General features: G+C 48.3%; 3 protein-coding genes and 1 long non-coding RNA gene across 20 annotated transcripts in view; 2 read left to right on the forward strand and 2 right to left on the reverse strand.

Moving 5' to 3' along the window:
* Window positions 1-16,528: 16,528 nt before the first annotated feature.
* LOC1281764 (protein hedgehog) lies at window positions 16,529-38,232 on the forward strand. The gene is made up of 3 exons (XM_321721.6): window positions 16,529-17,938; window positions 31,562-31,823; window positions 36,263-38,232. Exons 1-3 carry the CDS (start codon window positions 17,315-17,317, stop codon window positions 36,904-36,906), a joined length of 1,530 nt encoding a protein of 509 aa, XP_321721.6. The 5' UTR covers window positions 16,529-17,314; the 3' UTR covers window positions 36,907-38,232.
* A 1,944-nt stretch (window positions 38,233-40,176) lies between these two features.
* Window positions 40,177-53,673, forward strand: LOC5667504 (uncharacterized). The gene is made up of 2 exons (XR_009764999.1): window positions 40,177-40,985; window positions 52,738-53,673. It is a non-coding gene; the product is annotated as an uncharacterized LOC5667504 (long non-coding RNA).
* A 4,182-nt stretch (window positions 53,674-57,855) lies between these two features.
* Window positions 57,856-59,699, reverse strand: LOC1281763 (WD40 repeat-containing protein SMU1). Its single transcript, XM_321720.6, has 2 exons — window positions 59,546-59,699; window positions 57,856-59,474 (listed from the first exon to the last, which is right to left on the reverse strand). The coding sequence occupies exons 1-2, from the start codon at window positions 59,569-59,571 to the stop codon at window positions 57,971-57,973; spliced, it is 1,530 nt and encodes a 509-aa protein (XP_321720.3). The 5' UTR covers window positions 59,572-59,699; the 3' UTR covers window positions 57,856-57,970.
* A 4,546-nt stretch (window positions 59,700-64,245) lies between these two features.
* LOC1281762 (cubilin) overlaps window positions 64,246-71,321 on the reverse strand; it is an 87,408-nt gene continuing 80,332 nt past the window's right edge. For 11 of the 17 annotated variants that reach the window (XM_061652290.1, XM_061652289.1, XM_061652278.1 and 8 more), the window contains 2 exons: window positions 67,799-67,984; window positions 64,246-67,674 (listed from right to left, as the gene is read on the reverse strand). In XM_061652290.1, coding sequence (XP_061508274.1) covers window positions 67,451-67,674; window positions 67,799-67,984 — 410 coding nt within the window. In that variant the 3' untranslated portion in view covers window positions 64,246-67,450. The other 6 variants (XM_061652287.1, XM_061652291.1, XM_061652292.1 and 3 more) reach the window with 6 other exon arrangements.

The following is a 71,321-nucleotide window of genomic DNA, read 5'->3' on the forward strand; positions in this document are numbered from 1 at the left end:
CAGGCACTGTGGGTTCAGTTTTGGGTCGTCTCACTAACTTGGTGAAACTGTCGATCGGTGCTCCCGACTCCTTCCGCTTTCTTTGGAAGGATGGAGAGTGTGGTAGAGCGTACGATACCTGTGGTTTTATGATCGAACTTGTCGATGGTACGGACGCCCCCGAATAGGTCGATTAGAACGATATTTAGGCAAATGTCGAGCGCTTACGGCATCGTGATCGTGTTACCGCACCAGCACAGCGGGTGAGAGTTGTGCTGCTGCTCAAGGCTTTTGAGTGAAGGTGTTTGCTAATTTATCGAACGTCTTTTTGTAAAAGTAAATCGTATCGAATGGATCTTTTGCATATGATGGTCCAGAATAGTGATTGGAGAGATTTTGCACACAAATAGTATCGTTCGTATTTTATTTAAATTTGAAGCGTATCACATAACTTTTGAGCCAATGCGCAACGTTTTCTGTGTTTACTTGAAAACTTGAACATATTTTGTAAGGAATGCTACTGCCTGCTGCACCCATAGTTCTTCTTCATTTTACACACCTCGTTCCATTTTATGGTGCCACCATAGCTCCAACCTACAAATACAAACAGAATGGTGCACCGTGTTGGGACTTTATCTGGATCCCTGGCCCTCGTTGGACCTCAAGATCTCCATCCACAGATCAAAGTATGTGTGTGACTGTGTGACCATTGAACCCGCTAAACGATTGCCAATAAAGCTCACGGCCTTAATGATTATTTTATTTAAATTATCCAAATATTTAATAACAAAAGCGTCGACCGAGACGTTCTGGTCGCGCGTTGATGATGCGCTCTACAACCGTCTCCAAAAGGCACCGGAGCAAGTAGCAATGCCTCCGGTCCAGTGGCGCGGCTTGGGAAGAAAGTATCTCCGGCGCGATAAACCTCCGCACTGGATGGAGGCGGGAGAATGTGTGAATGCGCTGGCACAACAAATTCCCGGCGCTGTGGATCCCGGCCGGACGTCGCGCTCGAAGGCAGAAAGACAGAAAACCCGACAGAGACAACGACGATGACAAGGCGGCACCGGTGTTTACAAATATTTATGGCACATTGGCTGTCTCGTTGTCTTTTGTACACCCTCCGGGGGATAAAGGTACGATTGGTGATCGGTGTTGAACCAGCTTGCCTGGCAGCAATTGGTTTCCAGGTGTCGCCGTCCTCTGTGAGCTCTACTCGAGCACCTGGACCGAGATTAACCAACGGATCCTTGCGAACGAACCGGGGATCTGTGTATTGCTTTTTTTCTTTGGCCAATTTTCAATGCCCTATTCTCCACCATCGTCGAACGGTGAAGGAAACGTCAATTCGATAGGGTGCCGAGATAACAATACGATCAAAATTAGAGCTACAACAGAGTGCCGAGGGTGACAATTCGCCAGTCGGTACGGTATTCGCCAGTTGGGTTCTTTTATGTCGCTTTATCTAGCTTCGTGTCTCTCTGTGGTCGCCGATTTGTAAGGCAAAACGCACGAAAAAAAGCTCAAAACACACTGAAGGAATCATGGAGCACCGGTAGCAATGCAGCATCGGGAATCAACGGGAAGTCTGCCATCCCGGTGTGAATGAATGAAAATGCCCGGTGTTTCCCGGGAGGACCGCTGAGACTTCGCCAGAGCTTTGTGGTAACTGTTTACCAGGAATTAGGAAGTCATTGAGAAGGGCCAAATTTCCATCGAACTTTCACGCAGAAAACTACTGACGAATCTCGTGATGCTGTCGGAGGATGCTACCAGGCCAGAAGTCAAGCACGCTGTTGTTTGCAGGCAAACCGCAGCATTGAACAACAATAGAGGAAGACGAACACACACACACACACACACACACACACACACACACACACACACAGTCGATTGCGAATTGATTGTTGCCCTCTTCCCGGAATCCATCACAAAGCCATCTCACGGCGCAGATGAGGTCCTGACTTTTACGGCAACTGACGGGGCCCAGGGGAAGCTGTAAGTTGTGGTCACAAACATGAGGGCTGGCTCATAATTTATGGGTTAAAAACGTCTCAATCACAAGGAGCAAATTAATGAACGTTGGTTTTTTTGTTTGGTCTTTTTGCGAAAAAGGGAATATTTTCTGTGATAATGATTAACAATTAATGAGACGATCAGAATGACGATGCTCCATTTATTGCTCGTTGTTGCTTTGCAGTGATTGAAAGCTTACAAATAAGTAATCCTAATCAACAAATTGCATGCTTTTGGTTGGATTGCGATGATGCAAGCAAGACCAGTTTGTGGGTTACTGCACCAAGATGACATAAGAGTTTACCAAAAGCTTAACTTCTAATAACGTCGCACAGCAGACAAACCTCAACGAGCAATATAAATCACCAATCGAAAATCCCCTGTAGCATCCACAGCATTAGAGTGTTGTTGTTCACTGATACCTCGATGACGATGACGAACCGATCTCGGACCTCGGATCCTCGTCCGTCACTTCTCGAGTGCGACTTGATGCGACAAATGCCTCATCGACTTTGGAGTAATGGGAGCAATTAAAAAGAGATCCGGAATCAAACCCACATCATCCAACAACCTGAGCTCCCGCACCCCGCCAGTGAGCCAATTTCCTTTCATAGGGCCCTCTTTACACGCCCTGCCGAGTGATAAACAGGCGCGAGGGAAACAAAAACGACGAAAAAAAAACCTAACGCACCTCTTCAGCAGCACTCTTGGCTGCTCCGAGTGTCAATAAGCTTCGGGGCAATCGGGGCTAAAAAGATAAGATGTTGTCATCGGGTGTCGAGTGGACAACAAAGAAACGCACCTTCGCATCGCCGAGGCCAAGTGACAGTTTTACCGCTCCACAAACACACACACACACACCGTCAGCCACACCCGGGCGTACCGGGCGTCTGAGTTTTGGGGGCTGTGGATAGGTAGCCTATCCGATCATCATTACCGCCATCATCATCATCATCATCGAGCATGGAACGGGGCTCGGAACGATTGGGAAGCTTTTGTTTCAAGCGCCCGTGTTTTATGTTCGAATTTTCTACCCCATAAAACGAAACGATGCGAGGTTGATATGGGCGATCTCGAGAGTGCGCTTGGGAAGCGGCCTATCTTCCGGTACCTAAACGGTGTACAACGGTTGTCCAAAGGGCATCCGAAACATAGCCTCAAGTACACACACACACATCAGTGCTATGGTGCGGGATGGAAGGCAAAAAACGGTCAGAAAAATACCTCACACATAGTTTTATAACGCCGCTCGGCCGTGGCTCAGCACTAGGAGCCATCGAGGAGTCGTGTTTGTTTATCTTGGTTTACTTTTTAATGCCCCTCTCTGGGGTCGAGTATCACTTGGCCTGCGCTTTGGGCCAAACGCTTTCGCCCGGTTTCGGTTCGGAGGCTTCTTCATTCATCCGCCCGAGACGCGCCGGATGCTGCACGGCCAGAGGGACGGTGAAAAGCGCACCGAAACGATTCTCTCGCTACTTGCAACGAGAGAGCCCGCAGGGAGATTTACATCGATTGATTTTTATTGCCATTGGCATTGCCTTCCTCTGCGTATGTGTGTGTGTGTGTGTGGATTTATTGTCCCTTTTTCCCCCGGTGGGCACTGTTCGGAGTGTAGCCGGGTTGAATGTCGTTTTTCGCCTAGGCAGTTGCGGCTTTGTTTGCACGCCTCAAGAACAAGTAATACGGACGGACCGGGTGGCGTACCTGGCTCCGTGAGATCTCGAACACAGCCCAGACCCCTCGGATCCGGATCCTGATTGATGTTTTGCGGCATGACCCCGGGCCAGGCCCGTTTTCACTAAACAGGGATACCAACCGACCAACCCACCAAACGGCCAAGGATGGTTAGCTTTGTTGACTTTGCACCGGCCGAACCACAAAAGGGCAGAGCTGTGGCTTGTTTGATTGGATTATTTAAGGATGGTTGAATGTTGGTGGAATCCTCCTTATGAATGAAAGTCCCAAGTTTCTCCTCGTGTTCGACTGCAATTGAAGTTAATTTTACTATTTACCAGTACGCAACGAAGTTAATTATTTGTGTATGTGGCCGTTTAAACCACAACATTGGAAGGCGCTGCAGCTGAGCATTCCTTTCATTCATCGAGATCCTTTTGTGTGCAGTGCACAGCATGCCACACAGAGAAATGGAAAGTAAAGTGAGCACAAACCGAGCACCAGGAGTATGTTGGCGTTGAACATGAAAGGAAGACATGCCGAGGTATGGATGAACCTACCTCCAGTGGTTTACCCTAGAAGCAGCAGCTGAGACCACCTCATTCTCAACCAAACTACCAAGCGAGACATCATCAACAAGACCTAGAAACAAGATTCCTATCAATTTGTTGTTCCTTTCGTCCTCCCAGACCAACAAAGGGAGTCCCGCAAGCCGCTTTGATATGATCGCACAATAGGATTACCACCGGAGAAGATAGGTCCGCTGGTATGATTCTCCTTTAGGACCAAACTGATCGCCACGATCTAGCCGCAAACTCTACTGGTTGGCTTTTCGAAGCAGTTGAGCGCAGTGTATGTGTACACGGGAAAGAATGCCACTGTTGGTTCACACTTGAAGGATACCACAAACAACTCATTAGGAAGCACGATCAAAGCTGTTGGCGGTTTGTCCTTAGAACTTTGGAGGCTTCTTCGGAGGCTGCGCAAACAAGGTACAGTAGTCGCCGTGCCGAGGGAGAACATCCTTGCTCTAACTAACAAATAAGACCCGCTTAGTGGATGTTGTTTCTCTCCCAAGGTTGGAAGTCTTCCTTTGCTGGCTGGTTGTTTGCAGTCATTTTAAGAATGCTTTTTTTCCTAACAAGACAACAAACTTTCGGATGATGAAAGGTGCTAAATGTTTCTGATTATTCTTTAGAGAACACAGCTTATTATTGGGAATGATTCGATCGTTTCTCATCATTTTATTAGTTTAGCTCGTGTGAAGACAACCATTCTACTAACTTGAAGTAATATCAATAAGAAGGTTAAGAAAACGAAATACACTTTACTTCATTGTCACTAGTTTTATACCATTTCTCAAAACATTCTTCAATCTTCGATGTGGCTTTGGATCGTTCGGCTTACAGGCGTTTGCTTACCGAGCCCGTTCCGCCGCTCTTACGCTGAAGATCGTTCCGCCAGACGATCCGCTGGCGACCATGCGCATCGATTACCGGGCAAATATTGACCGTGCGGCCTTCTGGGCCGGTTAGCGTTTGCCGCGGTATTCCTTTCGGTTACGGCGTTTCGAGTGGAGAGACGCAATCGGTTCGGACATGCGTTATGGCGCGTTTGTCTTCACGCCACCGTTGTTTGGTTTTGTTTGTGGCACGGTATATAGGCATACCGTGACCAACAAAGGCCCCAAGCTGGGGAAAAACAAAACAAACCAAAAAAACAGTATTGAAGTGAGATAGCGAGACGAATTCACGAAACACTTTTAGTATCATGAAGAACTGTTTTAGTTTTTATGTGAACTGTTTTGTATATCCTGAGCTACCCAGATCGCGTTATGCTAGTGGATAATCAAAAAATGAAATTTTTAGATTACTTTTCCTACCATAAAGACCAAACACACCTTCGAACAATGTCCAAAAAGTGCAATATTCCAACAATTGATGATTTATATGAGGAAATGTAGTTAGCCATGACATCGACTTAAAAAACGATGCACCAGCAGCTTCAAGTTATCTGTTCTCTTGTAATTACCACGCATGACATCGAGCTCCACGTTTATCCAAACAGTGCCGATTCTTCAACCCAATCGCAAGCACGTCGAGGGCACTTGTGGTCCGCAGTTCAGTAAACGCCGGCGCAGCTTCGACTTACCACCAATGCCGGAATGTTCCACTGGAAATGCCAGGCAAGCGCATCGATGTCCACGATGTGCACCCTTAAACGTGCAGTCGATCATAAAATTCCACCAAGGCGTCGAAGCTCATCCACTCACCCGTGCGCCAGCCACTGCCACCACTTTCCACCACCATCATCAGACTAGGATAGGAAATTATCACGTCATTTCCGACCGCTCCTAAGCATTCCGTGGCTGGGATGGGTTCGCATTTTGGGACGCGATCCTCGCAGTCGCGAGATCCAACCGGGAGGCAACGATCCCATGCGCCGGGCAATAAATATTTGTCGTAATGTGATGATGACTAATTTGTGTAAAGACCAACCAACCAGCGTCGTAAAAAATAAATCCAAACCTCCTTCACCCCCTGCTGGCAGGGTCGACGCTCAAGCGCTCGGGTCGTGCGCGCGCACGCTCCATTGGAACGCCACGAATGGGCGAATTATATCCGCGGATCCGCGGTGTATATTTTTTGCCTTCGCCTCGTTTTGGCAAACGAGTGGCAGGTCCAAACACGGCATGGTCCGAAGGCATCGTGCTGCACGGCCCACGTCCTCTGACCGTTCTGATGGCAGTCGAAAAGGCACATTTGCGTAGGCACATTACACCCCGAACGGGTGAACGCCAAACGCCACGAACGCGCACATTGGGTATTATGCCCGACCACACGTTCGCACACGTTATTCTTCGTCTGGTTGCGCTTTTGTTCGAATCTGACAGTTGGTTGACTACCGAATATTAACCAACTTCAGTGGGCTTCTGGGTGGATTACCTGCCCAGAGCCGGTACGAGCCGATTACCCCGATTTGGCGGAGAGAGAGAGAGAGAGAAGCTCAAAACAAAATGCTTCAAGATGCTGACCTCGAACGGACGGTTTTTGGTTTTTTGATGCCGGGGAGGACGTACAAGGGGTCAGGGGAAAAACGAAGTGATCGAAACGAAGACGCCTGCAGTGCAGTGGGATGCAGAGAAGATCAAGTCAAACACCGGACTGGGAATTAATAATAAATCACCACGGCCACAGATTCCACTCCAACGCCGCTGCAAGGATCGACGAGTTCGATCGGGACATGATGCGTGGATGAGTGATGGGTGAAAACATAAGTGGGAATCATCCTCTCTAGGAATCCGCCCTCTAAGCCCGCACTCGACAAGATTCCGGATTCCGAGAAGCCACTCACACCGGAGCAGCAGCAAGCAGATGGAAGTCATTTAAGAAAAAGAGGAACGTTCACCTCCGCATCCTAAACAGGGGAAGCGCTTATCGGACGGTATCGTAAATGCGAGATAATTGTATCGCTATTTTGTGCCAAAATGTGCCAGACTCAGTGATCTCACTGGTATGCCGATGAGCGTTCCCCGTTACATCACCCCGAAGCAGTGTGATCGCGAATAATCCTACGGGAGCCGTCTTGAACCATGTCCCCAACGGGCAGGAATGTGACGCGAGTGAAGGCGGCATAAGTGGCAAACCAGAAGAATCTAAATAAATAACCAAAAGGCACATACATGGCACACACACACACACATATGCAACGGATGCTTCTTAAGAAGATGGCAAAACACGGACCGGAGGGACTTGATACTCGAAAGCTCGACCTTTCGAGCAACCCGCCCAGGCCGCTGCATGTAACCTCGCTCGCTGCAGCTCAGCAAACCCCGAACGGACTGGCAAGTGGAAAAAAGGCTATATAGCGAACACATTAAGATAAGATTGATTAACAAATCGTGTTTGTGTGTTTATACGTTTGACTGGTTTTGGGTGTGCTCTCTCTCCCTCTCTCTGATCCGCTCCTTTGGCTTGTAGCTTTGCTGAGGATTGCCTCTGCAACTCGTTTCCCCGAGGCGCGGCCTACGCCAGCCAACCCGGGGGCAGTTTGAAAGATTGTCCGAACCGATCCACAACCGATCTCTCGAGCGGAGCTGCGGTTCCGTTTTGGAGGGTGAAAGATAAAATAGCCCACGACAAATGCCGACGTGTGAAGCGGACGCGTTCGGTGTGCGCACGGTGGTACGTGGGATCTTCCACGAGGCACAAGGAGGAAATAATAAAAATTGGTAGGCACTTGCGATCAGAAACAGTTGATATAATTCCAATTAATTTAATAGAGTAATAAATTAGATACCTCCTTACATATTTCATCTCCCAGTACGAGTGTGTGCGTGTGTGTGACTGTTGGAAAGAAAGGGTAAGGCATCGGGAGAGTGAGATGACTAACAGCGGATAGGCTACGGCGTCCTGTGTGGGATTCCGATGGTCCGTTTCGAGGAGTTCACTGTAAATGTAAAACAACTTGTCCACACGGGGTCCGATGTTAAGCAAATAGAGGCGCCACTACACTGCGGTTCAAGCTACCTTTTCACAGGCCCTGATGCAGATGCGACACACCACGAGGACCACTTGTTGCACCTTTGGTACGGCTCAGTGTGCAGCAGATGCTGTGCAGGTGTGTCGAGGAGTAGCTTCTTCAGCAGCAGGAGAGGACCTCCGTCGAGAGAGGGACCACCAGTTTGGGGGCGAGCATGAACATTGCCGCTGTGAAACAATGTTACCGTGCCGTGGCTTACCCGAAAGAAGCCAACCTCTCGACGCGGTGAAGCCACTCGTAGATGTTTCATTAATAAATAAACCCACCGTCCTCGGGCTAGATCACGCACCTTGGTCTGCACGATGGTGCCATTCCGATTTTGTTCCGATCGTTCCCATCGTACGGTACGGTACGGTGCGAACGCGAGTGCAACCCCATAAAAACAACAATTACCACCGTGTAATGGTGTACTATCAAACCGCAAACTTCTTCTGACACTCGCTAAGTGGCGCTTGTTTGTTTATGGAAATGTTCAATAACACTCCGGCTCGTACGCGCCCCATGGGAAAGAAAAGCAGAGAAAGACAAAAAGCAAAACTCCTCAAACACCGCCCGATGGGTGCCTCGGGCCTGCAGGCGCTGGGGGCCACGTTAGTGACGGCAACGAAAAGGAAATTCAAGACGAAAGCGTTCCGGTATTCCGTTCCGGTTGCGATGTAATGCGATGGTGTGGTGACACTATTCCCCGTCGCAAAACCCCCCCCCCCCCCCCCCGCAAGGGCTTGGGGACATGGTAGCAGCTGTGTATGGGCAAACATGCCAATATGCAAATCGTTGACGATAAATTAATAGGCAATGGATGGACCGGCGACGAAGATTAATGCGGCAATGTGCTTGAACATTTTATGTTTTATCATTTCATCTTGTCATCTTGGCCCTCTTCTGGGAGTCTCACCGGGAGCTCCTGGGGTCTTGGGGGAGCGTGAGTCTAGACCAGCAGATGCAGACGGCATGCTCAGTCTGTATGTCTTGGGAATGCTGAAAACCCGTCTGGGACGTAGGGAGAATTTGTTGGACAGAGTGGACAAATCGATGGAGAAGAGTGGTTAAACTGTTGAATGAGAATTTGAGGTCAATGCTATCCCATACGTCTTGGGCTATTTAGCAATGTTTTGCATCAAACAAAAACAGTTTGTGGAATTCCTGGTTGATGTTTGCGTTGTCTTTCCCTTGGTTAAGGCTACTCCGACAAATCGCCTGTCCGTATCCACAGTGCGTCACACCACAAGCACATCATCATCTCTGTTTAGCCGGATGCACTTGTCATCCGACAGTGCAACGATTAACGCACACCAACCGCACAGAACCGTGTCGAGTTGGATCGAGCCTTGGCATCCACCAACCAACCAACCCGACGTAATGTGAGAAGTTACGAGCAGCCGGGACTGTCGGACAGCCGGTGACCTTTCTTGGCGTTCTCGGGAACCGCAGGCGTAAACAGGCCTGGAAACGATAACAAAAACACGACAGGTTGAAGGCACGACACTCAAAACACCAGCCCACCAAAACATTGCTCACCGGTGCTACCGTGTACCGTGGATGTTAAGCTGCTTTCGGTAGAATTAGCTCTTGACCGGCGTTCTTGGTGCGCGTTACAGCGCTTGCAGAGGCCTACAGACGATACGATACATTCGATGTCCAATCCAATGGATTGCTCTTTGTCTGCTCCACTCTCTCTCTCTCTCTCTCTCTCCCTCTCTCTCTCTCTCTCTCTGTCTCTTCCTTGGGCTCCGGTAGTCGGTAGTCACGCGGTAGTCCAGCAGTTCCGTGAACCGGCCCGGAGTCGGTGGAGATTAGTGCGCGTGAACGAATCGCAGCCAGCAGCGACGCAGAAGGCAGAACAATCGTTGGCTTTTTAACGATGACAATGACCTTGTCGGGCACCTCGGGGCTACTGTCGGGCTCGGGAACCACCATAAACGGAAGGTGGGCTCCTGGTGGGCCGTTTCCCCTTGCGTCCACAGGCATCGGGATGCGGCATCCTTGAGAGGTGCAGCCGTGCCGTAAAGACATTATGCCATCCAGCCTCACAACCGGTAGCCGGCTGTGTTGGCAAACGTTGCTCTGTTGTTGCTCTGTTGTTGCTGCTGCTGCTGCTCGGGCAGTTGTTAGCTGCGTCATTGTTAGCTGCTAATGTTACTGAAGGATAATGGCTTCCCAGAAGAGGTCGTAAGGACATCTCGCCCTTGCACACTGGTCTGCGACCAAAGCCTGAGCACATTATGGGAAAGGTTGAGCAAGATTTACAGGAGGTCATTCGAGGATGGGCTCTGGTGCGAAGGGTTCACCATGAAGATTGCTATACATTTGGTGGAATTAGAGTTGGCGTTGTTAGTGCATGCTGTAAATGTCATGTTTTGCATAATAAAACTCATGTTGTGGCGATTTGTTTTAGTTTGTTTGGAGGTGAGGTCGGCGTAATATTTGAACATTACTCACATTCACAGAGACAGTTTAGTTCAAGAGTTCCGTATCCTGGTCACGTCATCAGCATTCAATGTACGAAATGATTGCATCCCATTAAAACATTTCGCTCAAAAACAACGTAAATGAAAACTTCCCAAATGTACACACACACACTGAACTGTTTCCACCAAACCTGGACTCTCTTCCGCAGGCCCTCCCGTGACATGATTAATGCAGCCCCGCGGTGAGGGCAATCCAGGAGAAGCAAGGATTCGACTCAACGCGCCAAAATTCGCCCAACTCGATTAACGCCGTGACGCTCGCGAGTACTAAATTATCTGCCTTCGCAAATCTGCACCGCCAGAAACGGGAAGCCACACAACAAAAGAGGGGCCCGTAAAACATCTTCCACCACAAGGCAAGGTGAGTTTTTATGGCCCATCGGCAAACCTTCAGCCATCCAACTCCTGGTCGTTGTTCACCGTCTTCCACCGTCAACTGCAGCGGTTGCGATCTTTTGCGATCACACTCAGGACTTGTTGTGCTGCTGGTGTGACGACCCAAGCGCTGCTCTTTGCGGGGTGATTTGTTTTATTTTTATGCCCGTGGCTGTGGCGGTTGGAAGCCGTTTTTTTTATTTTGAATCCAAATTTCGCACACAATCGGAAGAGTCGGAATCGAATCTTTCCTTGGTCGAAGGTTAGGCTTTGCCTGATGGGCTCTTTCTATAATAATGTGCAAATTTGTTGACCATTCTGCATCGCCGGATGCTGCTGCTGCTGCTGCTTTTGCGCGACATCCAACGACACCCAAGCGGGCGTAATGTTCGCTAGTCAGCGGAATAGATTTCCCCCGAAACGGGAGGCCGCCAACGTGCAGGGAGCTGCGTGCAAAAGTGTCATAATGATGGCGACGAACGCGAAGCACGGAACCGCACGGAATGAAGTTTATCTTCCATTCCTTCCAGGGAGCATGCAGCACCGTGTCCTCCCGGACGGTCGGTCGGTCGGACGGACGACGAGGATGATAAAGCCGGCAGATTAACCGTGCATGCCGATTGCATGCCTTCGCGGGGCTGCCTGCGGGCAGCTTTATCTTGATTTGATTAATTTTTATGATTTCGCTAATTTGAATATAATTCGTATCGAGTGACACACACGCCAGCATCGGGGCCTGGGCAGCACCATGGTCATTAGTTTTGTAGCGTGGCCGAGCGGGCTTGAAAAAGGGGTCCCTCGGGGTGTGCTTTTTTGCCAGCAACACCGAAGAAGTAGTCCGAAGGAAGGGACAATAATTTATTAGGATCATTTAACGGCGAGCAAATTAGTCGCTCTGTGAATGGGCAGCGAAATGTGATACCTTCGCAAGCGATCGGCTTTGGGTTTGGGTGGAAGGCGATGATCGTGGGGTGGGCATGCAGCTTGCACCGTGCACCGTACCTCAGTGTTTGCACAGTATTTGTGCCCTCGTTACTCTTATTTCCGCTCGGCATCATCTAATCGGCAAAGTGGTACACCAAAACAAGGCTCTTGTTCAATTTAGCTGGAAATGTTAGGCGTGAAAAGTAGCACATTGGGCCGTGTTTGGGGTGGGGTTCCATGTTACCGGTAAGCCGGTGGTGATTGTCGTAAGCAACCGCTCGCCCCGGAACAAGCAACACCTGCCCCCGGGGGGAGAGGTTTGCTGTTATCGCGACGCGCGTATGACGTCAGCCGATGACGGGTGAGCTCGATGGGAGTGAGCTCGTTCACCTTCCAGCTTCAGGCAGCGTTATTGGAACGTGCAACCATGCCGGGCCTCATACTGCCGGATCCATTGAACTCGGATCGGCAATAGGCCACCATCAAGATTCGCACAGTTTGGTGCGACTCATTCGCCGTCCGCTTATCTGCGCTCCCCGTTCCCGGAAACGAGCTACGCGCGATGAATGTTCGGTGAGATGTTCGCGATGCAACGGTTTTGTGCAATGTGCACTTCAGCTCAGTTCGGTGACATTTCTCGGGTGTGTAAATGGTATGGCATTCTGCTGCACTGACATAATTCCTGCACGTACAGGGGCGGTATGCGGAGTGGGGCTTGACTTACCGTTTCGCGAGATTGTATAATCTGACACACCCCGGACGTGCGACATTGCGGGCAATTGTTGAACTTATCAATCGGTCGTCGGTCACCCGCGGCAAGTCATCTATCACCTTCGCGAAAGCTCTCTTCTCCCTTTTCTCTCTCTCTCTCTCTCTCTCTTTCTCTCTCTCTCTCTCTCTCGCTCTATCTCTCTCTCTTTCTCTCTCATTCTCTCGGCTGTCCCTAAACGGCTAAACGGCAAGATACCGGTTAAGCGATGGATCATCGGACAGTTGAAAACGTGATGGCAAGTTGGTAAGATATGTTTGAGTGTGTGTGTGACACTAATGACACCTTTTACGAACTATTGATACTAGATGGCGTTGCGAACCTTCCGAGAAAAAATGTACTCGATGGTTTATTTGATATTAAATTAAACCTTTTAGTACTTATTAGTATTAAAGATTAGGGAGTATTTATTGCTTGTACTAGTACTTATTATGGCATCGAAGCGATTGCAGTTTATAGTTATTGCTACCATAAGTGTTAAGAGTATTTGAACAGCGATTGTTTGCAATCTTCCAAAGAGCATAAACATTATGTAACATTGTTGCCTTTTGGAACCATTTTTACAATGTTGCTACTTGTGATCGAGATTCAAAAATCTTCAAAACTTTATCTTTGAATTGCCAGATTTATCTCTCTCATTTTCATGCGCCTGTCTCTCAACTTATCGCAAACTTACAGTAGCAGCAAATCCCACGGCTTTCAACCTACATCCAGACGCCGTTCAAAGAACTGGTACGATGAAGAAGGCGTCGCTAGTGTGTTTACCCGCTCGCAATAGATTCTACCGTATCGAAAGGGATCGATCGTCTTACCGGATGAGTGGCCGATGCTCTATTTTGCTTTGCAGGTTTGTTTATTTCTCTCTTTACGCCGTATCTAAACTGCTTGCTGAATCAACTGTGCCGTTGTTTATTGCGCGTCGAGTGCATATGAACCAGACTGCAAAGCCCAGCTGTCCCATCAAATATCGTCGGTGCCCGGTTGGGATCGCAATTTGAAATTAAAATTCAAGAATGCATCATCATCACTGTTTGATTATAATTTGTTTGGACCCTTTGTTGATGTTTAGTAAGTAGTGCGGGACGCAAACAAAACACTCTTCTATGATAATGAGGGGGTTTCAGCTAGATGATTAGCGCATCACTATTACATTTAATGCTCCCAAATAGAATCACTCTACACATGTGCATTTGCTACCTCAAAACCACGCTAATAAATAGGAACGTTGCTTCCTATCTACGCAACTTTCTTAACTTTTGAGCTGCCTCATACTCAATTTATCGCTCACCGTTCCGAGCACCTTCACTTTTTCACCTTTCAAATCGGTCCACTTGCTCGCTTTCCCCGTTTGATATTATTCTCCGTTAGCAAGAAGGGAAGCCATTGATATGTGTGCGCTAAATCTCCAAGCGCCGAACGATGCGCACGTTTTTCCACAAACCCCCCGGATCATCGCAACGATCATCATGGCCGTGTTCGCTGCCCTTCATCTTGCCATCATCATTATCACCACGATGGGCCCATCATAATCTTTGCCCTTTTTTTGTTGCTGTCTTTCTTCCACTGCCACATTCCGCCCAGTGCAGCGCCAATTTCGGGCCAAAATGCCTTCGCAGCGCAATTCTCATGATGCCGGCCGTTTCTCGACAAAACGGCCGGCAGAAAACAGAGACGGAACGGGAAACCAAAATGCGCACACGCACACACTGCCAAACCTTGGGCAAAGCCCGAAATTCGTGCGATCGCGAGCGAGATGACAAGCTGTTGTTGCCGGGCTGCGGAGCTTTTCGTTTTCGGGACGCGCGTATAACTGATCGCTTTCGGAAAGGGCGGGATTTGAGACGTGTTTCGTGTCTTCTTCATCGAGCGCGTCGTTCTTGCGATGGTGACCGTGCTCGGCCGCCGTGTCTTGGGGTTGCCTTGGGGCCGTTTCCTGCGCGCGATCACGCGCTTCGCCGCTAGTGTCTGCTCTTTCAAACACCTTGCGATCTGGTGCTGTGGATCCCCCGTGCTCTAGCTCCCCACTGTGGAGTGTGTGGTTGGAATGGTTTTTTTTTATTGTTCGGAGCGTTTTCTCAACATACGGTGCGTTTCTTCCTTTGCTTGTTTAGCCGGCGTCTAAAAGATTCAGCTCGAGGGGGATGTTTTGTGCGATTTGTTCGTAAACTATTCCGTAGCAGGATTGATAAGAGCTTTGCACACCATTTCGATGTAGTGAAAAGCATGTTAAAATGTGTACATACTCTCATACTCACTGTTTAAATCAAACTTAAAAAAGTAGCGCAATAAATGTTCGTCAAATTGCATATATTCTTAATCAAACTCTTGTTCTTACTTCATCCGAATATTTCGAATGTAACATTTATTGAAAAATGTTATTTTACCATTGCTTTAAGCACGAAATAAATAATGTAATTTGGAACTGTCTGTAATGAATCCCAAAAGCGCATCCAATCCATTCTTCAATTGCTGTGAAAGAAACGATGACGGCAGGCAGCTAATTGGTGAACCGGTTCGGTAAGTAACAACATTGCAAACCAAATCAAACGTAATGCTGATAAATGTATCGTCCGTAATTCAATTGCGCACTGACACACCACTACACCCCCCCCCCCCCCCCCCCCCCGGGCACCTGGAGATTACCGTTCCGTTCGGTGGATGGGTCCGATGGGACTACGAAGAAACCTACCATTTCGCTCTCACCCATTCCCAAGGGTGGACAAGCGCTATCCACCCGCTCACACAGCCCTGCGATGCCCCGGTCGGTGATTATGTGCTGGTGAAGCATAATTCTTTGTACCGTTTCGATCGGTCCATCCGGTCGCTGTTCATTCAACAAGAAACTGCTGATACACACCCGCAATCCGCCGCAAATGCCTGCCGACCGGACCCCGAGGGTCCTGTGCCTGATGCAATGGAGGAATTTGCTGCTCGTTCAATACTTTTAGTCAGGCCGAATCGGGCGCATCGCAGCACAGCATCCACAGCATAATCTCGATTGTCAGTGTATAGGCTGTAATGGGCATATAAGCTTTTCGAAAGCTTCCCTCGATGCTCGTACACACACACACTCATCGCACTGCCATTTGAATGAGATTGCGAGTGTGTGTGCTGGCGGTAAATGAATAAACGGGAAAATTAAAACAAAAAAAGCACCCACACACACACACATTGCATCCCTTTGCTTAGGGTGAGTTTGCAACGGCTAGCCGCCTCGCTTCATCTGCAAGCGGTCGTCCTCGCGCTGACCATCACCTTGCCGGCATCCTTGCAGTGCGGAGAAAGAGCACAGCAGAAAAGCTTTCCCTTCGCCCTGTGCTCGACTCGAGCAGCAGCAGCAGCACATCCGAAATCGCTACTTTCGCTGCACGTACTCGAGCAGTTTCCATTGGTTTAGCGGGCCGCGTGCTGTCCCGCTCGCGCCAGGCAAGCTTTCCAGGTTGGTGCGAACAGCGACCCACAAGCCAAACGCCGCCAGGGAAGGGATGAGACTTTTCTTTTCCTTTTATTCACCCCCGACATACGCACACACACACAGCTACACGTTCACACAGCCGTCCAGTGTTGTCGGTGGGGTGGTGCGTTGCGAGGATCATCTCGCTCTCGCAGCACGCAGCTCTCGCTCGTTCATTCGTTCGCTTATCGCTCGTGCTTGCTCGGTCTCGCTCGCTCCCTCGATTCGGCCCGTTTCTTGCTGCGCGCGCTCTCTCTCTCTCTCGTGATGGCGAAGGCTGTCACCGACGGTGCTCGGGCGTGAGGTAAGGCGAGCTTCGAAAATTTTCAACCGTCAGTCTACTTAGTTCTAATTTAGTGCTAGTCGAATTACCATCGCTTCGGCGGACCGTTTGCGGACCTAAACCTCCATACACCAATCGCTGATATCGTCGCCTGACGGCACTGAAGGCGTCGGTTTGTGCACAGTGGAGTGGAAAAGCCGGAAAGAAAAGTTTTGCATAACTTTAAGAAGGAAGTGAAGCCAAAAAGAAGGGAAATTGATAATTTTGTTTTTTGTTTTCGCCTGGGAAAACTCGCCTTTTTTCGCCCTGTTGGACGTGCCGCGTGATGATTAGAAAGTGTATCGGTGTGTATTAGACCCACGGTGTAGTTTTAAATTCCAACCCCAACCGAGCAAACACGTGCCACAGTAAATTTGAATCTCAGTGAACGAAGCCGCGCCATCGTCCAATGTCACGCCGGAATCGATCAGCAGTGCGGCCGAGAGTTGTTGCCTCCAGTAGTGCATCCTCATTTGCATAACCCCGCGTGTCTGTGTCTATGATCGTGCGTGTGTGCGTGCGTGTGTGAGTGTATGTGTAAAGTTTGCAAGTGAAAAGCAAAGAGCATAAATAATTATTACAACCCAACAAGTGCAGGGTGTGTTGGCCCCGGCGAGACAAGTGCAGTTGAAGGCGAGAAGGTGTGCCGTGGCAAAACCCCAAAGTGTGACCGTAGTGCCTGAGTGTGTGACCGTGCGTTGTTTGTGTGTGTGTGTTTGTGTGTGTGTGGCGAAGGTTAAGTGGCGTCCTCAGCCTCGAGTGCCGACCGTCCGTCGGCCACCGATAGCTGGATGCACCGGAAGAGTGCAGCGAGGTCGCTGCCTTCTGCGTCACGATCGTGCAATCTGTGCAGTGACAGCCGCATGGGCCGCTGGAGACAGACGCCGGTCGCTCGCGTTGTCGTCGTGCCCTGTGCGACACCCGACCCGGCCAGCCCGGCAATGCAATCAACAGCCCGCTTGCCTGCCAGCCCGCCTGGACCGTACGAGATGGTGACGATGGAGGAGGAGATGAGTGTCAGCCCCTTAGAGGAGGGTTCGGTGGGCCACAGTCGCGCCGGACCGACCAGCCGGTGTCGATCTGCGCGCGCTGCCTGTGCGGGAAGGGTGTGTGGACCACAGCGAAGCAGGACGATGGTGTGGCTGTTGGTGGCGCTGTTGGCACTGGTGCAGCTGACGGCCGGCTGTGGGCCGGGCCGCGGCATTGGCGGTCCAAGGCGGACCCGCAAGCTGCTACCGCTCGTGTTCAAGCAGCACGTGCCGAACGTGAGCGAAAACTCGCTGTCCGCGTCCGGCATGCAGGAGGGTCCGATCTCGCGCAACGACAGCAAGTTCCGCAGCCTCGAGACGAACTACAACAAGGACATCATCTTCAAGGACGAGGAGGGTACGGGAGCGGACCGTGTTATGACGCAGGTGAGTGACAGCAGGACGCTGACGGTGGAGAAAGCAGACGACGAACTTCCCAAAAAGTCTCTATCTTCTTTACAACCTTCTCGAAGGACTCTTTCGTTAATGAGCTGGCAGAGCATTGGGTACTGGTTCGGATGGGAAGGTCGCACGCGTCCCGGCAGCTCATTACAGCATCTCAAGGCCACCAGCTCGGTTACGACGGGTCGTCCCGAGTTGTAAAAGCGGAACCGCTTCCATCCAGCCCCATAAACTTCCGTATTTATCGTTTTACAAGGCAAGGTCCTGGAAGGCGAAGGCCAGTACCGACGGGAACCGCACACCGTGTGGCCTTTCACACCAGCAGTTTTTAGCAGTATCAACACCATGTCAGGGCGTCGGCGGGACAAGGGACAAGGGAAAAAAGAAAAGGCAACAAACAAGCGTACAAGCGTACTACTGTTATCGTTCGATCGGGCGTAAAATGCAACGTTTTGTTTGATAAATGCTACATGCTCGACCTCAATTTCTTTTTTCCCTATACACATAATCACACACACGCGCGCGCGCTGTTCGCACAGCCTTGACGTGTGTGTTTGATCCCCGGAAAGCCACCCCTTTCCCACATTCCAGAAGCAGCCACCGAAAAGCTAAATGTCATTACAAGCGTTATTTCAAGCTACGACGGAATGCAATGTTTTGGGGAATTACCTTTATCGGAGAGCCTGAGTTTGTATGTGTGTGTGTGTGAGGGGGGTTTTTGCTCCCTCTCGCGTGCCCGTTAGCTCTAATCTTATCGCCGGACTTGCGTATCAGCGCTGGATTAAGGGCAACTTTACGATCGATCGCAGAAAATGAGCCGATTACGTTCCGCCGATTGTGATATGTGTCACCGGTGTGGTGCGTTCGAAATTTACGACCCACCCGGAAGACTCGTGCATTGAACGCGGTGGTTAGCAGTGATTTGAAGCGGATGTAGTGAGCGAGAGCCGAGGAGGGTCGTTTTGCGCCTTAGAATACCAGCAAGTCTTTGCAGAGACTCCAAGCGTGGCATCTGGCTTTTATCAACAAATAGAGAGCGCTTTCTAAGACGCGTTCCAGGAATGGCGAGGAATTGTTTGAATAGTGGGAATAGACGAGAAATTGCTTCATCATGCAGTTAGTTCCATTTTCTGTCGTCGCAAACGATCCCGGCTGCCCGACGTCCAAGTCATCTGCGATATCCCACGATCGCTATTGAAGGGATGTCACAATCTGGCTCTTCTCAAGACGACGACAACCGATTTGATTGTTTATTCTCGAACGTAGCCCCCCTCCCCCCTACCGCGTGCTGCAGCCGTCCGCTCGATTGGGCCTGCGCCTTAAACGTTTTGCGAATCCCATCTCGCATCCAGCGCGCATAACGTTCGGAGTAATGTAAATAAATGATTAAAATTCAATTAAAGTGCTCTGGGTGCTCCAACAACTCCGTCCCGCGTTTGCCCAAGAGATTTTGTGTTCATTTTACCACCCCCTCGCCAACGTCCCGCCCCTTCAAAGGGAGCCATTTATGATCGAAGCGTGTGCAAACACACTGGAACCGTTTGCTGCTGAAGTGATATCGAAACTCACACCTCACAGAGCCGGGGGACGAGGATCAATGAAAACTCCCCGTCGGTGGAATGTCGGTGGACGTCTGTTTGTGTAAATCTCGAGCTCTTAAGCTGTTGAGCAAACTCGTCCACCTTCCGTAGAAACAACAACCACCCACCTCCTCCTCCCGATTCCAGCTCGATCGATTGCAGATCGGGGAGACCTCACCGCGCGGAGGGGGATTGTTTTTGGGGTCGCTTTTGTTTTCACACCCGCCCGCAAAAGGGCATCTTCAGAGGGGTCGTTGGTAAACGAACCACTCGCACACACACACACACACTCATTGCTCTAGCTGCGATGTGCTGCACAGCAAAATGTGGCAGAGAAAGCACACGTGAGAGTTGAAACTGTTTGATCACATTAAAAATTAAATAATCGCTTCTTGGCGTTTTGTTTTTCAGTTTTTCAACCTACCTGCTGTTTACCATTCCTTTCAGGGAGCTTTTCCCGTTCGGTCCGGGGGTACAGGTGGACGAGAAGAGCAAGCAGGACGGAAGAAGAAAAGCTTTTAAGCCCGAGGGCCGGCTTGGTTGTGTGCCGAGGGAAAACAAATCCATAAACCAACGCGAAGGGGTTGCATTGAACTGCAAATGGAAGTGGTTTGAGTGATGGGGAGAGGGGAGGAGGGGGTGAGGTTCTCTGACAGAACGAAACACTGAAATTACCATAAACACCACCTTCGAGTCGCGTTCCACCAAACGGCCACAAGCTTAGAATGTTCCCCTGCTCTGTTGCTTGTTTTATGCTTTTAAAGAGGGCGCATACAAGGGGGGCTTTGGAGAAAGACGAGAGAGAGAGAGAGAGAGAAAGAGTGAGGAGCATGCTGGACACAGTCCGGATGACGTTACATTTTCCCGTGCACAGGCGGACAGCGGGAAGGCGAGTGTGTGAGTGGCACAGCGCGAAGGGCGCAAAACACTTGTAGCGAATGTTGTTAACAACCGATTGTCAAACAAGGGCAGAAGTGTGTTTGGATCTCGTTACCAATTTGTTGATCCACCCCAGAGCGGACACCGTATTTGACATGAGTAATTAAAACGAACAGGAAAGCTGAAAGAGCACACACATACACACGCACACACACATACACAGAGAACGGGGTAATCGTAAGCAAACGATCAACGGCACGGTACGATTGTGTGGCACTTGAGAAGATAAACCACCCCATTGGTTGGGGGTGGTGGAGGAAGGAGGGGGTGCAATATAAATCTGGTTCAGAACGTAAATATTTAACTGTCGCTTTTGACAGCCGCACGATGATGTCAAATATTTGTGCATTGTGTACTAATAAACTGTCTCGCTGGGATCTTCGCCCTTTCCGCCTTTGCTACATCGCATCCCCTTCTTGGTGAAAGAGTGTAATTGAATTAAGAGAGCATGAGCGAGAGGCAAAAAGCGTGCAACAGTGAAAAAACGGGCATCGAGACAGGGAATTTAGCACCGATCGCGTGCACCTCCACCACCAAGTGATGGGTTACGGCTCTTGGTGTTACTTTGTTTCATATATGTGCCGGGGCCCGGTTCATACGGCTCTCTGTGGTTCTGTTGTCGGCCTTTGACGGATTTTATTCATTTCACAGCTTCATGTTTGGTTGATACTTTCCGGCACCGGTCTTTGTGGAGCGCGCGCGCACGCGGTCGCGATAGTTTTGACACTTGCTCGCGAGCCGCGACCGATTCGTTACGCCGGCAAAGACGCAAGCGATTCATCCCTCCGTGGAAGGTACAGAGGAAAAGCCCCCCCCCCCTCCCCCCACACTTTTACAGACCAGGTGACCCGGTTTGCGGTACTTTTTGCGACTTATTAGCGCTATTAGATCGGCCGGCAGAGGCGCAGAACAGAAGAAAACCAAGCCGACGACACTGTTTGCTTCCAAGATGTGCGTGCGATCGCGGGGGGTGGTCTTTTTTAGCTCGTGCACCGTCAGCAGGTGTGTGACAGTTCTGCGCCGTGGCAATGGGCTGATTTATTGCAATGGGCAAGGATTTATGCGCGCGCGTCTGCTCTGCCGCCGTCCCGGGACGCTGGGGATGCTGGATCGTAAATCATACCAATATATGCTGATCGGGCTTAGACATCAATCGACCTGGTTCCGCCATGGGTTTTCGCTGTGCTATGGGGCCACCCATGAGGCCGCTGTTTTTTTTTTTTTTGGCAATTGTTGACCTGATTTTAATGTGCCCATCATCATTAAGCCAGTTCGATCAGGGCCGGTTGGGCGATGGAGGGGAGAAATTACACCACCCCAAACCCCAATGGTGGAAAAATAGTTTTACGAGCCCGATTTACGATCTACGGAGTTTCGAGTTTTGGTTTATAAAGAGTCCGAGAAGCCTCGGATGGGGACCGGCAGGCGCGGCTTTCCCGGCATAGAACCGCGTCCAATCGACCAATTTCAATCAATTATGGAATTTATATGGCACACACGCTCTCTCTCTCTCGCTCCCCCCCCCCCTCCCCCCCCCTCTCTGGTACGATTTCGCGCCACCCAAACCCACCCACCGACCCACCGGGCTTCGAAAAGGTGTCCGGTTAAGCTACTAAGACGACGGTTGGAAGCGATTTTTCGTTACCCTGCTTAATGGGTTGAATGTTTATGGCTACGAATTGCGCACCACAGTTGCCGGTGTTTGTACGTGTGTATGGGTGTGTGTGTGTGTGTGCTGGTATTTGTATTTGGCGAGAGCTGTAAAGCTATAAGCGGAGGGAATTAGTTAATACGGTTGTAAACGGAGCTTTTTGTGAAGCTCGAAGCGTCGCTTTCTGTGGCTGCCTTTGGGGAATATATGGAAGCAGACGATCGAATACCGGCCCGGTCTGGCCGAAACAGTCGCATCTGATTGCCGCTGTGGCAAGACACACACTCACTCACATACACACGCATTTACAAGGCGCTAATTAGCGACCGAGTGCGATCCGACAAACAGAAAATAAATGCTGTGCGATCGGGCGCGGGAAGCGTTTGGAAACAAAGCAACTTTGTTGAACTTGATTTTGGGCACTTCGAGCTACTCTTTCCCTCTTAACTACCTTCCTCGCAAGGAATTGCATCTCATCTCACAGCCCACGGCATGGCTAAAGACGTACAAAAACACAAACACACACGCACACACGCCCCCCTTAAACGATAATGATGGCACAATAAAAGTGACTGAGAAATACCAAAAACAAAACAAAAAACCGCACAGCCGTTATAAAGAGAAAACAAACGTCTCATAAAACGATAAACGCACCGTGGGCCTTATATTGCGAGCGGTTTTATTTTTGTTTTGTTTCGAGGCAACGCGTTTGAATATTATTTAGTGCCCGGTCGCTCAAGAAATGCGATTAAAAGTCAATCAATTGATAATAATTGTCGACTAGCCCGTGTTTTTGTATTTGTATTTGCTTTCCTACCTTGCGAGGAAGCTTTCGAAATGCAATTCCGATTGTTTACGAGTGTAGCTTGCGATTGCAATTGCCCTTTACGGCGCTTCCAGTTTAGCTGCGGCAGCCACAAAATGAGCTTGAGATGGTGGGTGGGCGATAAAACCTGCGGGCTCAAGGAGAAGGAAGGTTGGCGTACCGAACCGCCCGCCTTTCAGTGCTGTAAACCTATCGAAATGGCATCTAGAGCCCAATGTATATCGAGGGAATGCGAACGGTGGGTTTGTGTTTATTTTTAGCCACGAAAAAACAATAGCCCCCGTGGATGGTTTGCGTTACGAGAGCAAATTGTTGCATGCTTGGCGTTGCCCGGCCCAAGCGACTCGACTCGTAACTGCCAACTCATCGTTGGGTCGCTCTTTGCTTGGGGGGGGGGGGGTGAAGTTACATCTCGAAGCACGAAAGAGGCACAGGATGAAAATGGCGCGCAATGTGTTGTTCTGCGGAGAAAACGACCCCAACCGCCGTATCAGTGGCAAGCAATCACTGTGGCAGTGGAGCGAAAATGTCGAACCGTGTGCAAGACGGTGGGAAAATCCTTCCCCAAAGGCCGAGTGCGTGCCGTCCGTCCGTGTGTGTATGTGTGTGTGTGAGTGTGGGAAGTCATGGACGCAGATCGTGCCCTTGTGAGGAAGATGAACGATCGTTGCGCGGTACGATTAAGGCGCTCGAACATGTAGTTACGTGTTGTTCGTGTGTGTGTGTTGGGAGCATTGGAACAATCTTAAAGAGGATCTAGCAAAACCGACGGCTAGAAAGGGTGACGGCTGTGAGCTTGAACTCTCCAACGAGAGTGTGGAACACAGCGAATCGATGGAGCGTGCGCGAGACGGTCCAGACAACCACCAAGCAGAGCTGCTCGATCGCAGGCATAAGTTATGATCTGTTTTGAACCACCGCGAGATCACCCTGCATCGGTTGGAGGGTGAGAAAGTCCGACCGACCCCGGGTGAAACCCCCTCCCATCAAGAGCTGCCAGCATTTCGTCACGGGCTGTAATACGCCCGACCCGAAAAGCATAAAAGTATCCAATATTTTTCGCCAATCGTTCCGTTCCGGTGCCTCGGGCGTAGCTCCGAAACAAGGAAAGCAAGAGCTTCGTGGCCACTATCCGCTGCCGTGATTAAATCACCACCCAATTAGCATAAGCAGCATAGCGAATGTGGGGGCGATCGGGATGCCTTTTTGCTTTTGGGATCGTTCGTTCGGTCCACAGCCACGCAGCTTTTCACTCTGTGCAGCGCTTAAACACATTTATTGACAGTGACATTAAGCTCACGTTCTCGCGTCATGCACACACACTCACACACGCGTCCTCAGCGAGCTCAGCAAACGGCTTCTGCAGTGGTAAACTTTATGGCCCCCCGTTTTGTGGCTCGCTGCAAAGCAACGGGAAACTTACAAGCCCCAGCCGTACGGTTCACGTGCGCAAGCGGGCAAGTAGTTCACGCTAACAACCTGCCAACGGTCAGCAACTGGGCAGCATTAGGTTGCAGCATAATCGCGCGCGGTTGTAAAACCCGATTATCCCGAACGATCGGGCCCGATGTGCGCAACGCCGCTCGTTGTCTCATAAATAAGGCTTAAATTGAACCTGGTGCTGGATGGTACGGCGGGTCAGCTTGTCTGGCTGTAGAGTTGTGCAGAGTGAAGTAGCGCGCAAAACGGGCCTTCTTGGCCAGAGCTCGGATGCTCATGAGCTTTAATGTAGTGTTTTGTGTCTTCGAGAGATTGCCACCGAGTGCGTTCAGCGATGTTGCTGGTTTGTTGTGCTGATAAAAATGAGGTAAAACATTGTAGGTAATTGCTTAAAAGCTACAAAAATACCCCAAGAATTCACCATACCAGTGAGCTCCGATTGTTGTGACAGTGATTTTGACACATTGCTACAGCGGTTGGGCCCAAAACCCAAAGTTTCCAAGCATTGACCAGACAGCACCTTCAACCAGGCACGATCGCATGTCGTTCGTTAACCTTTCCCTGCGGCCGGTCCGAGATTTTCGGTTGGCTAGAGTGTTTTCGGGTTTCGGTTATCTCACGCCAATGGAAGGATTCATTACAATCAACATCTCAGTTCACCGGAAGGTTTGGTTTCGGTTCCGAAAAAAAAGCAACGCCCGAAACCATGTGGCCAACGCCAAAAACCGCAGGAATTTGTCGCATTCCTCGCCGACCTGTCGAACCGGGCTCAAACTTTTCCGCTGGTTTGACTTTCTTGTGTCTTTTTTTCTCTCTCTCTCTCGTGCTCTGCACGGTTGTGGGTCCTTTCTGATAGCCGCAAAAAGCGTTCCTCTCCCCCTCTAGCTCACTCACTCTTGGACGCACATATCGAGCCAGCCGGGAAGCGGAAAATCGGCATCGATCCGGTATCGATATCGATCCTCGCCTCGGTGAGGTCAAATATCCTATTACATCCTCCGGATACTGATCCACTCGAGGACGGCGTCCCCTGTCTCCCGGAATGGGCAGACCACACCGCAAACGCACTCTCTCTCTCGCTCATCTCATCCAGCGCTACTTCTAAGGATTCTGAAATGGGAAGCTACTACTAACCTGCCTCAAGCACAAGGCGCACAACAAAAGGCACTCTCCGGGGGCGCCCGGACAACACGGGAGGTCCTCGGGTACGAGGCCCCAGATCAGTCCACCGATCATCGTTTAGCCTCATCGGTCTCATCATCAGCGTCATCATCCGGTTGCCGTTCCTTTCGATTGTAATTCGATCCATGCCTTGGATGCTTCCCTATTCCCGCTAGAGTCCTCCCACAGGGCTCTTCCTGCTCGATTGTAATCTTTCGTTTACCCCGTTAGCGAAACGGCATCCGCAGATGATTAACTCCCCCAACACCGGCACCCAAGTAGCTCAGCCCGATGGTGTATTATATAAGATTACATTTTAATCATAATTTTTCAATCTTGCCACTTGTCTCGCTGGTGGTTTGGGGGCGAATGTCACCGCAGAAAGCCGGGGAAAGCGAAAACACCATCTGCACCATTAATCAACCGTGTGCGGGCACAGCAAAACGCACCACTAAATGGTACCGAATGTGTGTTTGTTGGGTAGAGGATTTGTTCGTTTTGCATTCTCCCGTTCCTTCCTGTTTTCGATCGCTATCGCTCCCCCTGCCTCTATGGGCCGTAATATATGCACATCGAAACAAAAAGGGTACACGGGCGCACACACGACGCAGGTTGCCAGGCTCGTGTCGGGTGTATAATGTCCTAAAGAGCGATGCACCGCACCGGCAAGGCAAGACCCACCGAATCCCGTGTGTGCAGTTAATGTGCGACCCCAAAATGTACCGATGACACCGTACATTACACGATGCTGAGCGGTACAGCCAGCAACCAGCAGCAAACCGACAGTCCCTTTTACCCTTTTCGTCGTCCTCGTCGTGACGGGTCTCGGTGCCGGCTGAACTTGAAATGACAAAATAAGTGAGCAATATTAATGCGATGTAATTTAATACTTATCTCTTTTTAATTCTTCGCCTTTTCACCTTTTTGTTGCCCCACCCCGCCTCACCGCGCGCGCGCGCAACGTCGACGAGCGTCTTTTATGGCGCGCGGTAAAGGATATTTTGAAAATAAAGAATGAACAAACAGGCACAGAAGAGTACCCCCGCGATCAAGCCACTGCTTGTACCGATTCGTGGGATGAGACGACATTTGTGCGTTTCTCTACAATCTCTCTCTCTCCCTCTCTCTCTTTCTTTCTCTTCCCTTGCCCGTGGGCTGACAAATGGGCCGCTCTTTAGAAGGTAACCGGGCCGACCATTTATCATCCCGCAGTCGCACACGGTGTGACTCGTGCTTGTGCTCGCGTTTGTGCGCGGTCCGAGCGAGACACAGGGATGAAGGGGGGGGGGGGCGTTTTATTGCCTGTCCTGCCCGCTTTCAAGTCAAAGGAATTTGTCGCACACGCGTTTGCCTGACGCTTAAACGTTTTCGATTGCTGCCGGATCGTGTCGGAACGCTACCTCAGCAGGCGGATAAACTGGCGGGGCTGTCGTGGCTGGGGTTGATCGGGAGATCGTGCCCGAACGATTAAACGCGCACGCAGCCCGCCTGCGTTTTGGAGCTGACGAAATATTTTGACATGAAGTGTGACACACACATACACACACACACACACAAATGGTGTGAAGCCCTCGAGAGTTGAGTTTATTGTGACGGGGTTGGGAATAAATCTGAGCATTAAAGCGCTGGTGCTGGTCCTTATCGTAGCCGCCGCGTACCAAATAAGCCGACGATTAGCGGAGCTTTTCGTTCGAGTGTGGGATAAAAAGGCGAGTGCGTGTGTGTAGGGATGAAGCAGAGCTGGAAACGGAGGTGCAGGTTCGGAGAGTTTGTTTTCCCATGCCCATTGGCGGAGCCATTGTGCTGCGGGAATGCTGGCTTTAGAATGGTAAATCGGTCGCTCACGTTACACAGAGGTGGGAAGCTACCGTGCTGTTGAGGCCTGTTGACACAACCAATGTCTAACAAAAGCTTCAGTCACACACACACACACACACGCACGACATCGTTAAGCGCCACCACTTCATGCGGAAGCGCTGTGTCTTTTAAGGACACACAATGGAAGCGACGCGTAGAGTGGGAGCTCCTGTTGGTCGCTCCTACGGGGCTAGCGCTAATTGACACCACAAATGGCTCTTTTGCCATGGCGGAAGAACAGACAGAAGGCTCCACAAACATAATTAGGAAAGTGAGGAACATTATCGCCACACCGGGAGCTTGTTTAGCCGCACCCACGGGTGCGCGTTTTCCAGGACGGCCGGTTGTGGTCAAACAAACGCTGTCAAGGAAAAATTGACAGGCAAGTGTAAATTTCCTTTCCCCATTAGCGCAAGTCAGTCCTGAGCACATGGGAAGAACACAGGGAATTGAATGCACTTTAAAAGCGCATGTTTACTTTCGTCTCCTGGGAACAATCTTTTCCCCAACTAGAAACCGCACCCTGGAGTGCACACCTTCCGGACACTGAAAACCCTTCCACTGCTTGGACGATGGTGCTCCCAAGGGGAAAGGAATGAATCCTTCTGCCGTTCGTTTCATTCGCGCGTTGGGATCATTTTTCATCGAACCGAGTGTTTGCTAATTTCCCTTTTGCCCGTTGCCAAATCACATGTCCCTAGATCCCTTTGTGAGTGCTTAAATCCACCGATTCAAATGGACGAAAGCAAAAACAAATAAACATAAATGGCAACCACAAACTTCAAAAGCAAAAAAAAAAAGAGGAAAACGAATGAGAATGCCAACCTCCCGGGAACTCCCGCTGCTTGCCGTTGGTCAAGGTTAGGGGGTAAACCATTTCGCAACAATTGCAGCAAGGCAAAAGCTGTCAAAGTCAGTCAACTGCAGTTAATCGATTGTCGGCCGAAATTCGTTTTCCGTACACAAACACACAGCCGTAAGGCATTATTTTGTGAAAAACTATCCGTCACGGATTCCCGGCGAGAAGCTCAAGGCCCTCCGGGAGCAGCAGCAGCAGCAGCAACAGAAAAAAGCCGAACGGCCATCTAATGGTTCCGTTCGATGTCCTTCGATGGGTTTGACAGCGAGCGGTTGGTTTGGGAAAGAAAATATCCAAATATTTAGACGCCGTGGCAAATTGTCTCAGGGACACAGGGCACACGGAATCGATTCGTCCCCGGTAGCCCTTAAAACAAACACCTTTGAGCAGCACCAGGAATCGCCGGGGCCCGGCAATTGGGAAAAAGTGAATCCCAAAGAAACCCATTCTCCTTGGAACCCGTGGCCAATGCGGTTCGGAAGATTCCGAGAAATGGTAAAGACGAGATCGAGACGGAGCAACAGAGAGAGGGAGAGAGAGAGAATGGCGATCAAGCGAAACGAAACGCGGCCGGTTGTGGGCAACGGAAGGACAAACATTTTTGGGTTTCTTTTTCTGGGGTTTCTGGTCGGCCCGTTTCGGACCCGCAGCGTATCGACCAGCAACTTTCGGGGCGTCCAATTACTGCGTGAGCAAGGCAAATGCGCAAGATGGTACGGCCCCTAGGTGGGAATGTATCGGTTTGTTTTTTGGGGGAGGGAGGCTCTAGTCCCTGTGACAAGCGTGACACCATTTAGCCAGCCTAATATGACATCTGTGACGAAAAGTTTAGACACGATTAAGAAAAGGCAAAGGAAAACAACCCCATAACGAAGGAAACCGACAACCCATAGAGGAGAAGGAGATGGAAGAACTAAAATCCATTCAACGATTCCTGCTGATCGGCTGAAATGCACACAAACACATAAATTTTAATTTAGCGTTCAGAGGCTTCTTCTTTGCTTCCACCTTCTTGACGCACCACAAGCTGGACCGTCGACAAGCTTTTGCGATTGGATCGCGCATCACGCGATCGAGCGAACCGTTCTAGGTTCGTGATTGCTGCTCCGCGGGTTCGGTATTGCTAATCTCAAGGAAGCATCAGCTCTTTGGGCGGTGAAAGCAAGCTCGTCTGCTTACTCTGAACACCAAAATGGCGTCGCTAGAAATGCATCGAAACGATGCGAATAATTAACGACCGTGAAGTTCTTGCGATCATTTGAGCAGAAAGAGTCTGCCGTAGTACATGATTCATCTATCAGTTCTCGTCGAGCGGAAATGCCTACACGGCAAGATTACAATTCCAAGCGACAGAAACGATTCAAGCGACGAACCTTGAACATTCTAGAGCCTTTGATCAGTCATTGGGAATTTGGGGTACGTTTTATGGTTCGAACTCGAACCATCTAGCATCTGTTGCCAAGACGCTCTCAAACGATGACTAACGGTGGATTCACCTGTCCTTGTCGCAACCGGCGGACCCCGCGGGCAGAGGCAAACCTTTCTACGCTCGGAAGCACACACACCCCAAAACCTTTCCAGCACAAGAGACCACAGCGCGGGTTCGTCTTGCTGTTTGGTTTGAGGCATTTTTTTTTTCGATTTGCTTGTTCGCTCCCCGAAACGGTCCAAGCTTTAGGCCACGCCTTTCCTGCCCGCGTTGGGAGCGCGCTGGGGGAGCCATCTTGAATTCGGAAACACACAACAAAAAAGTGATACGTTGTGGAATCGTTTCGAGATGAACACAGGTTGCTCGTAAAAGGAAGTGGCTCCTCGGGGGGGGATTTGGGTGTTATGTGCTTCTTTTTTGGTTGGTTCTCTTTTTTCTGTGTAAGCAGTTACCTAAACCTATAAAAGCTTAGCTGGAACAAATTGGAATTGGAAATGGTTTAAGCCAAAGCCAATTTGGACGTCAAAGCCATGGTCTGAAGTTCCCTCTCAAACGTGACGCTCGTTTCAGCTTATATTCGGAGCTCGGAGCTAAACAAACAGTCCGCAGAGGCTGTATAACGACAACTAAGCTTATTTTACATGATTCTTAGCTGTATAATAATCTAATGTGATTAAGTTTCCGTCTCTCATAACTGCAACTCCTCTGCAAACGCTAATCGATCCCATCCGAACAGCCATTTTTTTCTTCGGCGCTTTTCTCAAGCAAGGCCGTGCATTTTATCTTCCCAAGTTTGCGTTTGCGCTGACCGTTTTAAACGATTTCATTTACCATTATGCTTGGCTGCGGAGTTGGAACAGTTTCCCCTTCGCCAAGCGAGCAGCGTCTTCTACTATGTAACGAAAAAAAACACACACACACACACTCTCCACAGCCACCGCCACCGAGACTGCAACTGGTTTTCTTGCGGAGGTGAAATCGATCTTCGACCGGTGATGGAAGTCTAAAGTAATCATCATCATCCACATCACCTTCAGCCGTGCTGTAGCGGTGTGTGCCGCAAGCCTACCACGATCTGCACGATGCGTGATAAAGGTGAAGAAAATTACACACCATCGCGCGTCCAAACGATGCTGCCGGTGTCTCTCTCGCTCTCGCTCTGTGTTTTAAGAAGTTGGAAGATTAATTTTTATTTTTATCACTACACGCACCTCATTAATCAGCTTCGGGGTGGGTTGTCCGGGCCGGGGTAAGGGCAGCGTGCAGCGAGGTGCGATGCAAATGAGACGCATTTGTTTTTCGATGGCCACTGCACATTCACGCCTTTCTCATCTCAGAAAAAGCGCTTCGGAACGGGTTTTCCTGCCCCGCGGTACCGATGGCTGGGTGATAAAAGCAGCCAGATAACAAGCTTTCTGCGTGCGTATGTGCGTGTGTGTGTGTGCGGTGTTTCTTCATCATTCCAATCACCCTCCTCCCCCCAACCACCACCGCCACTTGATTCGATCCGAGAGACCGGCGAGGGGTGTCTTGCCGAGTCGATATCAATTTGTGTCGAAGCTAGTCATTAGTCTCCTGCTTCTAGTCTGCTCCGTTATCGGGGTTGGCGCGGTTCTCTTGCTTTTCCCTCCTCCTTTTCCCATCTCTATTCCCACCCGTTTTGATGGGGAGCAACTTTCGCCACGGTCGGCGTTTCGCTTCAGCTATTAAGCAGGAAGTTGCAAGCGCTGGCGGCCAAACGAACAGTTGTTTATGGGTATTGGCTTGTTGACAAATAATTAGCATCATTACGGGATAATTTAATTAACGTATCACCATACTAACGTGTTACTTTGCTCTCTCTCTCTCTATCTCCCTCTCCCTCAGCGCTGCAAAGAAAAGCTCAACATACTGGCCGTCTCGGTGATGAACCAGTGGCCCGGTCTGCGGCTCATGGTGACCGAGGGCTGGGACGAGGACCACATGCATGCGCCCGAGTCGCTGCACTACGAAGGGCGCGCCGTCGACATCATGACGTCGGACAAGGATCGGTCGAAGATCGGCATGCTGGCACGGCTGGCCGTCGAGGCCGGCTTCGACTGGGTGTTCTACGAGAGTCGTAGCCACATCCACTGCTCCGTCAAATCAGGTGAGTTGAGCGTTCGGTGTGACGGTGTGGGTTGCCGTTGATTTCAAGGAAACTCACCCTGACTTCCCCGCAAAAGGGCTGAGAGGATCACCTTCAAGCGCGGTCGGTAGGATCAGTTTCCTATCCATCCCGGGGAACGGAAATTGAGCAGCCTGATTCTGTTTGTAATCCGATCGCGAACCTACCTGTCTCGCACTCTTTCCTTCGCACTGCGAGACGCGGGACAGCGCTCATTTAAGAAGTCGTATCACCTTACGGCTCCCATTATGTGCAGCGGCCCGGCGTGTCCTTCATTCACCGCCGTAGGACTACCTTCGGCGCAGATACATCCCGTGCGCAAGCTGTCGGAGTCGAAACTTTTCGGGATGGTGCACGCAACGCGGGCCAAAGGAAGAGGCAAGATCGTTGTCGGGCCTCACGGGCACGAAATCACCATTTGCGAGAAGCAAAGAAAAGAGAAATGCAGAATCCGTAATTGAGTTTACGCCGAAAGCGTCAGCTTTCGCAGCAACTTCGACAGCTCCTGCCGCCATCTGTAACCTGTAGTTTGTGTACCGTTTCCGCACGCACCCTCCCCCCGCCCCTCAGGGGTTCTGGGCTCTACATCATGCTCGACAACTTTTGATGAATGCAAATCGTTGTCCGGTTTACGCGTTGTTTGGTTGCGCCATGTTCTCTCAGCCCGCTGGCCCGGGGTGAAGCAAGCCGTCGAGGGTTGGTTTTTTACGATCCAGAGCTCCAGAGTTCCAAACTTTAACGAGTGAATGGGGAATGTGAACGGAATTGGGTGGAGGAAAATACGCCTTGGCGTCAGCGGAAGAACAAGACGACGGACTCGGCGCGATGAAGATGGCTAACGAGCAGCTTGTTAATTCTGGTCCATCTTTTCTCGCTGCCATCGCGGCCATTTTCCGATCGCCCGAGGGCTGTTTTACGTCCTGCTCGCTCGGTGATCATATCAGCGTCTTGTTAAAGCACCGGGGCGGCGCTGCACCGCTGCACACTGTTAAAGCGTTCTAAGTGAGAGCGTGTTCCGCTTTCCCGCTCCCTTTGGGCGGTGAATGTGATTCTGCAGGGATGGCTATTATTTTCGCGACCTTCCAGCGTGCGTTTCGGAGGAGCGAACCTTAATTTATCTGCACCAGGGTTTTAATTAAAAACCGACCTGCACCGAGACCGCCTCAAAATCGATCCCGCCAAGTGAAAGCGACCACGATGGGTCCTTTGGCTGTTGGTTGGTTGGTCCCTTCTTGTCCATCTTTTCTGTGCCTAAGCTCGTGTAAATGTTTGTTTCCCTTGCTTGATTTTCGAGGGAACATTGCTGTTGCTGCAATCCGGAGATGCTGCCCGCTCTCCGCACTACCTGTCAAAGGCAACTGGCTCGAGTGGCTCAAAGTCAGTGCCTCCAGTGGATAAGCACCGGTTAACCCTTCGCCAGGGATAATCCTGCGGCCAAGCGGCGGCGGCTGCAAATCAATCCCAACCCCGGTCGACGGGCTCTGAGTTGGAAAATTAATTTTCTAATGATATTATCCCGCTTTGCGCACGAAAAGCCGACCGGTAAACCTCGCCGCGGCAAGTAGCTGGACTGGAGCTGTCCTTTGCCCTTAGCCGGATTATTTGCTTAGCACTCTCGCACGAGTTTTGTGAGCGGTTTGAGAGGGTCCTTTTTTGCTCGTTTGGTTGTTTCTTTTGACCGTTGTTGTTCCGGGCCGTTGTTGGAATGGATTTGTTCAGGTGTTTGAGCGCGATCCTTCCCGGGATCCGTACTGCGGGCGGGATACGGGAACAAATGGCAAATATTATTATTGCACTTTGCACCGGGGGCACATGTTTGCGGTTGTGTGTTTGGAAAATGCTTCTCTGGCAATCCGTTACACACCATTTGAAAGCTGCCCACTTACAGTTGAGGCTCGCCAGAGCGATCGCCATTTTTAGAATCAACCGAACAAATGTTTACATTGTTTTGTTGATCTTCAAGGCCGGAGTCGCTTTTTGTTTCTTTTTTTGCATTTTAAAACTCTCGAAAAAGACCCCAGCTAATGAAAAAGTGGCATCAAAATGTGCAACAAAATTTCAACTTTTTTTTACGACGCAGCAGAAAACGCGCTAAACTCGTATGCAAATTAGTTTCAGGTGGCTTGAGAATAACGATTCGCTTACCACGAGCGATGCGATTTCTGCAATGGACGCCTTCAAGAACCTGCACACACGCACTGGGTCCGCCTGCGCCCATTCAAAAGCACAGCGCCGCTTGCGCAAGGCACGAAACGAAAGACTTCAATGCGTCGGAATGAAGCGCACCAGCGCAGCAGACGGGAAACCTCTTAAATACCTGTGGCTACCGCTAGAGTTTCCCTCCGTGTATCACGTTCATATCGAACGGCTACGGGGCCGTTTCACATTCCAGCCAACGCGCAGGGGCCGGGTGAGGGGGCCGGGGATCGAGACGGACGGATACGGATACGGTGAGGCTTTCGGCGGCTGGCGTATCGTGTGACAGCCGTCGAGTGGTTGGAACTCGGCTTGTTTATGGTTAAGCGCGCCGTTCGGGAAGTTTACAATTTCCGATGCGTCCGGGGCGCTCTGTCACTTTGGTTCTTTATGCCATCATTTATCTGTTTTTAATAACGAGATAATGGTTGCGACACACCGCAGGGAGGGAAAGAACAGGGGGCATTAGAGCTGTCGGTCATCAGCGGGACAGAGGAAAATCATAAAAAAGTACCTCGCTCGGCCACTTCAGAGCGATGGGAACCTTTCGATCAAATGTCGTTCGCTTCCATATCCTCCCCTCCAGAACCCTTTCGATAAGAAAAAAACGGAAATTAACAAGACCGTTCGGTGCTCCAACCGCTGGACACAAATCAGGACTGCTTGGCCGAGACAACTCCACAGCCACAGCTTTAATGTAAATAAACACTCCAGCGTGACAGTTCACACGCGACGGGCTCGACGGGCTTGTTTGTTTTACGGATCGCGCAAAACTCTCGCCAACATTGGTGGCGGCATGGTTGGGCCCCAAACAACACAACCAGCCAAAGTCGACGCTCTCACGGTATCGAGCGTTAGGCGGAAATTAATTTCGCCTGTCCCGGGCCCAAGATTTATCTGCAGCCGATCGATTGGAATTGCGATCACGCAGGGAAAGCACCGCCGTTGCGGTGGAACGAGGCGGATCGGGCCACCACTGCCCCTTGAAATTGATGAGCCCTGCTACGGAGCGAGTGAGCTCGGGGCTCGGGCTCATCAATCAGGACCCCTGGAGCATCGTACACGACACATACACACATACACACACACACACACACACACACACTCGTGGAGCAACGCGTTTTGACAAATGAGACTTTTAAGCGCAAAATTGATGTGATTCGATGGGTCCACAGCGTGTTTCGTGCGCGCTCTGATCGATGTTTTAGTTCTCGGGATCGTATCGTTTGCTGCAGCGTTCGTCGTTGCATTTTGAGCGTAAATAAATGACACGCAGGCATCATGTATTAATTGGATCGAGTGCGTAAGGTTTGAGGAGCATTTTTGATAAGTTATAATTCTTGGGGAAACATCCTTGGCAACTCTACAATGTTGCCTCTGCAGCATCAGCCAAAACGAAGCTTTACCTTACTGAGTCAGATGTAAAATGCAACCGCAAACCGATGCCACTTCCACCATTTTCTTCCCTGCAACCGACCGTGATCGTGTGAGGCAAGAAAACGATCACACAAAGCAAGGAAAAAAACCCAAGCGCAACACACAGACCGATGTTGCCGAGGCATTCTTTCCGACCCGAAAAGGCACGGGTGATACCATTCCAAGCCGCCATTGATCGCCGCCTCCAGAATCCGGCCGTTCCGTGCCGTAACATCAGCACAATGGCCGCAAAAAGGGTCGCCACCGGTCTAGAGAGAGAGGAAGGAGATACGGTGAAACCAGTGCACGATGCACGCGGCCGCATGGGAACCGTTTTTAATTTCCCCCGCAGCAGGTTCGAGCATCGCCAGGCGCAAGCAAACGCAAGATGAAAGGCAAAATCGGCAGACGAATGCCGAAATGTGAGTTCGCACAGGATCAACCGTTTCTTTCCAGCATCAGCTTGCTGGTTGCTGGTCGTTTTGTTCTTGTCGGTGTTGTTTCTGGGGTGTAATAAATCAATAGATAGTAAATATGTTAACCACAGCATGGCGCCGCGACTGCGTACGTGTGCGTGTGTGTGTGTGTGTGTGACAGTTTTGGTGAGGATACCTTAGGTATCTCTCTCTCTCTCCCTTTGCTTTTCTTTCGTCCTTTGCCTTGTCTGGTTCGGATGGGCCAATTTTCGGCATTTTTGTGGTTTTTCTTCGTCCGTTTGTCAGAAATTAAATTGGATCCGTTTTACTAACCGCATACCATTTTGTTTTTTTCTCTCTTCCATCTCTCTCTCTCTCTCTCCGTCTGCACAGATTCCTCCCAGTCGAGCCATACGAGCGGCTGCTTCACCGGCGACAGCACCGTGCTGACCGAGGCCGGCGTGCACCGGAAGCTGAGCGAGCTGCGGATCGGCGAGCGGGTGCAGGCGGTCGATGCAGCCGGCCGCACCGTCTTCAGCGAGGTGCTCATGTTCATGGACCGGGACACCCACCAGCGACGCGAGTTCGTGACGATCGAGGCGGAGGGCGGCGCGCTGCTGAAGGTGACGCCGGCCCATCTGGTGATGGTGTGGCGCCGCGAACGGTCCGAGACGCGCTTCGTCTTCGCCGACCGGGTGCGCGAGGGCGACCACATACTGGTGCACGTGGCCGGTTCGCTGGAGCCGCGGGCCGTGCATCGAATATCGGCCACGCTGGCCGAGGGTGTGTACGCGCCGCTCACGGGCGAGGGCACGATCGTGGTCGACTCGATAGCGGCGTCCTGCTACGCGCTGATCGACAGCCAGACGGTGGCCCACTGGAGCTTCCTGCCCTACCGGCTGGCGGAGAAGGTGTCGGCCCTGTTCGAGCGCACCGACAGCCTCAGCTTGCCGCGGCACGAGGGCATCCACTGGTACGCCAAGTCGCTGTACACCATCAAGGACTATCTGATTCCCTCCAACTGGCTGTACCACTGAGCCGGGGCAGGAGATGTTCGCCCTCCCAGTGGGCGAACGGAAGGCGTGTAAAAAGTGTACAGTGTAGCATCGGGAAGGCGGACGGCAAACGGCGCAAACGCGGGACGACCGATCTAAATTATTTATATATAGAATGCTCGGCACTGCAAACGCTCCAGCAATTCGACTGTACAGCCAACGACTCACACCACCACAAGGATGGAGCGACTGCTTTTCCGCGCGTAGGCTGTAAGCGCCATCTGCCTAGCAAATCCGGATGTGTGCGGGCCGTTTGTGAAACGCTCCGCACGGGTTCGGTTTTTAGTTCTGTTTCTGTTTCTTTTTTAAACGTGGTCCTTTAGCGCGGAGTTCTGCCGGCCTCACAAGGACGAGCTTGGAAAGTTAGCTAAATAAGTAGTGGCAAAGACAAAAAGACAAAGATTGACGCTGGAGTTTCGCGTAAGGAATACAAGGCAGGAGCGGGAGCAAGTAGACAGTAGTGCAGGAGCGCGTTAGGTAGACGATTAGGTAGCCGAAGCTTCAACAAACAGACACCAACAGCATAGTGCGCAAGAGTATTAGGGGCGTAATTTATTACCTTTATCTTATAGTATGTATAGTAGTGTAGGGGAGGGCTTATGATTCGATGCGCCATTTGCCACATAGCGATGTGTATGAATGGCCACAAATGGGGTAAATAGGGGCAAAAACTGAAAAAGATTGTTAAATTATTGCTGGGGCTGCGGCACCTCAGGCCAGTGCGACCGTGTTTGGAGTCAGGATGTCCTGTTTGTTTCTTTCCCTGCTGTTTCGTGTGCGTATTCTTTTCTTGCCCTAGATGTACCAGTTTAAGCCATGAAAGGTAACCAATGCACACGAGCACGAGAACAGTGGGACGAGCAAGCTGGGGGAAATCGTTTAGCGAACGAGAGACTAAGTATTTATTAACTAAGTGAAACACACACACACAACCACACGCTGTCGGAGCGCTAAGAAGTCGCTCCTGTTTGTGCAGATGCAGCGGAAGCCGCAAGCAAACCAGAACCCGTGATATCTAATTTTAGAAACTCTCTAAATACTACGTTTTATCGTCTGATTTGTTTGCGGAGAGTGTAGTGGCAAAGGTTTTAAGATATTGTACAGCCAAAACGACCTGTTCGAAGCGCGTGGGGAGGGAGCGCGCCTACCGAGCGCTTTGAGAGGGATGATGTTGATTGAATGTGGGGACGTCAGCAAGTGACTGGGGCCAGTGACCAGTCGATCGGCGCGTATTAACAGTGAAGAGAACTTATTGAGTTGAAATAAAAACGGAATGCTTCTGTAAATAGTAACCAACAATTAATACAATTTGTGTTGTGTGCGGTTTTTCCTCCAATATCCGAACAAGCGTGGACTGGTCCCTTGAGCCCCGCTGCCTGGAGAGGTCCCTATCTTCTCGGCCTTCCTTGGAGCGGCCCCGACCAACGGATTCCGAAGCCACGCCGTCTGGCAAGCCTAGCTGACTCATTTGGAGCTTTTCGCATTTACTTCGCAACCCTGTCTGCGGCCACGAAACGGTCTGGCGGGCGCATCCGGGGCGGCGGACACGGCCGAACGAGCGCGCGGTCGGCATGGGCAGCGGGTAGCGAAAGATGCTTGAAATTTATTGCAGTTGCTTGAAATGTTTCAACTGCAACGGTCCGATTACAACAACAACAATGAAATTCAAAAACGGCGATGAAATTTGAATTTTCTTTGAAATATTTCAAGCGGACCGTTAAAATGGCGCATTTCTCGACTCACGGTGTGTGCAATCGCGGCTATTTCGGAGATTTTTGGAGATTTTTGGAGAACTTAGATAATATTTATGATCGAAAACAAACGAAACAGCTGAGCTACCACCCTCAGACGGCTCGGTAACGCTGTTTGGAAGAAAAAAAACAGTGTGCGTGCCATTTCGCACCGATGAAAGCGACTCCACCAACGACTAGAGTCGTGCGCTTCGGTGTTCGATCACCCGAATAAACCCGAAAATAGCTCCCAAGACTGGCATGGAAGTATTCCCACTCAATAAACGTTCATCAAATCTGTTCCCTTCCTTGTTCGATGTTGTACCACTACCGTATCTGCTGCATCCATCCCGATGTAGTCCTGTTCGCTGAATGGAGGGGCAATAGCAATTAATATCACAAGACTGTCATATGAATTCATGGGCGCAGGAGCTAGCATCTGCGTGGAAGAAATAATAACGGCACTATGAAACGCATTTCTGTGCCACCATAAAAGCATCGACATCACTTATACGTCTGTGCTCATTGGCGTGTGATACAAATTCGACAGTATACTGCCACGAAGAGTTTAATTATTGCGAGAAGACATTCAAGGCCATCATAAACACGATGCTTATGTCGTTCCCAAAACTATAAAATCCCTTCGTCATTTGTTCGGTTTGTGAGCCCACCATCACGGTTGCTATCTGCTCTTACCGATGAAGCCTCATTTAATGCAGTTTCTCTTTATTTGCTAGCTGTTTTTATCGCCCAAATTCAGTTTTATATGGTTCAAGACAGATATCGATTAAATAGATGTATACAATAAGATCTATATAGTAATGGAAATAATGAGAAGCTATCCTACTAACGTAAACTACTTAAACACGCTTCCCCGCTGTACTTTAAATCTAATTGGAACGATTTGCCAGATCCCTCTAACTCCCCAGCGACATTAAAAATCCAACAAGCTATATACACACCCGCATTGAGTAACGAACCAGACAACCTGTTGGTCGTCGCCGAACCAATTGTTTACCGTAGTCGGCATTAAAGAGCATAGCCGCCGATTAAATGTCGTTTATGAGCCGTTTGCTTTGCTGGTCCTGGTTGGTTCTTCTCCTTCCACTCCAATAGCTTCCTTCCATGGCCCGCCCCCGACCGCCACCGCAGGGACGCACGGAGCAAGTGTCATAGCAAATAAGTTATGGCGCGAAACGAAACAAACGGCAGCTCCACGCATGGTGAGCAGTACTTGTACACAGTGGGAGTGCATGGAGGGTAGAGCAAGAGCACGAAACGGAGAGTACAATGAAAGTGAGAGTAAGAGAGCGAGTTTCGAAGATGGTGGTGGTCGCAAAATGGTTCCGTTCGCGAGATTTCTTTATTTGATTCCATTCAAAGTGGTTCTGTATCATAATCGGTATGATCTACATTCGCCCCAATACAAACAAGTTTAGGTCTTTTCTCTGATAGAATAATTTCAGTTTTGAATACACTTCCAATGGTTCCCAACACCAAAATGGAATGCTCATAGAGCTTGGAGCTCCGAACACAGTTTCTACTCGCAACGTAGCATCCCTAATCACTGAGTGTTTGAAGAAGAGAGTCAAGATACACGCGGAGAGAGCCGTTCTCCGGCATTGTTGTTGATGTATCCATATCGACCACGGCCAACTATAGATACAGTTAGTTTCCTTCTGACGGTCTGTGAGTGCGCATCTCGTTACCGAGGCCGTACCGTCGTTCTGTCCAGTCTCGTCTCGCCCAGAGCGAACTAGTTCGTACTATTGCGTGAAAGTGTCCTCGCAACAAGCAACAAGTGTACGCAGTCGGCAAGATCGGTAGCAGTAGCGCGCAGAAACCATCCCCCCTAGCTGGTGCCGCAAGCATTTCATTTACATTTTCTGCAACTAAGGCTAATGAATTAAATGCAACCAGCTGGGAAAGTGTTCGTCATTGGGCAAGGAACACAGTCGCTCGTTAGGGTACACAGCAACTTCCGTGCGGGTGATATCATCATGTAAAATTCGTTCGAAACGGTGTGTTGACCGTGGTACAAGGGAACACGGTGATCCCACGTACATCCATTAAAACGTTACCCAAACTGCCCGGTTTGGATGTGTGTTCGTTTGACGTTCTTGGGAAAAGCAGTGATACAGACAACACAGTCCACTCCAACCATCGCAAAAGGGAGTGCATTTCTCGCGAAGGTGGAACATTTCACCCCACAGCACGATAGATTTTGATTAATGGGCCATCGTTCAATAGAAGCCAGCAACACCCATCACAGCGTTTAAGTGGAAGAGACAACGAACCGACAACGGGCGGTGATAAAGATGAAATAATTTGGTGAGTAACATGGTCGTCCATTGCTCGAAACCTTTGGTGCCATTGGAAGTGGTGCCTAGGATAGTAATCAGCAGCGGCAGCACCACCATCACAGTAACCGTCTGCTTCGAGCAGCGCGGAGAGTGAGACAGGAAGACAATAGCACAAGGTGAGGTGCTGTAATTGAAGTCAACTTCATTTACAGCGTCTCCGGCACAGCTTCACTTTCGTGAAGAAGGTGTGGGAAATTCGTTCTTCGATCGAAATGCGCTTCTAAAATTAACATTTTAAAACCGTTGCACCACCCTGGGAACACACCGAGCGAGCATGCCGAAACACTTGAGGACGATGATAGTGATGCGAAAGGTTAATAGACACATTATCATTCCGTCCAGTAACCCCCCCCCCCCCCCCTTCTCCCCCCAGGACGTAGTGTTGTTTGCGCCGTGTGAGCGTTGAAGCGTGTTTTGAACATTATCTCCAACACCGCGCTGACGCCGGTCGGCGAACAAAAAAGGACCAGGCTGCTCCATCGCTGCCGCACGTGCATGCGCTGGAGGAAGAAGGGAAAAGCCCCAAAAGGGCGCGAAACAGAACGATTTCGCGCGCGTAATAAATGTCTCGCGCAGCGTTGATGGCAGATGATTGACGTTTGGTAGATTGTTTCATTAGCTTGGGATCCATTTGACGCGCGTGCTGTTGTTGTCAGTTTGTGTGTGTGTGTGTTTTCCCCGAATGATTTAGAGTGGATTTTAGTGGAATCCATGAATAAATGTCATTCTATGTTTAGAAAAACCCCTTGAAAAATGTGCGTTGAGTAGCTACATGTCTGACCCCAACAACAACAGCAAAAAAGCCGCATAATCCCATTCAATATTACTGTCAGTTGAATTTTCCCCCCCAAACAACGAAGATTCAATTTCAAACGTGAAGGAATTTGATTAGATTTGTTTTCCCGAAATGGCAATTTTGCAACACACTTCCCCCACTTTTCCATTCCATCGAACGACGCTCAGGCTAATCTTGCGTTAACCTGCGTATTTCTCCTACGTGTCTCCTACATGTGTGTATGTGTGTTTACCGACCCGAGGCAAAGGCCAAGCGAACGAGCCACGGTCACGGATACAACAGAAACCTCCGCCCCCCTTCATCTCCAGACCATACAAGCGTGGCTAAACGTCCCACCTGTGGGTGATTTGATAAATTGCCTCGGCAAGCCTTCTCCACACGCACACTCACACGCCTCACACCGTTTACGGAAGGGGCACGCAAAAAAAAAAAACGGCGAGTCTCAGTTTAGCTTGAACGCGCGTAATCCAATCACGTCCATGGCTCTAAATTCCATCCACAAGCAGAGACACGGCCAATGGAAATTGGCCCCCCTTCCTTAGCCCCATTCCCCGGTGGAATGGGACTGAGGAAGGTACAAAAAAGGCTTTCCCTTCGCACCGATCCACCAGCCTGACCGGATGCAGCCACCATTCCGGGACTTCCGGCGAGGGGCTTGAATAAAGAAGCTTCCACCAATCCACCTGGTTACGCGCGTACGCGGCCAGTTACAAGCAAGTGCCAATTCACAGCGACGGTTCGATATTCTTCGGCCACAATCCGTTTAATGCGTTTCTGCTCAGCGTGTCTATGAGCTCATGAGCTTCTATTATAATCATTATTGCTCAGGCAGCAGTCAACAGCAGTGCAGGAATGGAAACGAAACGACTGTAATTCCTCACGTTAATCGAATGGTTTAGAGCGTTGTTTTAACGACCCTCCCCCTTCTGGATGATGGCTGGCAGTAAAACATCATTCAAATGATTGCAGTATGGTGATGTTTATTGTACTTTATGGATTTAGTTTATGTTTCTAGCGAAGCTAAACGATCATATTAAATATCAAAGCTCCAGCAAAACAGTCTTAAAGCTCGGGAAAACTCAGAAAACGAACGCATTTTTCGAGACATACACACCCAAAGCTAAACACTTCAAAGCAACTCCTCTCGGCAGCTTCTCCGTAGTGCGCTGTTCGCTTGTCATTGGAGCATTTTCTTTCGCACAGCTTTTCGTCTTTTACGATGGAGATCCCTTGTTCACGTAGAGTCCTGTTTCGGACGCGTCGGATGTGTGGACGTGCATATCTTCGGTTCTATTTTCACTACGCCGGAAGGTTTGGGCCTCCTGCTGTGACTGGGGATTCGACAGCCGATCGGCACACATACAATCCTACCTATGCGGAACCTGATTTCCGGCAGGGAACAATTTGCCATTTCACTCCCCCCTTTCCACTACTACCACTGGGGTTTTTTTTCGTTGTTGTCCAAAGTCAAAGACCGTGGACGAATAAAAGAGGTTGGCATAATGTGCACCCGAGCACGAGCGTAGATGTATGTAGCAAAGCAATCCCAGTTGGCAATCCCACGCAAACGGCTCGTTACGTTCCGCTCGTTACGGTAGCCAATACAGCGCGCGATGCTGTGGGTATCGCTTCGAACTAAAAAGACCAATTTGACGGTATCGTAAATTGAGTTGTGCCACGGAAAAACAATACACTAACGCGGACAGCACAACGGACAGTATACCGACCGGTGGAATGGTCGCTACACGCTGAAGGGAGCTTCTCTTCGAGAATGAAATTGGATTCGCGTTGTATCGATGCGCTGCGGATTGCGGTTGGTTGCGAAGAATAGCGGGCACAAGCAGGCGAGCGGGCTGGTTGGTTTCATCTTGTTCCATTCTCACGGCTACACGGGCGCTTCTGCTGCTGTTGCTGCTGCTGCTTTGTTGCTAGCAACTGATGGGTACTTTTTGCATCCCTTCTTCGCCAGTTGTGATTTGGGATTGAGGTTTTGGGTTGCGGTTGGGGTTTGGTCTTGTACAATTGTTTTCTTTCCTTTTCCTTTGGTACGATTTCTTTGGGTTTTCTTCGGAAGCGAAAGTGGAAACGCGTTGATGAGAAAAAAACGTTCACTTTCTGGATCATTAACGCTCGTTCGTTACACAGTGGTGCAAACAGAGAGACAGAAACGTTTCTAGATTCGATAAACATTTCTTCTATATTGTTTGCGACAAGAAGAAGTCAACCATTGGAGCAGATGCTCCTGTGCCAGATGGTTCCGGTGCTAAAGAAGTCTGTACATCAGCGATCGTCAATCTTTGGCGGGTGTTTCAATCAAAACCTTCCTTTTTTGTTTGTGGCACTGATTGATGGGAAAAGTCTTTCAAAGTTTTTTTGGGGTGATACTTCAGGAATTAAATTACATTTTTTTATCCAGATTTTAGTACTTTTGCTCGTCCACAACATGACCACCACTATCCCAGTGTGCACAGTAATGGCAAACAGGAGCACATTGCCCGAGCAAGTTAACGATCATCCTGGGGAATGGGAAAATGGGAAGAGCCGAATACAGCAGGATGCTGAATTACTTATTCCGCCACGGCAAACGCTCAATCAGAAGATGTTTTCGATGCTGCCGTTTTAGTGGAAAATTGCTTTCAGACATTCCGGCCAGGCTGTCCGCCCTCTCCGCTCCCCCAAATGAACTCAGAACCATTCCTGCGAAAGGGGATACCATATTTGTGGGATGGAACGGACATTATTCCAACCATATGCACACATTCTCAGCATACTCGGGTAGCATTTTGTGAGGATTTTGTTTACCACACAGTGTGCTTTTTAGTAGATATAAACGATTCACCTGTGGGCCGGATGAATTGTTGCCTTCTTTTGTACAGTGGACACCATTCCAACTTTCAGAAGGTTCAGGTCAAACATTTTTGAGAATTCCAAAAACAGAACCGAAACGATGGAAAAAAATACGAAGAAGAAGCAATGTCACTCAACCGTTCAAAAAAGGTTCGCGCAGTGCAAGAATTCTTCTTTCTGATGATTATCAGCAAACTAAGGTTTGCGTCCGGTGGTTGTTTGAATTCATTTTCACCATCTTCTTTCATGGCTGGATCATCGTTCGTTTCATTTGGTTTTAAATAGAAAAGATATATAGATGAACCGCTGCCAGGCTAACCTTTAACATTTGGCCAAGCATTGCTGGTCAGATAAACAGTAATTCGAGCCTTTTCTATATAAAACATCAAACCATTCCCATTCGGAACTGTTTACTGGCCGTGGGAGCATTGAATAATGTAACGCCAGGGCGCGCACTGTACCTGGAAGCTGGAAAGTTTCGCTTCGCTCGAACAATCGGAACTGATGATTGTAAAACTTTGTTTGTGGAGAAACGCAAAACAAAAACTCATGTAAAAGAAGCACTAAACGATTGCTCCCAACTGGGTTTATAAGGGAGGGTAGCCTACGCCGGGAGAGTTCCTTCGCTTTTGTAATGAACGGGAAGTCCGGGGAAGGAGCTCCGATCAACTTTCGAATTTCTCTTCGAGACGGCATTGAAGGACCGGATCGGAAGGAATGCAACGATCAGAATGATTACTTTCCCACAACAACAGCAGCAGCAGCAGCAGCGGCAGCAGAGGAAGTTGCGCGTTCTAGCTGCCTTCCCGGAAAAGCTAACCACGCGACAGTGACTAAAGCGAGTGGAAGTTTGTTTGCACCATTTTGCAAAACAAGCGCGCCTCGATACGCGCCGTGCCGCATTTAATGGTGCTTGGTTAAAGTTTACAGACCCGTCCCATCGACATGATCGATGCTGGTGGCCGTTTTCTAGCGGGCCCAACCTCTCTTGGGCGAACGCTTATTGATGTCATCATTTTCCGAACCACGCTGAAGTACTCCCGTGGGGATTTTGCGATCACAGCGAAAGGGGGCTCCCGTGGGATTCTTTAACTTTGGGCTGGTTTTCTTCAACCACTCGAGGCTGGAGACGTGACGTGATGTCATGGTAGAGTTGTTTCAAAGAATGGAACGAACAGCACCTAATCACATTACACAAACGCTCGATTGCTGTTGGTGTTGTTGTTATTTCTCTCTCTCTCTCTCTCACACACACACACACACACCTTCTGGAATTGTGCTCAAATCGTCTCTGCGCAGGGTAAAAGTGGATTTTACGAAAACTTTACTGTCTAGTGGGAAAATCAATCATAAATCGCTGCCTTACTGGGAAACAAATACAGAAAACAACAGAGCGCCGATGGATAAACACACAATTCAATTGAACAGTGCTCGTTCCACCTGGCTGAGCATTGTTCCCTTTCGCCGCTGCTTTGTTTGCGAATTTTCCACCCAATTCTGTCTGTCAGCCAATATACGCACAAGCACACACCACTCGAGCAATGCTTTTGGCATCAAGAAATAACATAATTGTCTTCGACAGTCGGTAGGGCATGGAATGGAACGATCCGTGTCATGGAATGGAACGATGGTTTGAAGGAGTTAAATATAAAAATGCTTATGGCTGTACTGGGAAATCCAGCAAACACCAGACGCTTTTCCGCCGGAAATGACGGGAAATTCGAACAACAAACAAATGCCGCTCGACAAAGCAACTTGATGCCGATGGGGGAGGGGTGCTATTTACCGACTAACAAGAAATTTGATGGAAATTTTGGCACAGCAGCATAGCAATAATTACCTTCCGCTGGAATTGATTAGCTGAGCACTTTGTGATTGATCATGAAGTCAAACAAATGCATTAATTAAAAAATGTGTGCATTGCATGCAGAGAGCAGCGATGAAAAGCGTTGGCTCAATCATTGCCAAAAGGCCATTGTGAATAACGGCAATGAACTTGTATGGGCATGAGGAAAAAAGACAAAAAAAAAGCACACTGTTTTATTAAAATGAGCGATCTTTTTCCATGAATCGTTAAAATGGTTCAGCCGAACGGCTTTGCACTCGCCACTTAGCAGATTAGGAAATTTTTCATAATTTGCTACACCGTACTGGACGACCCCGGTGGTGCTTTAGGGAAAGGTGGGTGCTTTTTCTTTTTCGCACACCAGTGGGGAACCGTTTCTTTCGGCACTAATTAATCATTCATTTGCCGAAGAGTTTCTCAATACAGGTTGCTCTCATTAGCAACAACATGTACGTGCTTGTGGAAGTGAACAACAGCCGGCTTTTAATGGTAGGACTTCCGGCTCTTCTGCTCCGTGCTGAAGAAGCCCGCTGCATGAAAGTTTGTACGGTGAGGTCTGTGCAATGAAAAGGAATCCAGAAAAGTTTCCGCGTGCGTATATTTTTTCCAAACCCTCACGTCCGTTTTTGACTGATTTTTAGCATCGATGAGTGAAAACCTAAACAAGAATCTGTACAAGTTACAGTGACTGCCCAGGAAGGAAAATAATTCATTTCGCTTTCGCTTTGATGCCAGGTAGCATCATTAAGACTGCGGTGTAATCTCACCTATTCCCCTATTCCAAAATCAATACCCATCGCAAACCGTACATCACATTCCCCAAGCCATCCCCCTAATCCATCCTGATTAGCTGTCCTGTGTGACTGTGGCGACCGAGCGGTCATGGTTACCGACGCAAGGCCGATCGGCTAATGCGTATCCTTTTACAACGTTCCCGCTTTTTGGGGTGTGTGTGTGTGTGTGTGTGTGTGTGTGTGTGTGTGTGTGTGTGTGTGAGTGTGTGTGTGTGTGTGTGTGTGTGTGTGTGTTTTCTGCACTTTCTGATTGTGTCGTTAGCGGGTGATTGGTTGGGGCATGGTTTTCGGTATGATTATTAAATTTCTGTTTGTTTTCGTTTGGAAACATCTCGACCGAAAGACAAGACGAAGGACGACATTGCAGATGGTGGGTTACGTTTCTGTGTGATTGATTATGCTATTAGGTATGGTGTGACAGCGTTCAAGAGACGGCATAAGTAGCATGCTAAGAGAGAGAGAGAGAGAGAGAGAGAGAGAGAGAGAGTGAGAGAGATAGAGATAGAGAGAGAGAGAGAGAGAGAAAGAAATAGAGAGAGAGAGAGAGAGAGAGACATGTGCCGTATGAAGATAATTCAGATAAATAAATAATGAGCTTTACTCATTAATGGGCCACATATGAACATAAATTGAGCTTTTGTTTCCATATTTCATACAGTAAATGGGGTCGTTTTTTCTATTGTTTTGAAGTTTTTTTACCATTTAGAGTATATAAATATTCAAATTCATGGAAAAAATACGTAGAAATACATGTTCTTTGTTTTTTACGGGGTTCTCATACTTGTGGGGAGCTTTCATGACTTTTTATTGCAGGAAATGAACTTTATGTTATGGGAAGTGGACTCTATAGCACCCTTTTTGAACAAATCCAATAGGAATTTCTAATGATCTGGTCCAAAAAGATTGCCACAGAGTCCAAATTCCCATCAAATAAAGTTAATTTCGCATAAGAAAGAAGAAGAAAGTGTTCCACAAGTATTACAACCCCTGAAAACCCCTATATCACTCCTATATAAACCCTCCATAGCACCTTCCTCTTTACTAGCTCCTTAAGGTAAAAGGAATATATTTAAGAACTTGCTAAATGCTACACAGCTTGTTATCATCATGTAGCGTTCTTACTAGTGTTGGGTCATACGATTCATTTCACGACCCGACCCGGAGTCGGGTGCAAGCCAGTCGGAATCGATTCCGACCCGTGGGTGCAGTGGGTGCGCTAGGTCGGAGTCGGAATCAAATCCGACCCGCGGGTGCAATGAGTTCGGGTCGACCCGATAGATCAGTAGGTGCGAGAAAGCATAAGCGACTCCGACCCATTGGTGCGGCGAGTTCGGGTCAGGTCAGGTCATATTGAACCTATCTTGATCCGACCCGACCCGAACTCGCCGCACCAACGGGTCGGAGTCACTTATGCTTTCTCGCACGTACTGATCTATCGGGTCGACCCGAACTCGCTGCACCCTCGGGTCAAACTGAACCTACTGTGGCCCGACCCGACTCGAACTCGCTGCACCAACGGGTCGGAATCGCTTATGCTTTCTCGCACCTACCGGAGTCGTTGCACCCACTGAACCTACTTGTACCTTTCGGGTTGACCCGAACGACTCCGGGTCGCTTACGGATGGCTCCGACCCGATAGGTTCGGGTCGACCCGCCCATCACTAGTTCTTACTTGTAAATGTTGAAGGGAATAAAACGGCACTTGCCAGCATGCACACTCCCGTCCCGTCGACAGAGCATCTGTGAATGAGTTCCGTGCTCTCTGCTTCCTTTACGACGCCCTCCAACCATATTTGCGCCAATTTTGAGACCATCGCTCGCCAATCAATTCCAATTTAAAACTCCATTGGCGCACTACTCACCACCGTCAGAGCATTTGCACCGATTGACGCTTAATCATGGTGCAATTCTGCCATAGGCTGCAATCGGTACTTCTCAATTTCCAGCCCGAGCGGAGCTTCTTCCCGTTTTGCATTTCTTGAATGCTGTTTTTGCTTCACATTCAACTGAGTTCGAAAAAAAGGGGCCCCGGAAGCGTAATTCCGTGACGGAATCGGTTCCAATTGATTCAAATCGAACAGTGAAACACCAATCAGTCATCTGCTCTCCCTAAGGGCTTGCAGTCAATGTGTTGGGGCGTATTACAAACGCCTATTGCTTACGAAGAAAACCCACCGGCTGCAGTGCTGGAAAGCCATTCATAAGTTGTGCACGGTTCGTTTACCTAATGCCGATTGTGCTGCCGTCGCTGTCGGCTTTAATCAGTGACGCCATTCAGCGCCATTTAGTTCGTGAAATTCCTACGTTTTTCCCGTCTTACATTCCTAATTGAAGCAATCGCTCTGTATCGCTTGTACATACTGACGACGGCAATCGATGGCTGAAATACTCTTTTTATGCACCTTTTATCCGCTGCACACTTCACTCTGGGCACAAGGGTCGGGTGCCCATGGCCGTGGAAACCCTCTCAGAAAAGAGATTAAGGTTTTTCGTAAAGCGTTTGCTACCGATTTAGAAGAAGGTAGTGGAAAACAAAAGATTATTCAATGTGGACAGGAGGCAGTGGTTTTTTTTTCTTAAAGTGTTTTATATTTTAAAGAGAGGCTTTCTTCATCCTTTAATTGAATCAGCCCAAAAACCCATCTCCCGAGGTACTGTTTGGAGCTTCACTTAAAATGCCATTCAGCACAGCTGTACAACAACAAAAAAGCACACTGTGTATACATGGAGCACTTGCTTAACAATACCTTTTTTATTATTTGATTCGAAAAGTAATGACAAAAAGCACTTCACCGAGATGTTCCGCGTGAACGGAGGGAAAGTTGTTTCACCTTTATGTGGACACAATTTACGACCGTTGTCATCCATGTGTCCGGTGTTTGGGGAGATCGAGCAACAACAGCTACAACAACAAAAAAAAACTCCAACCCTCGGTGCGGATTTCATTTATAATTCATTCCAATTCGAACAGCAACCAAATCTCTCCGATGGCACATTGGGCACGCCGTGTCAGTGCACCGGGGGGGGGGGGGGGCGAGAGCACCGGAACGACCTTCGCGTAGATCATCTTTTGTCCATGGAAACGCATACATATTTCAAGCGTTGTTGCCATCAATTCGACCAGAGGAGACCGAAACCGAGCGACACACTCCAGGCAAGAAAGGCAATCTATTTCCAGCTGGCTGTTGGCGCGTGGACGTGAAGACGGAGCAGCTGCAGCAGCAGCGGTAGCGTCTCGTTTTACGTTAAATTTAATTTTACCGAAATTAAAATACAGTCTGTCCCTTATTTGCAGCGTGTTTAAAGCTAGCGACAATATCCGGCCCCGGAACGAGCCTCATTTTCATAACATAAACAGTGTACATTGCTGCGCAAGCAACAAATGCGGCCGGCGGGCTAAATCATTAGCCCAACGGTGTGCTCACAGCAAAAGGCTCGCTCCTCCACTGTCAAGGCTGTTGTATGGCCGGCAGGGCGCAAAGAAATCGTACCGTAAGGCCGCTCCCGAAAAAATCCCCCCCCCCCCCCCCCCTTCCATGTTGGCTCAGTTTGTTGCAAATGTTTCGCCGACGCTCCGAGTGCCTGGGAGCGATTGTTCAAGCGTCAGTGCCCTTTGTAGTTCTGTTGAGCTGTTGAGCGAATGAACTGGCGGCGGCGGGGGAAAAAAGGCAAAAGTAACAGCAACCAGTTTGCGTCGGAAAGCTCCAGTGCTGTTGGAAAGCTCCCAACCTCCCATTTAACCCCCATAGTCCCTCCTGCATAGCCCCGCGCCCGACCGGGAGCATCGACACGCGCCGTACCCCAGCGGCGTTGCGTTCGTTTGAGCAGAAAAAGGATTTAGTCTACCTTTTAATTAATATCCTTTTGCCGCTGCTGATACGATCAACCTGTGTTCTGCCGAAGGCAGGGGAAATGCCGAACCTCTGTAGGCCTTTGTTTAGGTGTATGTGTGTGTGTGTGCGTGTGTGTGAGTGTTAAAATATATCCACACAAATTGAATGTTACGCAATAAGTAATTAAAAAACTTCTTCACACCGGTCCTTGACGAAACCTTATCGGCCTAGAACCAGCCCATCAAGCGTCTCTCTTCTTCCAGCCCTTTCTCTCGCTCTCGCTTCCCATCTTTTCCTCCAACGGGGTTTGTGTGTCATTACACTCAAATTGATGCTGATCCTTGTTCTTGCATAATAAGCCCCTAGTCGCTAGCAAAGTCGCTTTACACTGGAACTTTCGTTCGACGAACGTGCGAGGCCAAACGGCAAAATCCTTTCATTTATATCATTTCCAACGGTTTCGATGATACTCCCTCTTCCAAGCAAACAAACAAACACATCCACACGCCAGCTGGGATGGTTTCTACTGTCACACATATTCTCTTTCTGCTTCTCTCTCTCTCACACACACATACACTCACAATGCATGCTAATATATGCAGAAAGTCCCATTCCCTTCGGGAAGGAGGGGAGCGATGAAACCACAAATCGTGCAACCGTACCACAACTCGGCACCTGATCGGTGGATGAAGAGAGAGAGGAGAAGCAAAACGCCGGTAAACTTTACCATTTAAACGCATTTCATTTATTTTGTAATTCCACTTCAAACTCTAAACAATCTTTGAGTAAACAAATTGAGCGCTTGCCAAACACAAACACACACACACACACACACACAGTCGGTTCGGAAACACAAACACTGGCACCATGGTATACGCGCGCACCCGCCCGGCTTCGGAAGCGATTGGCATGCGAAAAGGTACTTCAAATTTGGGCAGGTTTTTTTCTCTCTCTTATACTTGATTTTAAGTGCTAGTACACAACATAAAATAACTCTGTTTGTTGCTTTTGCTGCACATCCATCAGCACATAATTTCCACCCGGGTAAGATGATTTATTTTCAACAAGCGTCCAGGCGCCTCCATCCTGACGTACTCACCTGAGGAGTCGGATTTAAAAGGGGGATTTTGGTAGTGTGTGTTGCCCCCTTTCTGCAACGCAATCAGCACGCTCATTAGCGTGCTTTCACCTTCAAACAGGCGAGAGGGGAAGGGGGAAGGTACATTCTTTTTACGGCAAAATCAATCGGTACGCGCAACGGTGTGCGCAACGGTGTTCGAGCACGTGCCCGACCGAAATGAAGCGCATTGTTCACGCTACAATCTTGCACCTTTGCTCGGTCGGTGTATGTGTGTTTGTGTCTGTGTGTTTATTCTTCTTCGACTGTAAAATTGAGTATGCAAGGATGAGCAAGTAATAAATGCTCAATGGTTGGAAATGGCTGCCACTGACACGTGTTACGTGCAGCTTCGTTCCTGAGCTGACCACACCACCATTGTGTGCGGTTGTTGAGGTTTACTGAACCGTTCATATCATGTTCAACTTTTAAACGTATTTTATGTAATTTGTAAGTAATATCTTTCTCTTTTTTGTCTTACTTTCAGAGAACTGTATGAGGATAATATTGTACTGAACGTGTCCGAGGGAAATACACTCTAGCAGCACCATCAACCTAACCACCTGTACGACCAGCTGGATCCACCTCCCGTACCAACAACACACACACGTCCGTTTTAAAAGTGGCGCCTAAAACGCACCTAGCAACGCCGCGCGAAATGGAGGGCGAGGTCAGCGTGCTGCTGGTCATTACCGTGATCATCGGCACGATCCTGATGACCTCGCTGCTGGCCTGCTACATCTGCGTGTTCCGCCAGCTGTGCTGCTCGCGCGATATGGACCTCGACCGGAGCTACAGTACGCGCGGCTCGAAGCGCACGTTGCGCGACAGCACCAACCTGGCGGAGATCACCAACATCACCAGCCAACAGACGGAGATCGAGAAGGTTTAGCTAAGGGCGGGCGAAGAGGCCATCACTTCGCTCTAGAACTTCGCCCGCCAGACAGAGCCTTCGACTGAAACCCAACCGAAAAAAAAACATGATTTCACGTCACACGTTGGCTGTGTTGTACATGTATATCATATCTTGTAAATAGTGCTTCTCACATCCGGCCTTCCACCCCCTCCCCCCCTCCACGTGTACCACATCTCTGTAAGACCCGTCCGTAGTAGCTACGTTTAGGAAGTTCCCAAGACAAGAATGCTTCTTTGAAGGGAGGTGATGGAACCAAAATTCTAGTCAGTATTAGTTAGCTCTTCCGTCTGTGCAATGAAATTAAACTTCCAATGATCCGAAGAATAAACAGCAAAGATTCTGTTGTGTGTAACTTGTACAAAAACGAATGCTCCACAATCGGTCGATGTTTGTATACGTGTGAGTTCGTGCATGTTGGTGTGTGTTTTTATAGTTCTAGCAAGCAAACACTGTAAAGGTCACTGTAAAGGCAAATAAACATGTTAAAATGTATCTGTTTTAAAGTAATTGAGTATGAAGTTGATTAATATTTCTGACAATGAATAGCTTCCACGAACAATTCCGCTTATCGTTTCTTCTGCAGCGTTGTTCCGGCGCCATCGCTAATGCGGTGGATTATGTTCCGCCGAAAATTACCATCGTTGGGCAAACATTTGCTCACTTTGTCGGCCGGAGCTCGGAAGATAGATAAAACGATTCGTGCGATTAAATCGTCTCACCGTTGCCGGTTGCGGTATGAAATTACGCAGCGATATAAAGACTAACTACGACTTGCGGTAGCATCAGAATTGGTTGAATTGGTTGGCCTATTTCTCACCATTCCGCATACGCTTGCAGTAAGGGGTGTTGGTGTTTTGCGTGTATTTATTTCCGAGAAAATTGTTTCCTTATTCCGAGCTTTACAAGCCTGAGCAACAAAACCGCAACGTTCCGGCGTGTCGTAATCAATACGCCTGCTTCCGCAAGTAAAACCGGGATCCGTCCGGGATCGTGCTATGATGACCTGTCCAAACCGTACGTTACCGACGCACCTATGATGTCGGTCGGTTGGAGCTGTTTTCCCACTGCTGCTGACACACGCGTCAGCATCCCAAAACGGTAGAGGCAAGCAGTAAGCGCTCCCCTGAGGGGGGAGAGGACCTTCTTTCACTCAACCAAAAACTGCCCCTGGCTTAGCAGATTAGAACGAACTGTGGTGGTGATGGAGGATGCGAAGGCATCCATAAATCCACAACAAACATCGTCGTACAGGTGACACGACTCGGTACGGCTAAAAGGGAATTGCTGCACAGAGGGAAAAGCATACCCTCCGTCGTATGGCAGCCTCCACACAGTTCCGTCCGTCAAGCAAGCCTTCTGCTATTTCTTTTTTTGTTTTTCACAAAACGACTTTATCAAATAAACACTTACAAGCCAAAGAGAAAGTAACAACAAAACACAGAGCAATGTATTGTGTTCCAAATTTTATCGTTATCGTTCTTCCACGTACACGTTTAGGGACGTTCGATTCATTCAAGCGTTATCCTAGGGCCTACACAGTACGCGCCCATTCCATTCCTAATAATGGTAACATTATCGCGTCGATTTCCAGCAAATTTAAGCGACCTGATACGGTGAAGTTCTGTGCCTTCACACTGCAAAAGAAAATTAATTTTGAAAGAACATGGAACAATACCTAGAAGTGGAAAGTCTTGCCGAGTTTACAGAATCGAACGACGAGCGACAATATGATATGGCGCATGGCGTAAGAATGAATTTGCTGCGCGATATCGTGACTCAACAGGGCAGTTATGAGTATTTGGAAATCGGACACGAACAAACCTTCCCTCACGCCCCGATTTGGATTAAAATGAATTCAATTTCATTACCATGAGGGTACAAAAATGTCTCACGTTGCTTCTTTCATCCAGCAGGAATGGCAGACATGGAAATTGCGTCCTTGGCCACCTTCCACCTTGGCGGTGTTGGGGACGTCTCAGATCAAGTTACTTCCGGTGATCTTAACTCAAACGATTTCAGATGGTACGGTTTGCAGTGTCTGGGTACACCTGAAGTGATGTTCGCATACTATCAAACTGAAATTATCTCACGTCGAAGCATTTCCGGACCTTACGCCCCCACCTGGAGGTGGATGTGTGGAAGGATCAATTTTGTTGCCAAAAATATTAACCTTCCATCCCATCGTCATCGGTAGGAAGAGCAAGGAGCGTCTCGATAAGAGCCAAGAGCTTCAGTAAATTACTCAATTTAATTATCTTCTCCGGTGGCAACAGTTTGGACATCTTCAGGGCAACGACTACCGACCACGTGGATGCGAGCTGAGATCGAGTTGAAAGGCACTGGGGGTTCCCGGCGGAAACCCGATCGAATGGAATCGAATTATTGATCAAAATTTGCTTTCAATTCGTTGATGTTTATGCGTGTCTGCGTGTGTGTGTGTGTGTCTCGGTCCATCATGGAACCTAGGACCACCAACAGGTCGGAAAACCCGCGCCAGTTTGTAACCTATTTTTAGTCAGCAACACTTTTCATAGTACTACTTCCTTGCCCTCCCTCAACAAGCACGTCCAACCCTCGATAATTTTCTCTCTTTCTCTCTCTCTCTATCTCTTTCCCACTGTCTCTCTCTCTCTCTCTCACTCATTTCCAAAAATTCACGTGGGTGTCCTGGGTGGTAGTCGGCTTTCGGCTTTTTAATCTGGTATTTGATACGAGCGCAATGGGTTAGAGCAAATTCGCACAGCAAAGTGAGGTTCGATTTCACGCGCCAGCGGTTGGTAATCCCACGCTCAATCGCTTCGTAGTTGGCAGTGGCAGTGGCGTGGCGGGGTTTGCTAATTCAATGTACCCGAGCATAAATAAACACCAACCAGCGGTTTGGTCTAATTGACGCCGAACGGGTTTGCGCGAAGAAGCGTGAGGGTGAGGGTTCAATACCGGCATCGATCAGCGGAGGTAATTGAGACACACACACACACACACACACACACACACACATCCATTAAATCCGAGAAGTAAACTCGTCTGTGAGGTACCGCACAATTCAATCATGCCGGTTATAGGCAGGTTGATCGGGATTTTTGGGGGGAGGAAATCGATTCGCTGGAAAGTGGTGGTTAAATTATGTCAATAATTGCCACCTCCCAGCCATGTCACCACATACATTCGCGGCCGGCATTCGAGAGAGTGCCGAAATACTTTGGACGATGCCAACAAATATTCTGTTGCGTCTACGCAAACGACCCAAACGATTCTCGTGGATGCATTCCAGCGCAGAGATGATTGAATAGCGCACCACATTTCATCGTTCGGACTTCAAACACATTTCAATTTCAGACGGCGAGCGGCACATGCACACCACACTCCGACACCCTCTCCTGAGCTGGCGAGATCCGTGTGTGTCTGTTGTATCCGTACGTGCGACGTGGTTTATTTTAGCACAAACCGATAAACAACGCGCGTCCCTCCACGCCGGTCATCTGTGTTTACAAACCGAGACCTTTTTTTTGCTTGTTTTGCTTGTATGTGGCGGCTTGGGAGATGTGTAGCCACGTGGGAAGAGCTGGGAAAGGATTGATACTGTATCGAGCACACGCGTGGAGGTCGGAGTTGCTCTTTGCCAAAGGGATCACAGTTGTATCCGATGTCAATATTGGTTGTTGAAGTACCTCAAAAGCTTAGTTTGATATGAATTTCAAAACAAAACAATTGCCTTGAGCCTTGTGCGACCGTATATCGTTGTCGAAGGATGTGAATGAATGATAAGCTGTCCTTCATACTCACAATATAGCTAGGACTCGGTTGAACATGTTATCAAATTATGTTTTACATTGTATTAGAATAGCTTTGGTGTAATTTCCTCGCAGATCCTGCAGGTCACATATGCAGTAAAGCATGTTACCTCACCAAGCGATGTGCACCGCAGGATCACAGCAGCAAAAAGGGGCAAAACCTTACTCACAAGAATTAATTAGCCATGGGTTATGATTCAATCAGCCTTTTCAACCCTCAGTCTCCAAGAATCCGCTGCCAAGAATGACGTCGTCCGTCCGTCCGTACGTAACGCAAACGCGCAAACCACGCGCCCCGAGTTGCGAGATCCGTGATGGCGTGAGTATATTTATGGCTGCTGCCTCTTGCAGTGTTACCGCTGTTGCTTGCTTGATTAGGTTCATGCTCGTCGTGGTAATTTCGTTAGTTCGTTGGTCGCAAAACCAGCGCATATTAACTATTGCTCGCCTGCACGTGCGTAAAACGGGTCAGAATAAATAACTTCTACAAAGACCCCCCCTTTTCACTTTCACTCAAGCAATTTCATTCCATTGTTTGGGAGCAAAACTATTTTTTGAAGACAATTTCAACCACTTGCTCTAGTAGTTGGTTGACCATTCTGCCGTCACCCGGCTTCTCGGTAGTAGCTGCCACTGGCCTGAATATTCCCACTAACTGAATTATTTTTCCAGCTCGAACGGAGGGAGACGGGACCGGTGAAGAAGAAATGCAAACATCATTAGCAGCCCTTTTGTTCGGCGTTAACTATGGCGCCCGAGCAGAGGGTGATAGACCTGTGCATCGTAATGTAGCAGCGATTTATTATGCATGCCCTTGCGCCTTGGGAGCAGCAGCAGCAGTAGCCCAAACATTTTCTAAGAACGAAATGTTTTCTTTCGTCTAATGCGTACGCTCGCCTTGATGTCACACGGCGTTTGTCCTTTATTGTATGGTATGCTACTACACAAGCAGCGGCTATCGCGTATTGTTTCACACAAACCAACGGATTAATGCCAGCTATTCCCTACCTTCTTTAGGGTTTCCACATCTTCAGCAACCCATCGCACCCGTACGATGCGAGCAGATTCTGATGCGGATGGTGCGTCAGCCCGATGACGTCCTTTTCGTGCACGTTCAGCGTACGCTCCAGCTTGCCCGACGTCACGGAGAAGCAGTACAGCACCAAATCCTCACCGCAGCAGTAAATGAACTCGCCCCGGGGCGATATCGTGGCGCAGATGAAGGCACCGCCCTCGCGCTTACCGGACGAGAACGAGCGCACGATCTGGCCCTGCATGTTCATGATGACAACCGTGTTCGATCGATTGCACACCACAAAGTGTTCCGGATTCTTTGGCAGTATCAGCACGGAGTTGACCGCCAGGTGCGTACCGAGCGCTTTGAACGTCGAGATGCATTCGGTCGTCTTGAGCGACCACACCTTTACCGTGCCGTCCGATGAGGCGCTCAGTACGTGATGACCGTCGGGCGAAAAGGCGGCCTCATTTACGAACGACGTGTGGCCGCGGAACTCTTTCAGCATTTTGCCCGACTTCAGCCCGTACAGGCGGATCAGATGGTCGAAGGAGGCGGTGAGAATTTGGCTGTTGTCGCGCGAAAAGTGCAAACAGGTGACGCCCTTCGAGTGAGCTTTCTCGAACCGACGCAAACACTGGCCGGTAAGCAGCTTCCACACCTTCACCTGTCCGTCCTGCGAGCCGGTCGCCAGCATTTCCGAGTCGCGCGAGAACGCCATCGACAGGATGGCTTGCTCCATCATCATGAAGTTGTCCTGGGCCTGGTACTTCAAATCCTTACGTATCTTGCCGGTGGTAAAGTTCCACACCTCGATGAAGCCGTCCACACTGCCGGTGACCAGATACTGTCCGTCGGGTGAAAACAGTGCACATTCCACGTGCGACTTTTGGCCGAATTTGATCTGCCGGGCCAGCTGCGTCGGGTACGATTCGTCCTCCTGGTCCCGGATGGCTGCCTTACCGCGGAACAGATCGATCGTTGTACCGGGCGGTAGCAATCCTTGGTGCTGCTGCCATTTCAACGCCTGTCCCAGCAGTGCCAACAGTCTCGACGACGGTACCACGGACACCTCACCGGCCAGTGCCGTCGCAATGGCGGCTCGGCGTTTCTCTTTGCTCGAACCCTCCGGATAAGCTTCCCGCGGATCGAAATACGCACGCTGTAGCATGTTCTCGAGATGGATGTACCGTTCCGCTTCCTGCTGCTTCAGCATTATCATCGGATCCGTCTGGCGCAGCAACGACCGGGCGGCACCCAGCTCGCGCAGCTCAATCAGCTCCAGCACTATCTGCTCGTACAGATCGATCAGCTTTTTGTCGGGCAGCTTGAGCGACTGGATCGCCTTCAGCACCGTGTCCCAGTGGCCATTGTGAATGTCGGACACGAACCCTTCCACGCTGTCGACCGTGTTGAGCGAAACACCCGTCTCCTCCTGCAGGGTTTGCAGCGTTTTGTGTAGGTTGGACTCCTTCAGGTATTGCTGAATGAGACGGATCACACTGAAAAGGAGGAAGAGCGCACAAATTAGATACCACCCAGCGACACTGTTCACCTGCTTCACGCAACTTACTCGGCGGATTCAATTTCAATAGACATTTTGCAGAATATTCAGGAAAAAACTAGCGGCAGTCCGAAATCGTTTGCTTTCGTCGCGTAGAGCGTTGTTTTGGTACAGCATTTGTTGACAGGCGCAGTGTCAGTGTGTACGTGTGTGCGTGTGTGTTTGATAAACGATTTAAAACTACTGTACGTGTACTGAGGAATTATGTATTTGAAGTTGCTGATTAGAAATCTTTTAAATACCCTTTTTCTCATTTTGTGGAAATTTGGCTACAAAAATCCTTCCAAAAATGTTAAAAATACGATACAGTAGAGGTCAACCCAGTTTCAACTCTCTGAATGTACAGTTTAAACTCAGATCACCATGAGATATAACAATTATGGCCACTGGACAAATTTCCAAAATATTATTTAATATTATTTAAACATTTTTGTCTTCAATTAAATGAAACAACGATAACGATTATCACAGTTGAAACGTACTGTGTGCTTCATTATCACACGGACACCAACAAAAACTCTTGATGAATGAGGCTTCCATCGCATTTCAAGAAGGTACATATCAAAGGGCGCTGTGGCCGTTGGGTTTGAAAACACCGTTGGATTAGTTAACTCAATCAGCATGCTGCGCGTGGATGCACTTGACTCAACAGGTTCGACTCAACAATTGATGTTTTCCCTCCTTATTTTCGGATGTTTTTTCAAAACTCTCAAAAAAGACCCAGAACAGTGAAATAAAAAGAAACACTTGTTTGTCGAAAAAACACTATCTTCTTTAAATCATTATCTTATATTTTTCGTTAACTCACGTTATTGATTCTTAAAATTACAGCTTTCTTTTGCTTTCCTAGCACTGCTTGTTTGTTTGCTTCTCCTGTTACTCCTGTTTCCTTTGCATTTGTTGTGTTGCATCCTTTGTTTGTGTATGTGTGTATGTTTTTGTTTGAGTTTATTTCTGTTCTGTTCTTTCTTTCGTTTTGATCGCTTGCCTTCGGTTTTGGATCTCTGCGTGTTTGTGTGTATGTGGATGTGTGTAGTTTTATCGCTTTGTGCGTGTTTTTTGCCTATGTCTGTGTGTGTGTGTGCGTGTGTCTACCGGTTTGTTGCTTTAATTGTTTATCTCCCGTTTTGTTAGTTTAATGTTTATTCCAGTTTTGGCTCTTTATCATATTTCACCGTCACTGTTTCTTAATACCCTTTTTTTTGCTACAACTATCGTGTTCTTCCGCTAGACAGTGGTTTTACCGCGTACATCCAAAATCGTAATCGCTCGCGACCTTGCCCTCCACACACACACACACACGCCAAGCACTACTTCACGTTAGGCGAGCTTCGTGCTATTGCTCACCCGCAGAGTGTGCGTGCGTATGTATTTTGTTTTTCTTCTTCTTCTTCTTCTTCTTCTTCGTTTATTAATATCAAAATGAGTTCTATACTCTTAACATTTTCCTTTTTTGTCCAGATACGGTCTTACGTTTTTTGTTATTATTTTTTTATAATTTATGTAACAGTTTATTTTTTGATTATAACAAACAACATTAGGAATTACTTTTTTTTTCTTAATTGTTTTCAATATTTCTTCATGCTTGCATTTCCTCGCTCGTACAACCACATCCACACACACGCATACATTCTCGCTCTTACTCTCTCTTTCGGTCGTCCTCTCTATCTCTCTCTCCCTTGCTCTCCCTTGCTCTCTTGATCAATTGATCACTTGCTCGCTCTCTTTTCCCGCGCAAACCGTACTTTGGATTGCTTGTTTGACACGTGTGCTCGTCGACACGTGGATTGTTTAAACTCTTCTTCGGATTTGATGCATGACCTTTCGCTGTTTTGCATGTTTGTTTTTTTCCTTGCTTGCTTGCTTGCTTGCTCTGTGTTGTTCTGTTGTTATTAGTATGCTTTTATTATAGATAAGTGTAGCCTCCGTCTGCCGCGCGCTCTGCTTGCCTGTCTTCGAGGGAAATGTGGTCAGTAAGTTAGTGGCATTTATAAATGTGCACGAAGCTATTTTAGTGTCCTTTTTTTTGTTTTGCTGCTGCGCTCGTTAAATCCGTATGCTTAACACGCGGTGTGTACGTGTGATTTTTTAGGATGCGTTTGACTCTCTCTCTCCCTCACACACATTCCTTCGTTTTTTCGTTAGATGATTGACGCGATGCTTACGCAGTACCAGTTGATTATTGCAATAGATGGTGGCTAGAGAGTGCTTCAAATAAGATAAACATTTATATGACAACCTTTACCGTCTTGAGTTGCTCAGCTCGTCTTGCGTCGTCTTGCAAGTTAGTTGGAGACATGCCGTGAAAGTTGAAACAACCGATTGTCATTGTTTTTAGTTTGCGCGTTTTGTTTTGTTTTGCTGTAGCTGCTTTGCAGTTATCAATGAGTGAGTGTACGGTAGTATAGAGGACGAAATGAAAGGTTTCTAGCGGAAATGAAATCGCACCTGTCGCGTGTCTTTTTCGACGGGATAGAATAAGTAGCAACAAACGGGGAGTGGGGGGGGGGGAGTACTTCAAGGCGACGTTTGCCTCAGTTCATGCATGATCACGCGACGCAACGTCCTAACGATGTACGAAGATGTCAACTGATGTTGCCGCTATTGCCGCTTGCTTCTCCCAAGAACCCAATGCTATGCTGCTCGCTCGATCTATATTGGCCCTATGGCGTGAATGGTTTTTGTTGTATGTATATTTCATTTCCTTTGCTTAGTTTTGGGTTTCTTTTTCTTGGTTTGTTTTTTTTTTGTTAGATAAAATTTTAAATATGTGTTTACTTGTTATAGGCAGTGATTTTCTTTTCCCCCTTTTTGTTCTCTGCTTCGTCCTAGCTTCCCGCGCGTATCATCACTTCACGCCCAAACGTCACCTTCAAAGAAAACCCGAGTCGATGAAGGGAATGTGTGTTTGTGTGTGTGTGTGTGTGTGTGTGTGTGTGTGTGTGTGTGTGTGTGTGTGTGTGTGTGTGTGTGTGTGTGTGTGTGTGTGTTTTAAAATTCGATAGTTCAAACAATTTGATGTAGTTGTAGGACTGTTTTCTGTATGATCAAATAGACCAACACTTTACAGTGGACAGTTAATTGTACTGAAAAAAGGGGTTTAGACAATACAAGATTCAACACTTACTCACGGACTTACACATGCTACGGCTAGCTGTGTAGCTCCACTTTCACCGTCAGTATGTGTAAGTACGTATAATTATGCTTGTGTGTCTCTGTATGTGTATGTTTGTGAATGTTCGGGAGGGAAAAAGCTACTACATTCGCGTTTTACTACCCACGCTATTACGCCACGGTGATCGCGCATGTTTCCATTAATCATATTTGGTTGATATTGGCATATTGCAGAGCACACATTGCTAGTAACATGAAACCAATTTTCCATCGCTGTTTTCAAACTCACACAGCACATTCAGCTGATTTTTCCTTCCTCCGTTTGAGCTGTTTTCCCGCTTTCGCACACTCCATTTCTTTGCTGGGCCCCAATTGCGGGCAGTCCAACAAACAGTCTGTAGACAAACGAATCAAATGTACAATCAAACTGAGACGGTATGGCTTTTGTTTGTTCCTATAATGAGTAGTGAGTGAGTGATATTTGTCTGTCCTATCTGGCCGGGGGAGTCACGTTTCCCTTTTACTTCCTTTTCTTCTTTGCCTTCATTTACCCGAAATGAGAGAAAAACGTTTATTAATTGAACTAAATATTAGGAGATATAAGCGACCTGCAACTTGCTGGGCTACCTTTGTATACATTTGCCTCTGTATCTCCTTCCTCCTTTCTCCGTATCACCTGTATAGTGTGCTTCCATCCTCCTGCAAATAGATGTTTTGAGCGCCTGTTCCATTTCACTTTTTCAACACCCTCGTCCCGCTTTTGCTCGTTCGTTTGACCTTTGACCTTATAGCTTTCCTTGCTGTATTTTATATGCTTCGCAACTGTGTTTTGTGTTATTTTAGACGGTTTTCCCCTTATTTTAGCGAGTGTGTTTCCCTCTCTCTGTCTCTCTCTCTCTCTTTCTTGCTTATCCAGTTTGGTTTTGTTTTGTGTGTCGATTTGTTGGCCTTGTTCTTTTTTTCTCTTTTTGTTTTTTCTTCCCCGGTTAATTCGTTTAATAAGTGGACGCATACATTCTTGATTTACGATTAATTGTTTGCTTTTTTACGTTTGTGTCTGTGTGTGTGTGTGTGATTGTGTCAATTTCCGTTAATGTGTCTGTTTCGTGTAAGGAATGCTTGAGTTTATTTCTTGTGTGTGTTTGCTTTGCCTAATTTGTTTAATTATGTCGTTAACCATACTGTTGCTGGCATCGTTTCGCTTTGTTCTCCATTTTCTGCTACATTTTTGTTTTCTCTGCCTCTGCTACTGCTTCTTCTTCTGCAGTTCACGTTTTCTGTTAAAATGGTTTTGTTTTGTTTGTTTGTTTGTTTGCTTGCTTGCTTTGTTTCTTGTTTATTTTAACGTTACTTTACACACACATTGAATACATGGTTAATCGTTTATGATTACGGGTGTTTGCTGCTTGTTCACCTTTTTTTTTTGTTTTTGCTTCCTGTTTCCTCTCGTTTTACATACTCGTGCTCTCCTCGCTTTCCCTCTCGCTTTCCTCCAAGTATGCACACAACGTTCATATTAACATTTCCGCTCTTCTTCGTTCTTCCTCTTGTAATTGTCAACAGGTTGTGTGATTGCATTAGAACGGGGGAGGAGGTTCTCTTTTTTGTTTTGTTTAATAAAGTTTCTTTGCATTTTGGTATTTCGTGTGTACTGTTACTTTAATTTAGATTAATGTTAAAGTTTATTACCACCTTCACATCGTTACGCGTGCGCTTAATTCGTTTAATTTTGCCAACGGCTCTATCGAGATGGTAGATGTATGTGTGTCTGTGACCATACCATAGGAAAGCGTAAAATCAGAGTAAAGTTCTTACTACCCGCGGCAGTTCTCCAACGGGTACGATTGCTTTGTTTTGTAGACGATTTTATTACCAGCCACAGTGACACAGTGCAGCGATGGCTGGCCAAACCACGATAATAAACACATAGCCACCGTTACGGTAAGAGGTGTCACGAAACTGCATGCTGAAACTATACACACTTTCCAAAGAACACTCACCACTCAGAGCTCACCAGTTCGATTGCACGAAAATTTGGCTACTGGTGAGCCCCTGGGGCAAGTCGGGGACGATTTCGAAGAGGACTTCTAGCAAACAAACTTATACAAATAGGCAACAATGAACGATTCCTAACACATGGTGCAAACCTCTGATCTAGCGCAATGATCCGCTCCAAACCTTTCCACCCTTTCCCAGCTCGAGCTCGATCGCAGCCAGTGGTTGACGTTCGGTTCGGAGTTACTTCAGAAACACATAAGACACACTCGCACACGCGCCACTCCATTAGGTGTGCATACTTTCCGCCATTTTCTTTTCTTTTTTTGGTTTTGTTTGTTCGCCCACACCCGAGCCCCAGTTCCCGGGTGGGGTGGGGAACCGAGCGGCGACAGCATTGGGGTTATTGTTGGTTGTTAAGTTTTTGCTAATATTATTTGCCTGTTCGATAGTTGTACGGAGTAAAATCTGTTCATTGTTAGTTAGTTATTTTACGTGTTGCCTCTCGTTTTGACTGGCCCTGTTCGCCTGTTCGGAGCCTGTTTTGCACCCTTCCTAATTTCCCTGCCCCTGCCCGCTTACTCGCTTATCGCTCTATCATTCTCGCGCACGGCTGTCACGCGGCTGCAAAAACGAGCATCGTTTTAACTCGATAGTTTGCTCTCCTTCGCTATCTCCTATTTTCCTATTTTCTTTTTTCACCATATTCGCCTGCCTGTTCGGGTTTGTTTCATGTGTCATGTTTTTTGTTAAATTTTCGTACCTTTTCCATATTAATTTTTTTTTTATTTCCTTTAATTGCTAATAACTATTTCGTACAAATATATAAAAACAACATTTTCCTCATTTTTTTGGATTTTAGTCATTATTTTATGTTACAAATTGTTTACTTGTTACGTTCCATTGTATTTTTTTTTTGTTCTTTTTCGCTTTGCTCGCACTCCCCCCCGGTTTTCCTACTATGCTGGGATATCGTGTGTGCTTGTGTGTGTGTGTTTTTTGGGGCGTTAATTTATTCTTGTCTAGCATGTTTTCAGTATGTACTTTGTTAATAATGGTATGCCTTTCTTTATACGCTTCATGTTCATGTTGCAGTTGTTGAGAGCGTTAGCTTGTGTGGTTGGGAAGGTGTGTTGTTGTGCGGTGTCTGTGTAACGTGTGGCTGAAGCGTTCTGAGCGTCATTTCGAAGGTTCGAGTACGAAATAGTAGTGGATACATAGTGGTGAGCGCCCGCGGGGTACCGGTATGAGTTTGGATCGTATTTTAAGGTATGAATTGCCATGAATAGATGATTGATTTACTTTGCATTTAGTTAGCTTATATTGCATGTATGTGTTTATGTGTGTGTGTGTCTGTTTGTGTGTGTGTATCTTGTTTCTACATGCATGTGTGGGTTTGTTCTACTATGACCTGCACTTTCCTCCCCCGTCCATCACGGAGCCCGGCGCCCCGGCTTTCCTCGGTAAATTGTATTAGATATTTCCTATTTGTTTGTCTTTTACTCTTTATTCTCCTCGTTTCATTACCCGAGGTGCAGTTTATTAGTACGTTTATTAGTTTATCTTCACATACACATACTGTTATACTGTTGCTTATGTCTTGACTCGGCCCTCCCCTCTGGTTTGGGAGCCTAGCTTCGCCTCCATTTCGTTAGCTGTTTTTTTTTTACTTTTCTTTGTGTGTGTCTGTCTCTCTTGGTTTGGCTTTGCTAGATTGAAATATTGTTAAAAAGGTTTGTTTTCTTCTTCTTCATCTTCTTGTTTGTTTGCTTTACTGTGATTATTATTTACCTCTCGTCTCGTTAGTTACCGGTATTTGCTTTCGTATAAAATGAACCTACAAATAAAACTCCCCTTGCCATGGCAGCTTGTGCGCGCACTGCACCTTTCACTGCAAAACCCGCGTGTGCGCGTGTGGCTCCTGTGGTGAGGGGGTGTGTGTGTGAGGGGAGTGAGGGACCCACAACGTTTGAGGCCACAATACCGGCACACCTTACACGTCTGTCCGTCCAGCCGGGTCTGTCCTAGGTGCTGGCTAGTGTATTGCGTCTAGTTTCCTTTTTCTTCAATTTTATTACATTATATACTCGTTCTCCGTCTCCCTCTCTCTCTCTCTCTGTGTCACATCGTCTGTGTGCCTTCGTCCTAGTATTGCAGTGGCTATGAAAAACCTAGCTCCCAGCCCAGTCCATCGAAAAATCAACCTGTATTGGGGTGCGGCTGCCTGCGGGTTTCGATCCTTGTCCGTCTTTGCTTGCCTGCTTGCTAGCGTTCTCGATTGCATCGTACACGGCTGCTGTTGCTTAATTTAAGTGTTATGAAATCTTCCTTTGTTTTTACGATCCGCTACGCATGGGGGCGGTATCGGGTGAAGTTGGGACCGAATGTAGGGGAGAAAACTAGGGGGGGGGAGGGGTGTAGAGAAAGAGACCTGCCCGTCCGTTCGCAATTTAAAATATTTTATTTATCTACTGTTACTGCATGCCCCCGTCGCCTCTCCGTCGTCGTTGTTGTTGTTGTCGCCTACGCCCCAGAGCTCTACCGGCCACCGACGGCGGGCCCGTACACCGGGCTGTGCTGCATCTCGACCCGTCCCGGCACGCACAGCAGCGTCAGCAGCAGATAGCAGGAGTCGCACGGGTAGTGGTAGTAGAGCGAGCAGCAGTTTTGCGCCTCCAGGAAGTGCTGGCAGAAGCTGCACGCGCACCGGCAGTGGCGCGGTACGGGCTTGCGGGCGGTGTCGCCCGCCGCCAGCATCATTGCCCGCGAGCCCGGCCGCACCGGGCCCGTTGATGGCACTCATTGCTATACGCTGTCGCCGCTCGAGAAGCGCTCGCAGTTGCTCATGAACAGGTCGTCGTTCAGGTCGTCCGTGTCGATCAGCGTGTCGTTGATGCAGACGTGCGGCGGCACGCTGACCGGCGGCAGGGGTGCCGGCGGTATGTGCATCGGCTCCCCGTTGTTGATGCCGTGCAGGCTGCCGGACAGGCTGCCACCGCCCTGCAGATGGCGACGGCTCGATCCAAGGCCTGTGCGAGAATGGCAGCAGAGGAAAAGGACAGCGTTAGATGTGTCACGCTCGACATTCCGGGGAGTTTTGGGTGTGTGTTTGTGTGTGTTTGTGTGTGGAGGAGCAATTGGAAAACTATTTACTTATACCGGTTGCACTGGTCGTCGAGTCGTAGTGGGCGGCGTTCCTATGCAGCCCCAGCTGTCTGTGATGTCTGCGTTTTCTTTTTCGATGACAGAGAGTGCAGAGGAGACAGGTTAGGAACGAGGCGGCGGCTATGCAGGATATTATTAAGGCGCCGTGATCCTCCTCGGGCACTATGATGATGCCTGTGGCGCGCGCCCAACGCCAGGATGGTGACACGGGTGACCGGCAAAAGGCAAAAGCAAAGATCGATACATACACACGAACGGGCGCCAAGGTGGACGCACGGTTGATTCGTTAATGAAAGAGAGAAAGAGAGAGAGCGAGAGAGAGAGAGAGAGAGAGAGAGAGAGAGAGAAAGGGGTGGCGTGGAAGGAAGTGGATTGAGAGTGGGTATTGTGGAAGAGAGTGAAAAAGGGAATGGAAAAAAATCAAAACATTCGATTAGTGATGGATGGCCAAGACGCGGGAACATTATCAGAGGTGAGAAGGTGAGTGTTGATGGTCGCTTTAGTGAGTATTAGTAGTGAGAGTAATTGTTTCTGTATGCGTTACACTAGCGAGTGACGTGTTATGTAGCAGTGTGCACTAACGCTTGAGAGACAGAGCGAGAGAGAGAGAGATAGTAAGTAAGTGTGTGTTGTGTGTTGAAAAGCGTGTTCGATGGTTGATATGATTAGTTGGTGTATGATGTGAATGATGTATTTTATTTTCTTGTTGGAATTTTGCATTTATTTTCTTCGGTAGTGTTACTGTTTTTGAATCGAGATTATGTGTAAGCTTTGTTTGAAGAAAGTAACCAATTGAAACAACAAGGAACAATTATATCTGTGTATGCATTTTGAGATGAGTCAAACCTCAGTTCATTATGTAGAATAAATACTGCCGATACTAAAACAATAATGGACAAACAAATGAACACATGAGCTGGGGTTAGACAAATGACCACAAACTAAAATGGAAATGAAAAAAGGAGGAAAGTTAAACAGTTAGCACACAAACGAGACACAACTGAGCGTACATCGGGATAGAATTGTAATAACGGAAAAACCATACTATTGTACCGCTCCTATTGCTTCTTCTTTCCAGTACACAGCATTACAGACCGTGGAGCTATTTGCTAGGTAGCCGAGGAGCATTTACGAGGATTCAACTCAATGTGTCAGCGAAACGGAACGAAACCACTATAACGAATGGGCATATGAGGGTATGGAGAGATGATCGCATGATGAGCATGAAAGCACTTAAACACACACACAAAGGAAAGCGATTTGCCGGTCCGTCCCTTTGGCCGCTGTTTTGGTAAACATCAAGAGGATCTGGATGTTCACACCAGATGCGGAAGTTGTAGAACAATGGATGAAACAAACAAACAACACAACAATAACAACAACACTCTACGCGTGCACCTGCAAAGGGGGGAGTCAGTTCATGCGATCTGAAGTACAAACTACGCGCCTACAATAACAAACCAAAAACATGTTGTGCATGTGAAATGTACGTGTGCGCGTGTTGGGTGCTGGTGCTAGTGGTGGTGGTGGTGGTGGTGGATGGAGAAAAGTTTGCAATCGGAACGCAAATGTAAAGATATTCATATTTTTATGTACAAATACAGAGTAAGTAGACATTAGAGTAAGAGGTAATATAAAATAGACAGATGCCTAGGGTTAAAAGGTAAAATGGGACTCACTTGGATCAGATTAGAGTTTAGTCGGCTTGATCGTCGATTTTAGCGTGTAAGCGTTACGATCGTTTTCGTTATTAAGAATTCGGTGTATGTTTTGTCGGGCGTCCGTCGTTGGGTCGGAGGAATTTGGATGTCTGTTTTGCAAACACGTACACATACACATGTACACGATCTCTGTACCAAAAACACTCAGTCGCGGTTTGGCCGTGCCGTGCGTTGTTGATCATTTGTTTTTCTTCTAGAAACCATGCTCGGTAGGGAATTATTTTAACCGTCCTGCTCAGACGACGTAATTTTAAATGCAATTATTCGAACACTTATGCGTATCACACACACACACGGACACGAATACACACAGCTACAGCATCTTCAACTAATATCGCACAATTGTGTTCCAAATGCATCTAGATGCAGAGTGGGGAAAAACGCTCGTTTCTTGTGCTCTGCATTTCAATTTGCTCAAAACACAGATCACGGTTCCTTGCTTTGCGCTAAAGTCTTCTTCGACTTTCTTCACACTCCAAGGTCGAACAGCGCTCTACTCAACCAAACCACGACTAACAGTAAGGCGTGACCCGTTAGCGATCGCGTTGACGCATCACCTTCAGGTCAAATCATGCACGGTATATGTCGGTATGTGGCAAAATGTCGGTAAACGTTTGTCAATGTAGTAAAAGTCGTACATCATTTAATGTGACAGTTATAGTAGTGGTAGAAATAGTAGAAAAAGAAGTAGTGGTAGTAGTAGTAGTAGTAGTAGGAAGAAAGTTTTGAGCAAAGTGGAGAGATTATTTGGAAAAGAAAGAAAAAACAAGAAAAGATAGAGATGAGAATTGGCCACTTACAAGAGGATGCATAATTTTTTTGGGTGTTGTGACAGGATGAAGAGAAACATATCGAGTGCCAAACCCTTGTTCGTGATGAAATGAAGTTATCTTCCATACAATTATAGTATTTCCACCAATTCCAGCGCACAGCATTTCATCACGATCGGGTTTGGTGAGATTTTTGGTGAGCGAAATCTAAATCAGTGATACATTTAGGACATTCAAAACCGATTGGTCGTTCGCGTATGAGGTAACTGTGCCAATAGATTGGATGTGTGCTGGAACCGATCCCCTTTTTGACCCGGCTAGGATCGGTATGTCAACGGTATGCACACACACATTCACACACACATGGACACAAAATGAGGAACGTAAAGTGTTTGCTCCAAACATGAAACTAACAGTGGTTAATGCCCCAAAACGAAAACTAAAACAGTGCAAACTGATCGAGATCAACGTACAAACGGGAAAAACCAATAACCTTTCGATACAAACCAAAAACAAATACAATCTTCAAACCAAGATTAAGAGTTAGAGAGAGAGAGAAAGAGAGTAAAAGAGAGAGAGAGAGAGATAGATTCGTGCAGACTCGAGCATAGAAGAAGACACTAATGAAACATTTCAAAAGGACGTGACGTGAACATACAATATCGACCGTATCGGCTTCCAAATTGTTGGAAGAGCAGCTCTCGCTTCATTGTTTTTTTTTGTCTTCTGTGTTTCCAATCTTCATATCCAATACGAATTAAGTTCCAATTAAAAGTGTGCTCTCAGTTTCGGTGCCAATTGGAAAATCGGGAGTGGGGAAATGCGTAACTAAAACGTTCAGATTGTAAGCGACTTCCAACAGATAGGGAAACATGATCACAAGACATACAGAATCACACACTGACATACAGACATCACACGACAAGGTGGTATACAGAGGGCCCCTTTGGAGAGTGCCAGCCAATGGGGTTAGGGTACATGAGATGCTGATGAAAGTATGCACAATGTGTCAATAATGAT

This window comes from Anopheles gambiae, chromosome 2, assembly GCF_943734735.2.
Source record: "Anopheles gambiae chromosome 2, idAnoGambNW_F1_1, whole genome shotgun sequence".
Classification (NCBI taxonomy): Eukaryota; Metazoa; Arthropoda; class Insecta; order Diptera; family Culicidae; genus Anopheles; species Anopheles gambiae.

Coding starts and splice junctions, on each gene's coding strand:
- LOC1281764 (XM_321721.6), top strand. CDS start 17,315: ATGCACCGGAAGAGTGCAGCGAGGTCGCTGCCTTCTGCGTCACGATCG. Junction 17,939..31,561: donor CGGACCGTGTTATGACGCAG/GTGAGTGACAGC, acceptor CCTCTCCCTCAG/CGCTGCAAAGAAAAGCTCAA. Junction 31,824..36,262: donor CCACTGCTCCGTCAAATCAG/GTGAGTTGAGCG, acceptor CCGTCTGCACAG/ATTCCTCCCAGTCGAGCCAT.
- LOC1281763 (XM_321720.6), bottom strand. CDS start 59,571: ATGTCTATTGAAATTGAATCCGCCGA. Junction 59,475..59,545: donor ATTGAAATTGAATCCGCCGA/GTAAGTTGCGTG, acceptor CCTCCTTTTCAG/TGTGATCCGTCTCATTCAGC.